Source organism: Eptatretus burgeri, chromosome 1 (assembly GCF_056783735.1).
Source record: "Eptatretus burgeri isolate ZD-2024b chromosome 1, Ebu_testis_v1, whole genome shotgun sequence".
NCBI classification, from domain to species: domain Eukaryota; kingdom Metazoa; phylum Chordata; class Myxini; order Myxiniformes; family Myxinidae; genus Eptatretus; species Eptatretus burgeri.
In genome coordinates, this window is record NC_140961.1 from 84403598 (window position 1) to 84475686 (window position 72089).

Genomic DNA, 72089 nt, shown 5'->3' on the forward strand with positions numbered 1-72089 from the left:
GCATAATATTAATGTTATTAGAAATCAATATTAACACTAATAATATCACCCCTCCCCAAGGGGGTTTTCCTCCTTGGACAAATGTCATGTTAGTATGTCTAAATCGCTTTTTGTGACGTTTCGTGGGGCACACCTACCAGAAGTAAAAAAAAATATTATAAACCACAAACACGTATGATTACCTTTTTAAACAGTCACTATAGTGGGACAACTTAGCTAAATATAGCATAACAATTGTGCATTTTGTGAGGAAAGCACCAAATTTGGCACACTAGTTGTTGTGTTTGTCCTTCGGCTGCTCCCATTAGGGGTCGCCACAGCGGATCATCCGTTATAATCCGCATACTGATTTGGCACAAGTTTTACACCGGATGCCCTTCCTGACACAACCCTGGTCACCTCTTATGACACAGGGATATGGATTGGGTTTCGCCATGACTCCAGGCTGCCCTACACCCTCTCATAGCGTTGCCCAATGCAGAGCTCCCGTCCTCAAGCGATCCTCCAACCCAAGCCTCCGAGTAGCCGGATTACAGGCGCACGTCACTACGCCCGGTCAAATTTGGCACACTAGTAGCCTATCATATTATCAACAGATTTGGATATTGGGCCATCTCAAATTCAGCCGCTGATGGCTGTGGCAGCCATTTTCCACTCCCATCAAAAATTTTGAGATGGCCCAATATCCAAATCTGTTCATAATATGATAGGCTACTGGTGTGCCAAATTTGGTGCTTTCCTCACAAAATGCACAATTGTTATGCTAAGTTGCCCCACTACTACTTCCGTTTAACACGAAACTGAAAGAGAGGAAACTTGACGATATTTCGCATCGAGCCGAGTTCTACTCTAATCTATATACCCCAGAGATGATAATGACATGGCCCTTCCTGCTGCTCCCATAGGGAGTGGATGTACTTGAAGAGTGGAAAAAAATAGATTGGTTTGAGAGAAAACCTCTGAGACAATGATGTCATTGTCAGTTTGGCTTTCATAATTCAAATTGTAACTCAAGATTAAGCTTTTGAAACTCGACCCTTGAAACGAAACTCAAGGTCTGGATATTTTTTGAGAAAGAAATGATGTCATGTGCCTTATTATTTATTTACTCATTCAGTGTTACTTCATAATGCCATGTTCTCCCACGTGGCGCAGATAACGTCTGATTCCATTTTGAAGATACTCGGCAGCCTCTCATATAAGAATTTCCAGAATCTTGCAGACATTGTTGGCGCCAGTGTCCCACCTTTGTCATCCTCCATTGTCTCACCAAACAATGCTGGTTTCATGAAGCCTGAGCTCAGCAAAATTGCTCTGACCATGGAGCTAACAAAAAAGCTCGCTGGACTCGGGGGCAGCGCAGTGTATAATGTTGTGTCCTACGGTTCTCGGTATCTCACCGACACCTTTGGACCTTGGCTTTACCAACAAGGGGGCTGGGTAAGATGAAGCAAATTGGTTCATGGTTCAGCTTTTGGACTGTTCACACGTTTATATTGTGTACACTCTCACTGAACAACAACTAAATGTAAATATAACAAGAGAAGTGCAATTTTGAATAATATAAAATTTTGTAACACATGACACAACCTGTTTTTGTGCACTGTACACAATACAGCGTCCGGTTTGTTCTGAAAAACGATTCCACGTGTTTCCACAACAGGGTCAAATCCTTGCCACCGATCTCTCCACTTCAATCGAGGCTCAACCCATCGAATTTTGAATCCTTCATCGACAGCACAGAGAATGATAACCACTGAACCAAATGAGGAAACATACATATACTTGAAGATGACTTTATCGGTTCCGCAATTACTTTACCGAAGGCCGAATCCAAAGGACGACGTGCAATCTTGGGGCGCTCCTGAAATCAAGAAACTTTGAAGCAAGTTGTAATTATTCACAACCTACTGTTTTAGTTTTGTGTTTTTTGTTTTGTTTTATTTTGGAGATATATGCACTTTCGACAGCCACCTTCATGGCTGAGAATCATGATGGACATTGAAGTTATGGATATGTTCGTGAAGGATAGTGAATCCACTTTTAAGTGTCCAAAGCATCGCGACAATCCTTTGGACTGGCTTGGCTCTCAGGTTTACACTTACCAGCCGATAACCCAACCAGGGTTTCAAAGACATCAAGTACACATCTCCACGAGATGATTGAAGAACCACAAGAAATGCTTGGACTGCTGGGAGGATGCTCTGCATTTCACAAGGAAGGCCTAGGTCTTGTTCTTAACTGGCAAGGATTGTCTCTATCTGAGCAAAAAGTACAAAGGCTTCTATCACGCAAAATTTGTATCAATCGGTGGAATGAGAATAGCACTCGGTAGAGCGCAAACCGCTGTCATAGGGAACAGTTTAGCTTTTGTTTCACACTGATACGTCAGATCCGGATCTTCACCAAAATTGAATCAATTTGTCCTCGTCACACATCCAACCTGCCCACCAAGTTTCTGAATCCGTCAATAACTTTTTGAAATCTCCTGCTATGTATTGTGTTTTTCGCCCTATCTCTCAATAGTGAACAATCATTTAAATAATTTTAGTTTCTAGGATCCGGATCCGGATCTTCACCAAACTTTCGTCTGAATCCGTCCATAACGTTTTGAGATATCCTGTTCACAGGCAGATGAACAAACAGACACAAACAGGGTGAAAACATGTCTGTTTTTGTATATGTCTATATATACATATACATATATATGCAATTGTTCATCTCCATTTTATTGGTACAAGTTTATGATATATTATCCAAAAACAAAAGGAATGTTTGTTTAGTGGCAGAATTATCTGATTCTCTTTGTCCATCGTATATTTTTTATCACATTGATACAGAGGCAAATGTAATATTCAGTGACTGTTGTGATTTCAGTGAAAAAATAAATTATTGTTTTACATGTTGTAAAACCAAGAGATGTTTTCATTTCATGCTGTTAGTGACGTCATACAATTGGACTGCTTGGTGTTTCTGCTTCAAATGTATCCGTGTCACCTGTTAATGAAGTGATTGGTGCAGTCAGGCCCAGCTCCCTCGATTAAATGACGCCCCAGGCAAGGGTTGTTTTCGGTTCCCCTCTCCACTTGTTGGTGAGGGCATGCAGTGGTGAGGGGATAGTGAGGGAGCGCAGTGGTGAGGGGATAGTGAGGGAATGCAGTGGTGAGGGGATAGTGAGGGAATGCAGTGGTGAGGGGATAGTGAGGACATGCAGTGGTGAAGGGATGGTGAGGGCATGCAATGATGAGGAGATAGCGAGGCCATGCAGTAGTGAGGGGATGGTGAGGGGACAGCGATGTCATGCAGTTGTGAGGGCATGCAGTGATGAGGAGATAACGAGGCCATGCAATGGTGAGGGCATGCAGTGATGAGGGGGTACGGAGGAATGCAGTGGGGAGGGGTAGCGAGGGAATGTGGTGGTGAGGGTGTAGTGAGGGAATGCAGTGGTGAGGGGTAGCAAGGGAATGTGGTGGTGAGGGTTATTGAGGGCATGCAATGGTGAGGGGATAGCGATGTCACGCAGTTGTGAGGGCATGCAGTGATGAGGAGATAGCGAGGGCATGCAGTAGTGAGGGGATGGTGAGGGCATGCAGTGATGAGGAGAGAGCGAGGGCATTCAGTAGTGAGGGGATGGTGAGGACATGCAGTGGTGAGGGGGTACGGAGGAATGCAGTGGGGGAGGAGGTCGTGAGGGAATGTGGTGTGAGGGTGTAGTGAGGGAATGTGGTGTGAAGGTGTAGTGAGGGAATGCAGTGGTGAGGGGTAGCGAGGGAATGTGGTGGCGAGGGTGTAGTGAGGGAATGCAGTGGGGGAGGTGGTAGCAAGGGAATGTGGTGTGAGGGTGTAGTGAGGAAATGTGGTGTGAGGGTGTAGTGAGGGAATGCAGTGGTGAGGGGTAGCAAGGGAATGTGGTGGTGAAGAGGTACCAAGGGTCTTCTCAAGGCATGCCTTGTGGTTGATTCTGTGTATTCTTCACCCTCAAAACCACCTTTGCCCACCCCTCCCTGAAAAACGTTTTCATTTTTAGGTCACCTGGACTTTAAGTCAGGTGAGCGTATGCGACAAAGTAGTGTTCACAGGTGAGTTTATGCGACCGAGCAGTGTCCACAGGTGAGTGAGTGAGTTAGTAAGCCAGTCAGTCCGTAAAAACTTCAGTGTTATCACTTGTGCCAAACACACTCTTTAAATGAAACTTTGCCACAACCTTTATATCTGTTTCCTGACAAAGGTTTATCAACCGCATCAAAATCTGCGCTCATTTAGGGCATCTCAGGGGGGGGGGGATGGGGGCGTTTGACCCTCTCCTCCCAAATAGGTTTTTGCTCTCTTCTCCAAAATTACACACAATTTCAATGAAACTTGACCACAACCTTAACCACCAAAGTTTGTTCACGGCATTAAAAAAAATTCAGGTCTGAGGAGGTCTAAGGGGGGTTTTAGTGAATGTTGCTCCTGATCCAGGTGAGCTTCAGGACAGGTGGTCCTATTTTTATTTTAACACACTGGTGATATCCCTGTACCTGCCCCACTTTCCTCATTCCCACTATTCCCCCCGCCCGCCCCCCCAAAAAACCTCCAACTGAAATTGAGTCGTTTGCTCGACGGATTCATTTAATCTGGTCGTGGTGCAGTGCAGGCATGATGGAGTGACTCCAAATGGCCTCCTGGACCAAATTTCCTTAAACCTCATCCACCGAAGGTGGACGGAGGTAATGTTTTCACCCGTGTCTGTTTGTCTGTGAGCAGGATATCTCCAAAAGTTATAGACGGATTCAGATGAAGTTTGGTGGAGAGTTTGGGTTTGTGACGAGGACGAATTGATTCGATTTTGGTGAAGATCCGGATCCGGATAGTAGAAATTTCAAAGTGATTCTTCACCATTGAGAGATGGGGCCAAACACGATATAGAGCACGGTGGGATACAAAACATAAACTGTTCAGCCTGGCTGGGATATGCGCTCTACCCAATGCCATTCTAGATATTCCTTGTGACATCTTCGTGGCAGGCTCACCCCGAGCCCGGTGCCCCAGGTGCTCACCTGGGTCACCTGCCATAAAATCCAGCCTTGTGTGCAGCTATAAAGTTCCACAGGATCGTTCGTCAGCTCTCAGGATCTCGCTTTGCACTGATGTACAGGCAAAAAAAAACATACGTATTGAGGACTGGCGAGGCGATGTAGATGAGGATGAACCTCTTGCCTTCCAATTCTCTGTTTGAAAGGAAATGGCAAATGGCCAAAGGATAATGTATAGATTACAGGTTGGTACATAAGTGTATGCATGCAAATCCACATGCATGTCATGTAAAATGTTGGTCACATGACCTGTTTTTATTTTATTTTACATAATCATGATCTACATCAGGAACAGGTCGGACAGGTTGGTGCAGATATCATGCACTTACCTTTGAGCCGTCTCGTCTGGGTTTGAATACCGACGCGTCTATGAAACTGTCCGATTGGTGTTTTGTGGGAAGGGAGTTTCATTGTAAAGTACACCATCCCTCGAGTGGACGTTAAGCTGGGAATCAGTCTGCTGGCATCACTTAGTCGATGTTATAGATCTGCCAACACCAAGAACAATGTCCAAATAACTTTCAGTCGAACGTCAGGTCTGGCCAGCCGATTCGTGAAAGACTCAGGACAAAAATTTTCCCTTCGCCGAATCCACAAGAAAATGGGAATAATTGCAGATGTTGAAGAGGGACCACATTGAGGCATCACCCGCACTCTGTAAAGTTGCGTTACAATTATAGGTCGTTACAATATGGCGTCGAGGAACACACACTCACCTGGAGCCCTCGAGCCTGGGCTCGAATTTCCACGCAGCCATAAACTGTCATCCTGACGTCTCACTGGCAGGATGATTCATCACTCACTGGGTGTGCCTGCTCTCAAGTACAGAGGGTGTTGCATCAGTATCAGCCTCACCCTGTCCCGAGTCTTTCACGAACCGGCTGGCCAGGCCTGGCGTTCAACTGAAAGTTATTTGGAAATGATGCGACTCACAGCCATGTGCTGCATACGGAAGTAAACCAAGGAGGAAGGTCCAAGAAGGGTCGTGCATTATCCTCAGGAAGTGTGACCTCTGTACTGTACTGGGATGGGGGATGCTTAGCAGGCAGACACGACGCGGAGGAACAGTCGAGCCGGGCTGTGTTGCACGAGTGCGAGCCAGGGCGTACTGTGCCCGCGGCTCTCCTTTATTCCGTACGCGGTACACTCACGAGCCGGCCGACTCCAGTATTACTACGACACCTCAGACGGCGTGCACACCTCATATCCCTCGCCGAACCCCACGGCCACTCCTCCACCATCACGCCCATCATGCATCATCATCATGCCCCTCCCCGTGGGCCTGACTACACCACAACCTCAAGATACATCTCATAATTAAGTAGAAGCGCACTTAGTAGAGCGCACATCTCAGTCAGGCTGTACAGTTTATATTTTGTCTGCCACTGATAGGCCGGGTCTTCATCCGGAGCTGAACCAAAATCGAATCATCTTGTTATGATCACCTACCCAACGAATCCACCGAGTTTTGTCATGACTCGTCCACAACTTTTTGAGATATCATGCTATGCATCATTTTTTTGGCCCCGTCTCTCAAATGTGAAGAATGACCTTAAAAAAAATTCTCAAATCCGGATTTGGATTGGAATCTTCACCAAGATCGAATCAATTCGTCCTCGTGAAACACCCCCACATGTCTACCAAGTTTCATCCTAAATAAGAACAGAGTTCAATTTGTTCGACCACTTTCTTAGCGTGGAACGACAATAATCAAACAAGTATTGAACAGGTTGAAACACCCACAACATCCCTGGCTCCGGGTCAGGCTGCGCATGCGCACTGGCACAGGGGACCGTCGATATGTGGAATTACCGTAAAGTACAATGTTCTCTATCTCCCTCCGAGTCTTTATTATGTTAATAGATAAAGGCTGAGAAATTATTAAGTTTAATGAATGAACAAAAGTTTATATCGCCCATCGTGTGACTATTCCATGGAGTAGTCCTTGTGCCTGGCAGGCACGCTGGTCGCTCTGGTGGATCGGCGTTGACCTATCGCTGGTGCTGGTGGTGTCACATCGGGCCCCAGTGGGGATGGGGCTCTCGGGGTTTCAGGGGCCGATGGTGGCGTCTGAAGGATCGCGCGCCTCGGTGTGCCTCGTCCTGGTGCTGCTGGCATGTCTAAAACGGGTGTGGTCTTGCGCTTGGGTGTGCATACTGACGTCAGTGCCGGCGTGGGCCCCGTTGGCGTCGCAGATGTCACGGGTTCGCTGTCGAGGTCAGGCAGTTGCGGTGTTACAACGGGTGCAGGTACAGTGATGCGGGTTGCTAGATCATCATAGATAGACCGGGGTGGCAGCTGGTCATTGCAAACTGGGCTAAACTTGCGCAGGAATTTCCTGTTCCGAAGTGTGACTCTGCCCGAGCCGTCGATCTTGATCACGTATTGGTCGTGTTGGCGTACCTCCACGATACTGCCTGTCTTGTCCCATTTTTTTGGGTGGAATCCTGTCTGGTTCTGTACGCGGACTTGGTCCCCTACAGCAAGTGGCGGAAGGCGTTTGGTGTGTTCTGCTCAGGTGTCGGCTGTGGGGATATGACGTTTGCGGAGGGCCTCCTCCCTCGCTTTCAGGGTCTCATGCCAAGTGTCGTGCGGTCTGTACTTCCCGGTGATAATTGGGATGAAATCGCGTATCGGGCGGCCGAAGACACACATTGCCGGGGAGATCTTCGTGTCAGGGTCAGGCGTGTTACGATATTGTAGTATCGCTCTCTGCACAGCGTCGGTGTCAAGTTCTCCCTGCGGGCTGGTGTTGTCCGTGATAAGTCGTTTCATTGTCTTAACTCCAATCTCCGTGCGACAGTTGCTGTGAGGGAAGGCCACCGATGACAAGCGGTGGTGTACGCCCCATCTGTGCAGGAATGACCTGGTCTCGGTGGAGGTGAACTCCGGTCCCCCATCCGACGCGAGCTCTTCCGGTGTCCCGTACGTCACGAAGGCTCGACGTAAGTGGTTTATGAGTCCGGCGGCGCCACCCGTCGACTTTGAGATGATCGGCCAGTTTGAGTATCTGTCCACCGTCACAAGGTATTGTGCACCCCTGTGTACAAAGAAGTCCAAGCACACTGCCTGAAAGGGGTAAACGACCGGAATAGGTGGAGTTGGTGGCGCTCCAGGCTGTGATGGTGCCATCCGGTGGCAGTGTTCGCAGTTTTTCCGAGTGGCGCTGATGTCGGCCGACATGCCTCGCCAGAATATAGAGGATTCTGCGCGGGCGGTCATCATTGATACGCCCTGGTGGGCAGCGTGTAGGGCGCTCAGCACATCGCCGCGGAGTGAGGGTGGTATGACTACTCGGTCCTTGTATAGGATCACTCCATCTGTCGATGTAATGTTCTCGCGGTACTGGTGATAGTCGCGAATTGTCTCTGGCATCTCGATTTTTGAGTCGGGGATGCCGTTCATTGTCATTCCCTCCAATATGTGCATATCGTCATCGCTGCTGGTGGCTTCCCTGACGCGATCCCATGTTACTGATCGTAATGATTCGAGGCCCGCGGTGCACCATGCCAGGTTGTCCTCCTCGATGTCGTCGTCATACTCCGGCTCAGTTTGGCGTAGGAGAGACAGGACGTCGGTGTGCGTGCTTGGTTGGAGGTGGGTCGCTATGGTGGCATTGTCATCTGGAAGGTTCATGAGTGGAGGTCGCGTGGTGCCGACCGGCCTGCGCGACATGGCATCTGCCGCCTTGTTCTTCATGCCCGGGATATGTATGATGCGGAAGCGATAACGCAGGGTCTTCTCCTTGAGGTTCCTGAGGCGGGGGTTGGGTATGTCGTCAAGTGCTCTGTCCGAAAGGAGTTTCAGCAGTGGTTTGTGGTCTACCGCAACGATCAGGTTCTCGCAGCCCAGTACGAAGTAGCGCGCCTTGTCCAAGGCGTCCGCGACTGCGAGAGCCTCGCCCTCTATGGGCGCGTATCTGGATTCTGCCGTGTGTGTAAATCTGCTGCCGACCAGGGTTATTTTCCATCCATCAGTGCAGCAGAATGGTCTAACTGGCACGCATCGGCAGTGCTTTTGAAGCAACCAGAATCCGATTCCCTCCTTCGACCAGTCCGTGGTGATGCATGTTGGCTTAGTTTTGTCAAATATGCAGACACCGTGTTCGATTTCTTGTACGATCACGTCTTTCGATTCGCGGAATATGTCCTCTAACTCCATGGACCACTGGAAGCGTTCTCCACTTTTCAGGAGCTTCCGGAATGGCTGCATTCGTTCGGCCATACTAAAGGCGTATGCCACTTGGTTGACAAGCCCGAACCACGATCTGACGTCGGTGATGTTACGCGTTTGTGGGAAATCGTGGATCGCTTCCAGGTAGCGGCTGCACGGTCACACGTCCGTTATGGCGCCGGTGGAAGCAGAGTGCCCGATCGAGGGTTGTGACTATATGGCTACACACGCAGAGGCGGCAGTGGTGGCGGCCATGTTGAGTATACACGCCACTGTGCACGTCGCCGCCCCCAGGGCGGCGAGCTCGAATGCCAAGGTGGAGAAACTCAAGCGTCCCTCCATAGCACTGGCCGGAACGGGCGAGGCCTGGTCGTACTTCATAACCCGCTGGGGCGAATACAAAACAGGTACTAAGCTTGTCGGACCTGACATAGTCGCGCAGCTACTGGAGTGCTGTGAGGAGGAGCTGAGAAAGGACCTCACTCGCACGGCGGGTAGGAGCCTCATGGGCAGCGATGAAGAAGACGTCCTCGCCGCCATGAAGGCGCTCGCCGTCCGGACGGAGAACACGATGGTAGCTCGAGTGGCCCTGTCTAACATGCGGCAGGGACACGAGGAGCCCGTCCGGTCGTTCCACGCCCGCATCAAGGGGCAGGCGGACACGTGCAAGTATGAAATGAAGTGCACCAAGGCGGGGTGCGATCAGGTCAACGACTTTACGGAAGAGATATTGCACAACGTGGTTGCCCGTGGCATTGCGGACCAAGCAATACAACTTGACCTCCTCGGTGAGAAGAACCAGGACATGCCATTAAAGGACATGATAGAGTATATTGAGGCCAAAGAGTCTGGAAAACGCTCGGCATCGCGCCTGCTTGACACTCAGAGCACGGACGCGATCAGTAGTTCGTATCGGCGGGGAAAGCGACAGGACGTCCGCGCCAGAGTAGGAGCCAGGCCGGAAAAACGGAAGGCCAAGCCCGAAGGAGTATGCATCTACTGCGGCGAGGTGGGCCACGGCAAAACGCCTCAATGGCGCGCCAGACGCGCCGAGTGCCCCGGATACGGTAAAAAGTGCCGGAAGTGTGACCGCCAGAATCACCTCGACAAGGCGTGCCTGGGCGGCCGATCGGCAAGACCCCCATCTAAGGAGACCGACGGGATGTACGACGAGCAGACGGCAGCCTTCGTCGAGCTATGCACGGTCACCATGGCCAGCACAGAGGACGAAATGCGCGCTTCCCCTCGCTCACCACCTGTACGATGATATGTGCAATAAGTGGATGAAACGCATATCCGACCCGCAGCCATAGGAACAGTTATTCTGGAGTAAACGTTCTATTTTCGGTGATGCACACGTGTGTACAGTGTCCTGGGGGCGAAGATTGGGTACAGAACCCGAGAAACCCAAACTCACTGTCGACGTTCTCGTGGTCCGTTTTCACCCAGTCGTGTCCTCCTCAGCACCGACGATCTTTACTCGACTGCATCAAGTTGTTTGATTATAAATAAGAACAGAGTTCAATTTGTTCGACCACTTTATTAGCGTGGAACGACAATAATCAAACAAGTATTGAACAGGTTGAAACGCCCACAACATCCCTGGCTCCGGCTCAGGCTGCTCATGCGCACTGGCACAGGGGACCGTCGATATGTAGAAGTACCGTAAAGTACAATGTTCTCTACATCCGAATCCGGCTCTAACCTTTTGAGATATCGTGATATTGTTTACGAATCTGGAAGCTTACTGCACACAACAGCCAGGTCCGATAGATCAGTTTTATCGGTAAGTACGTGTTTCTAGGTCGGGTCCCGTCCCGAGTCTCATGGGAATTAAATGTTCATGCGCTGCGGAGTTATTTTTATAGTTAGGATTTTTACATCCACAACGACCACAACAACAACACTCTGCTCACGGCATTCTTCGTGCGCTCGCCATTGGGTGAGCGCACGCGTGGGCGGAGTCTAACATAGGCGTGGGGTCCATCTTTGGCCAATCAGCAAGGAGCGGGCGTCTCACCCGCCCCGTCTCCCACTCAACACCTACGCCATTTCGCACGTGGCCGGAGGTGAGGAGGTAGGCGGAGCTACAAACGCCTCCGATCGAGACTCCGCCCAGAAGGGTGGGAGTTGCCCCGCCTACCACGGGCATGTCCAACGGGAGACGGCCAGGGAATCGCGCGATCATGAGTCCGACCAATCAGGAGGCGAGTGGCCAGGAGAAGAAGCCCCTCTCTCCTGAAAAGAAAATGTGTGGTTGGCGGGACGAGCGTGAGGAGCTTGCGTCCTGAGTCTGCTCGAGTGCGCGTGCCTGCCTGGGTTTGCGGCGGACTGCATCCCGCACTTCGGAGGTGTCTCGTCTGGCGCATTACAGCGAGTGGTCGAGTTTCAACAAGGGAGATCACCTCGTCTCGTCTCCTCTGGATTTGGCTGCCCTGGTTCGTCCTTTGGCGACCGGAGCTCCGGGAAGGGGTGGACGACCAGCCGCACTCGTGGCCAGGTAGCCAGCCGTCCTCACTCCCGGCCGAACTATCCTCCTCAGCTTGAGAGCCCAATAAAGACCCGAAGGGGTCCATTTCTTTGGGTGTGTGTCTGAGTGTAGGCCCGTCTCGAAGTAGAATTAAGTGCTTTTGCTTGTACATTTGATACATTTCTTATTCGGATAACTCTGCTCTTTGTGTGTTCCCTCCCCCCTCCCATTAAAGAATAAATCCCCTCTTGTTGAATATACCAGCTCGTTTCTGTGTTTCTTTCATTGGCTTAGCATAGCATGGTGCGTGTTGGAAAAAAGCAAAGCGGAAAATTGTGAATTTGGACCGACGGGTCTTGGTAACCATCCGCGCGGGTTACGCACAGTTCGAGCACGATAACGGTTCGTTCCGCTCGAGGCCTGCCGAGGGTGTGAATTCCCCGGTAGCTTTGCCATGTGGATACTTCGGTATATTGAAGTTGGAAATTAACTCTATTCCACGCGGCTGAATTATTGGCGATTCACGGTCCTGTAAGGGACCCGTGCCTTTCGGAGTTCTCCGAGAAGCACGATCTACATTCCGGGTGTTCGCGGGAGGCGACTCTACTGCTCCACCTAGCAGTCGCACTCGCCACCGACACCTGGCTCCACAAAAAAAAAAATATATATATATATATATATATATATATATATATATATATATATATATATATATATATATATATATATATATATATAGTGGGGAGAACAAGTATTTGATACACTGCCGATTTTGCAGGTTTTCCCACTTACAAAGCACGTAGAGGTCTGTAATTTTTATCATAGGTACACTTCAACTGTGAAAGACGGAATCTAAAACAAAAATCCTGAAAATCACATTGTATGATTTTTAAATAATTAATTTGCATTTTATTGCATGAAATAAGTATTTGATACATCAGAAAAACAGAACTTAATATTTGGTACAGAAACCTTTGTTTGCAATTACAGAGATCAGACATTTCCTGTAGTTCTTAACCAGGTTTGCACAGACTGCAGCAGGGATTTTGGCCCACTCCTCCTTACATATCTTCTCCAGATCCTTCAGGTTTCGGGGCTGTCGCTGGGCAACACAGACTTTCAGCTCCCTCCAAAGATTTTCTATTGGGTTCAGGTCTGGAGACTGGCTAGGCCACTCCAGGACCTTGAGATGCTTCTTACGGAGTCACTCCTTAGTTGCCCTGGTTGTGTGTTTCGGGTCGTTGTCATGCTGGAAGACCCAGCCACGCCCCATCTTCAATGCTCTTGTTGAGGGAAGGAGGTTGTTGGCCAAGATCTCGTGATACATGGCCCCATCCATCTTCCCCTCAACACGGTGCAGTCGTCCTGTCCCCTTTGCAGAAAAGTATCCCCAAAGAATGATGTTTCCACCTCCATGCTTCACGGTTGGGATGGTGTTCTTGGAGTTGTACCATCCTTCTTCTTCCTCCAAACATGGCGAGTCGAGTTTTAACCAAAAAGCTCGATTTTGGTCTCATCAGACCACATGACCTTCTCCCATTCCTCCTCTGGATCATCCAGATGGTCATTGGCAAACTTCAGACGGGCTGGACATGCGCTGGCTTGAGCAGATGGACCTTGTGTGCGCTGCTGGATTCTGATCCATGACGGCGTAGTGTGTTACTTATGGTTTTCTTTGCTACTGTGGTCCCAGCTCTCTTCAGGTCATTGACCAGGTCCTACCATGTATTTCTGGGCTGATCCCTCATCTTTCTCATGATCCTTGAGGCTCCACGAGGTGAGATCTTGCATGGAGCCCCAGACCGAGGGAGATTGACTGTTATCTTGAACTTCTTCCATTTTCTAATAATTTCGCCAATAGTTGTTGCCTTCTCACCAAGCTGCTTGCCTATTGTCCTGTTGCCCATCCCAGCATTGTGCAAGTCTACAATTTTGTCCCTGATGTCCTTATACAGCTCTCTGGTCTTGCCCATTCTGGAGAGGTTAGAGTCTGATTGATTGAGTGTGGACAGCTGTCTTTTATGCAGATAATGAGTTCAAACAGGTGCAGTTAATACAGGTAATGAGTGGAGAATGGGAGGGCTTCTTAAAAACAAAACTAACAGGTCTGTGAGAGCCAAAATTCTTATTGGTTGGGAGGTGATCAAATACTAATTTCATGCAATAAAATGCAAATTAATTATTTAAAATCATACAATGTGATTTTCAGGATTTTTGTTTTAGATTCCGTCTTTCACAGTTGAAGTGTACCGATGATAAAAATTACAGACCTCTCCGTGCTTTGTAAGTGGGAAAACCTGCAAAATCGGCAGTGTATCAAATACTTGTTCTCCCCACTGTATATATATATATATATATATATATATATATATATATATATATATATATATATATATATATATATATATATATATATATATATATATATATATATATATATATATATATATATATATATATATATATATATATATATATATATATATATATATATATATATATATACATATATATTGTTTTTGGCCTGATCTCTCAATGGTATAGAATCAGTTAAAAACGAGATATCCTTCTCACAGACAGACTTCAATAGGTGGTGAAGGTAATCATCAGGTGGTGAAGGTAATCACACAGAGGTTGATACTATCAACTTCGTTTCATCACAGTGACTATACATTTCATACCAAACAACTATCATGAACATGTGCATGCTGCCTACGTGGTTGTGCTGCGTGAAAACTTCCCCGTGAGAAAGGCACTCGACCAGGAATTCGTTTCTCATCACTGAACCACTCTCAGCACATTGCTCACTGGACCCTGATGGACAGAGAGTTTGTTATCAACCAGAGGTGAGAACATCGTTGGTAATAACATAACGAAGTGAATTACACAGTACATGCAAAACAATGCATTGAACCTTCGTAGTTGCACGTGTGGTCGTTGTGTTTAAGGTATAGGTTTTGTTAGGTGAGCCTGTGTAAGGTGTAGGTTTAGTTTGGTGAGCCTGTGTAAGGTATAGGTTTAGTTAGGTGAGCCTGTGTAAGGTATGGGTTTAGTTAGGTGAGCCTGTTTAAGGTGTAGGTTTAGTTAGGTGAGCCTGTTTAAGGTGTAGGTTTAGTTAGGTGAGCCTGTGTAAGGTATAGGTTTAGTTAGGTGAGCCTGTGTAAGGTATGGATTTAGTTAGGTGAGCCTGTGTAAGGTATAGGTTTAGTTAGGTGAGCCTGTGTAGTGTGTACGGTGTAGGTTTAGTTAGGTGAGCCTGTGTAAGGTATGGATTTAGTTAGGTGAGCCTGTGTAAGGTATAGGTTTAGTTATGTGAGCCTGTTTAAGGTGTAGGCTTTGTTAGGTGAGCCTGTGTAAGGTATCGGTTTAGTTCAGTGAGCATGTTTAAGGTGTAGGTTTAGTTAGGTGAGTCTGTGTAAGGTATAGGTTTAGTTAGGTGAGCCTGTTTAAGGTGTAGGCTTTGTTAGGTGAGCCTGTGTAAGGTATGGGTTTAGTTAGGTGAGCCTGTTTAAGGTGTAGGTTTAGTTAGGTGAGCCTGTTTAAGGTGTAGGTTTAGTTAGGTGAGCCTGTGTAAGGTATAGGTTTAGTTAGGTGAGCCTGTGTAAGGTATGGATTTAGTTAGGTGAGCCTGTGTAAGGTATAGGTTTAGTTAGGTGAGCCTGTGTAGTGTGTACGGTGTAGGTTTAGTTAGGTGAGCCTGTGTAAGGTATAGGTTTAGTTATGTGAGCCTGTTTAAGGTGTAGGCTTTGTTAGGTGAGCCTGTGTAAGGTATCGGTTTAGTTCAGTGAGCATGTTTAAGGTGTAGGTTTAGTTAGGTGAGCCTGTGTAAGGTATAGGTTTAGTTAGGTGAGCCTGTTTAAGGTGTAGGCTTTGTTAGGTGAGCCTGTGTAAGGTGTAGGTTTAGTTCGGTGAGCATGTTTAAGGTGTTGGTTTTGTTCGGTGAGCCTATGTAATGTATAGGCTTAGTTAGGTGAGCCTGTTTAGGTGCAGGTTTAGTTAGGTGAGCCTGTGTAGTGTGTAAGGTATGGGTTTAGTTTGGTGAGCCTGTGTAAGGTATAGGTTTAGTTAGGTCAGCCTGTGTAAGGTGTAGGTTTAGTTAGGTGAGCCTGTTTAAGGTGCAGGTTTAGTTAGGTGAGCCTGTGTAGTGTGTAAGGTATGGGTTTAGTTAGGTGAGCCTGTGTAAGGTATAGGTTTAGTTTGGTCAGCCTGTGTAAGGTGTAGGTTTAGTTAGGTGAGCCTGTTTAAGGTATAGGTTTAGTTAGGTGAGCCTGTGTAAGGTATAGGTTTAGTTCGGTGATGAAACTTAGTGGACAGATTGGGTGTCTGACATGGATGAACTGTTTAGATTTTGGTGAATATCCAGATCTGGATCCTATGACATATTAAGTTATTCTTCACCATTGAGAGATGGGGCCAAAAACTATCTCTATCACAATATTTCAAAAACTTATGGACAGGTGACGACAATACTTAATGGATGAGTTCAGTAAGTGACATGAACAAGCTGATTAGCTGTTGCTTCAGGTCTGGATCCACATCCGACCTATCAGTGGGTACAAAAGGTAAATTGTTCAACCTGTTGAGTGAAAATGTATGATGAGATAACGGAAATATTGGGTTATCTGTTTTGTTGTTTTGCATGTGAAAGTATTTTATTACCTCTTTTAATTGTTTTTTTTTTTGCATACCTTGTCGAGGCTCGTTTGAGAGTGAACACACAACGCACAGCAAGGGGGGCATGAGAGAAGAGGGGAGGGAGTGGGAAGGACAAAACAGTGGGGAACAGAGACATTAAGAGATCTGAGGAAGGGAGAGGGTTTAAAGAGCAATCTACTTATCAGGTAATAGAGCATGGAAAATATGAGATATGATTCAGCACAGATAAAGGAAGTGTAAGGGCATCTGTAGTAACATGTCGGGGTTCGTGGGAAGATGGAAGGAGGACGAGTGGGGGGGAGGACAAATTCTGCAATTTGCGTATATAATAAATAGATGCACCTGAACACGTGGCTACAGTGTCAACAACAACTTCCATCAGAGATTCTTCGTCTTACGGACTTGGTTAGGGGAGTAAATTGTGGTAGATAAATATATAATATAACAGGTTATATTTCACTACACCTAATAACATCAAAACACAAGATAACGTGTCTGTGTGTGTGTGTGTGTGTGTGTGTGTGTGTGTGTGTGTGTGTGTGTGTGTGTGTGTGTGTGTGTGTGTGTGTGTGTGTGTGTGTGTGTGTGTGTGTGTGTGTGTGTGTGTGTGTGTGTGTGTGTGTGTGTGTGTGTATGTGTGATTTGTAATTGTATTCCTCGTGGATATTGAAACCATGAAACGTGTCCTTCCTTGTGTGTGATCAGATGCGCTGCCATAATTCCTCATCACAAGGACCACCATTTCTCTCCTCATTCGCCATGACGCGGCTTTGCCGCATTTTTGTAAATGGAGATCTCCCCCAATCTCCACCCCCGTCCCATTCCCTCCCGTCAGCATCCGACACACTCTCAAGCCCACGCTAGGATTCCCGACGTGACGCGTTGAGCAAGCATGGCGACGGGAGATGCTGCCGTCCAGAAACAGGCGAGAACTGTTTGTTCCCTGATCGGTGCCTGAGTCGGTATCTTGATAACATCACGTCGGTGTCTTTGTGACGCGAGGGATTTGTGCCTTATTATCGCGTGGTTTCAAAGGTGATGCAACATATACTTACCCAGTGTGTGTGTGTGTGTGTGTGTGTGTGTGTGTGTGTGTGTGTGTGTGTGTGTGTGTGTGTGTGTGTGTAATATATATATATATATATATATATATATATATATATATATATATATATATATATATATATATATATGTATATATATATGAACAAGTACCCACAAGGATTGCTATCTTCATGTGTGTGAGTAACATACCAACATCGTCACAACATGAGTGTCATTGTGAAGCACCCAATAAGCTTGGTTATTTATGAACGTGGGGCTTGTACTTTCTAACCCATTAAACATGTTATTTACCGATCAGAATGTCAATGAAGAAGGCAATGGCCCGACTCGACAAGGGAGAGCAATTGGCCTGGGAAGCACATGCACCGTGGGAATTTTTGAAGGTCATGCACTGAAGAAACTAATAAAGGCAGAAAAAGAGGAAACCTCTTTCAGCGAGATTTTATATGAGACAACAAACCATGATTACATGAGATTTTACAATATGGTCTCGAATGTATGGATAGTTGTCCAAATATTATATACATTTACACATGGCGTGCAAAAGTATGACTCCAGTCGTAAATTTATTAAGTGGGGTGTGATAACAAAAAAACATCTTTGTCATATGAAACCGAGATCACTTTCAAGGAATTTCCATGAACTCTTAATGACGTACCAACGCTTATTAGAAGAGGAAAAAAAAAAATCAAATCTGTCTTTGTGGTTCATCAATAATCAGTGTGACCCTCTTTTGCATTGACAAGTGCCTCAACACCGTTTGGGATCGATGTAATTAGTGTATGGATTATGTTTGAATCAATCTTTTCTCAACAGTGTTCCAATGAACTCCAGAGCAAAGTCAGACTGCTCACATAAATTTTATCTTTCTCTCAAATGTATTCATTCACCCTTCATTTATTCTGTTAAGATAAAGTGTCAGTCAATAATAACTTTAATAAAATATTATAATATGGATACATATCGATACGAATAAGTGTGTATGTGTGTCTCATCCATAACTCCAAAACCATGAAACCTAGCAGCCTGAAACTTTTCATACATACACAGAAAACTCCAAGGAAGTGGACGAGAGAAAATTGGGTGTTTGGGATAATTAAAACACCCCTTTTGAACATAATTAACGGCCTTATTTAATTACATCCTTCATCAGGAACATCTTCGGCCACCTCACTCTGTATGGGGTCTTAAAGCGCATCCCCGGTTACCTCGCTGGTAACCTTAATTCGCCATTTTGTTCGGCCTGCTCAGCAATGCCTTGAGTTTGAACAGGTCACAATGGTGTATTCATGACAAAGTGCTCAAAATGTTGTTTTTCACTTTCCTCACTGATACCATCGAATGCCTGTTCTTCATACCTATGAATCACTGTATACATCGCTTTTGTAAGTGCTATAGTTCTCACATTAGTAGCTTGGAGCGATGTCTGTCATGCATTATATGATGCAATTTTCCACGATCTACTCTCACGGACTAATTGAAGTATATATTCGAAATATTATTTGAGTTTGGAGGATTGGATCGCATGCACTAAATAACTCAAAATTTGGAGTGAAATCTGAAAATGTTTATAAACCGGCGATGTTTCGTTTTTTGCCATTAACAATCAGCTTACTATCACTTGCCAAGCCAGCCATTCCTTATCAACCATTTAATTGGAGTGATTGCTTCTGTGCTTAAGCCACTTGCCAAGCACCCTACAGTCTCTAGCGGTACCGTTTGTGTCCCGATCGGAATGTACAGTCGGTAGTTGCTACAAGGTAGTGATACGTAGACAGCACACATGGACGTGGTACATATGGGTAGATTTGGATCTGTAAAGGGTCTCTCTGAGGGTGAGTGTGCATGCCTGCATGCCTGGTTATGGGTGCCGTGGTGGCAAAGTCTCATCCCGTATCTTATGATGAAGATGGGTGGTGGAGGTTTTAACTTTTAACCTCAACAGCGTACGAGCGATCACGCATTCCTTTGTCCTCGTTACTGGTTCAAAAGCATTTGGTAATTTCATATGAACTCGGTGTGCTTTATAAAAGTTATACGGTTTCTGTTTGTGAGTTTCAAATCAAAATACATTTGATAACACACAATTTCCGAGCTGTTTGCCATATTTCCGTATTTTCTAAATTACAGAGCAAATTTTTTTCCACCCGTCACATAAAGATTGCCAGCTGTTTATAAAAAATTGATGTTTATGCACACCTCCTTGAAACGTCGAAAGGTAACATTGTTTGTTTTAATTTGTTCATTGAAATTCCCCCAAAACAAGGGTGAAAGCTACTCAAGGTTTTTCGGTTGTTTACAGTACATACTGGAGTTGGTAATCACATTGACTTCAATCTGCCGATTCCCGAAAAATTGCCGATATTTGCCAAACACTAATATATATATATATATATATATATATATATATATATATATATATATATATATATATATATATATATATATATATATATATATATTTCTTCTTCTTCTTTCGGGTGCTCCCGTTAGGGGTCGCCACAGTGGATCATCCATATGATCCGCATAGTGATTTGGCACATGTTTTACGCCGGATGCCCTTCCTGACGCAACCCTGGTCGCCTCTTGCGACACAGGGATTATATATATATATATATATATATATATATATATATATATATATATATATATATATATATATATATATATATATATATATATATATATATATATATATATATATATATATATATATATATATATATATATATATATATATATATATATATGGTGTGTTTATTTATGTGTGTTGTTCATAAAGCATAAAATTTTCTCGGGGAAGGAAGGTTTGGAGGGGTAGGAGATAGGAGGGAGGGGGGATGAGTAGGGGTGCAGGAGGGAGGGGCAGGGGGAGTGGGGGAGCTAGGAGGGGTTGAATAAGGGGAGAGCGAAGAGGGAGGAAGGGGTTGGGAGCATGACACCTCACCAAGTGTTGCTATACACTCCAGGAGGGGGTTGGGAGAGAGGAGGTGGGGAGGGGGTTTGGGAGGAGCTAAGCAAGATGGGAGGGGTTCTCGACTTTTGTTTGTTCATGGGACTTGTGGAAAAGGGGGGAGGGGAGAGCTGAGAGTGCAAGAATGGGGTCCATTGAAACAGTATGTTAATACAGCACGTGGAGACTGCCCAGAGATGTCCATGTGTGGTGGAGAGGCGAGGGGGGTTGGGAGGAGGTAAGTTTGAGTGGAGGGGGAGGGAAGGCAGAGTGATGGGTTGGGAAGATGGCATGAGGGGAAGGGAATGTAAAGCAGTGTGAGAGGAAGGGAAGGCAGCGTGATGGGTTGGGAAGGTAGCACGAGGGGAAGGGAATGTCAAGCAGTGTGAGGGGAAGGGAATGTAGTAAGGGAAAGGGAAGGTGGTGTGAGGGAAAGGGAAGAGAAGGCAGCATGAGGGGAATGGAAAGTGGTGTGAGGGGGAATGGAAAGCGGTTTGACCAGAAGGGAAGGGAAGGCAGCATGAGGGAATTGCAAGGGAAGGCAGCATGAGGGAAAGGGAAGGTGGTGTGAGGGAATGGGAAGGGAAGGCAGCTTGAAGGGAAGGGGAAGGGAAGGCAGCATGAGGGAAAGGAATGGGCAGGCAATGTGAGGGGAGGGTTGGGGAAGGGTGATAAAACATTCCCAAGCGCAACATTTTCTTTTTAACTGCTAGGTTCTACATATAACTAGGTGGGAGCATTTAAAACCCAGGCTATCTACCTGGTAGATTCAAAACTAAACTGTCAATCCTTAACAGTCCCCTTAACAGAGGGGGGGATGGAAGAGCAGTGGGAGAGAGGGGATAGGGTTGGGAGAGAGAGGGATGGGGAGGGGATGGCAGAGAAAGAGAGAGAGAGGAGCGGGAGAGTGGAGAGAGAGAGATATGTGGAATGCCTGGTGTTGGCTTAATGGTTAGTGTGGTGGGGTTGGGATCCTAGGATCCTGAGTTCAAATCCCACTCGGCTGTTGAATTAATACCAGGTGGGGTTGTCTTTGCCTGTCATCCTTCTGAGGTCAGCAAAAAATGAGTGCCAGCTTGTTGGTATCCTGTGTCAGAGTGCCGACCTGTCCAGGATTATTCCCAATAGCCAAGGAGACTGCTTAAGCAGCACCAATGCTGTGCACAGAGTATGGTCCCAATGGATGGAGGGGGAAAGAGGAGAGGGGAGGGGAGAATGAGGATGCATAGAGGTGAGGAGAGGAGGGGGGGATGCAGCAGATGTGATGTCCAGTTTAACATCCATCCGAGAGACGACATTCACAGTGATGAATCATCCTGCCTGTGAAACACCGGGATGACACTTTTTATCGCTGGGTCGGGATTCAAACCAAGGCAAGACAGCTGAGAGAGAGAGAGAGAGAGTGTGTGAACCACTCGGCTATCCTGCTGTGATGTGGTGATTCTTTGCTTTGTAACAACTGAAAACATTTTTTACTCATTGTAATTCTCATTTATTTTTCCTTCCAATCTCCGGAGATGTCCCCACAGAGAACTGCACCATGGTGTCACCATCGAAGCTTGAAGAGTGCTCGCCAAGTGGCTTAACAACTCAAGCAAGCACTCAAACAAAACGGTTGAAGAAACTTTTAAAAAAGAAACGTGAAATTTTTATCTGTATCTATCTATGCCAAAGTGAGGGGTCATATAATAGATCATACAAAAAGGGGAAATGTGGTGTAATATAAAATTGCACGTTTTCCGTGAGCAAGCACTCCCTGAATTTTGTTCAAGTCGATCGATATATTCAGTGATCGTGTGAATAATGTAGCGCACTCACACAGTGGCACTCAAGCAAGCACTCCAATGAAATGGTTCATAAGGAACAGCTGGCTTGGCAAGCGATTAGCGATTGCCGATCGGTCATATGAACACCATGCACCCGGAGACACCCATAATGCCAGGTAATGTCTAAATTGGACAAATGAGCACTTTATTTTTTTTTAGCAGTTTGAACTATCACTGAAGTCAAGAAAAAAAACTTTAAATTTTGAAATTCGGTTGAGATTATGAGATTCTAGAGGTTATGAAATGTGTGGAAATGAAATAAAGCCATGAGCACTGGCATCTACAGGCGTTTATAAGCATTGCAATGCATCCAGTGATTCATTTGGATGATCAGGCATTCGATGGTATGAATGAGCAAAGTGAAAAAATTTAATCGTCAAGAAACTGTTCAAAGTCGAGACATTGTTGAGCCAGACAGAAAAAAATGGCAAATTAAGACCCCAGCGAGGGACAGCGACGTGACCAAGAATGAGCCTTGCTAAAGGATAATTAAATAAGGCTGGTAATTATTTCCAAAAGGGGTGTTTAAATTACCCCAAACACCCAATTTTGATTTGTGCACTCATTCAGAGTTCCCTAATTATGCATGCATAGTTTCAGGCCACGACGTTTCATAGTTTTGGAGTTATGGAGGAGATACATATACAGGCACACACACAGAGACTGACTGACACACTGACACAGGTCAGGTCAGGTCAGGTATGGGAGCATGTGCCGGAGCAGCGCGTCACTGCGTCTACTTTCTGCCGGTACTCCAAGGGCCTCCGGCTGGCCATCCCCCAGGCAAATGCCTGGCCCATCCCCATCTCCTTGAGATGCTGATCAACCTGCTGCAACCACGAGGCACCTGGTCAGCCCATTTTCCTCCTCCACTCAAGAGGCTCCCTCGCTGAGAGAATCTGGTGAGCAGGATCAGCGTCAGGAAAACGAGCCACACATCCATGAAGCCACAGCTGATGCTCACGGACTATGCAGGTAACAAATCTCATCTGAGTCTCTCAGCAATCTCTTGGACATTTTGGAGACATTGGAGTTGGACAAAAAGTCTGACCAGCGATAGCCAAGGATTCTATAAAGAGATCTGGAACCAAAGGAATTAAGTCTCCGTCTCAGATCCCTGGTCAGAGTCCAAGTCTCACATCCGTAGAGCAAGACTGGAAGCACCAAGGACCTGAATACTTGGACTTTTGTCCTCCTGCACAGGTATGAGCAGCGCCGCACACCATTATCCAGTGAATCCCTGACTCCCCAGGCCTGACCCTGATGTCTATTGACCTCTGGCTCACAACCAGCAGAGACATGAATATCACTGCCAAGGTAAATGAATCTCTCCGTGACCTCAACATCCTCACAACAAACAGACACAGACAAGACAGCAGCATCTAAGATGTCATTAAAAGCCCGGATCTTAGTTTTGAACCAGGAAACCCGTAATCTCAGGGGCTCCGACTCCTCATTCAGCACCTCGAGCCCCCCCAAAGGATATCCAGAGTCTCTGCAAAAATGACTGCATCATCTGCAAAATCAAGGTCAGAGATCTTGCCATTCCCAAGCGATCACCACAGCTTGATCTCTCCCACATCCTCTCCAGAATCTAGTCCATACAAGCGCTGAAAAGTGTGGGGGCCAGCACACACCCCTGACAAACTCCAGTAACAATTGGAAATAAGTCAGAGATGGTACCACTGCATCTCACAGAACTCTCAGTATCAGAGTGTAGTTCAGCCTGGAACAGCTGCTCAAAGTAACCGGCTTAACGGGTCTTCACTTCAGACTCCTCTGTCAAGAGCCCACCACCCTCTGCTCTAACTACAGTACACCGAGGGACGGGCTTGAGGAACGCAAAGCACAAATTCCCCCGTAAGCAGGACGAGAATCACTTGACCACATCCTTGACACACACTGACATTTATTATTACAGATTAAGTGTTTCAGACAGTTTTTTTTTCCCAATGTTTAAGCAGTTCCAAAGGGGATATGTATTGTGGAGGGTTCAGGTAGGTTTTTCCCCACTTTCTCCCCATTTTTCTGTCTTTTGCTTTAAAACCACAATCAGGGGCATGTGCCATGACTACCAAGAAACAAAGCACCATGTGCTGCCTCATTTGCATATCCATGCCAAAACCTGGTTCAAATCGCTTGCCCAAACTCAACTGCCATAGCAATTCTAACCGCACCACACTCTCAATTCAACCAACAAAATCTCTTCACCAATCTGGATGAAATTGTACACAAACTTTTATTGCAATTTCATTTTAAAACCACCTCATACAAGCTCACATTCCATTGTTCGCTCACATCTCAATGCTCGCTCAATAGATTGTCCATAGTTCAACCCCCTGAACTTCAACCACCCTCTCCAACCACAAATACCACAGCCACCACCACTCCACAAGACTACAACCACTGCCTTTCAGCGACCATTCCTCAGCCAACACTCTTCTGTCTCAACACTGATTTTCCACCACGAGCACCACTTCAGCCACCGTCTCAACCACTCGCCTTTGATTGACGACAGCAACCATGATCATCCCTGCTCGGGGGACCGTTTTTCCCCACTCGGAGTGCCATGACCATATAAGCTTGCTGCTGTTTTGCGCAAGTCTGCGCTGGCATTTCTGTTGTTCTTCCCTGTCAGGGGTGACCATCCCGCTGCCTGGGGAACCATCTGCGACTCTCCAGGACATTTGCACTGCCAATAGGGAGTTCCCCCACGTTAAGTCAGGAACTCCACTCTGTAGCCCGTCTTGAGGCCGAATGAGACACTTCCAGCACAGAAGGTGCACGGAGGAAGTGACATCGGTGAGGTCTGGGACCAATGAGCCCGGTGCATTCTGAATGAGGTTGGCAGGGACTGGTCTTCCCAAGGCACAGCTGTGCCAGCTGGGACATGAACTCCACCCCCCTTGGGGGGATATAAATATCCTGCTGACGTCTTCAAACATCTCTTTTTTTTGAAACGTCTCTTTTGAAATTCCTCTCTCCGGCTTCAAACACCCTCTCTGGATAATCGCACTTTGGTAAGCTGACAGAGGCTGCTTTTGGGGCTGGTCTCAAGGTGGAGCAACACAGGATGCAGCAAAGCTCAGCATTCTAATAATCTGGCAGCACAGCAACACCCCACTATCCCCGTACTAGTTCTCCCTTGCCTTTCCCTCGGCGTGGGAGAGCACAGTTCTGTTGGGCCGTGCGCGGTGAGAGAAGCCATGTAATAACTTATCTTTTTCTCATCTTTCTTGCTTATCTACCATTCCGATGATTATTCCGATTTGGCACCAATGTGATGCATCAGATAAGTTAAGTCTGTATAAGTTCTAATTGATCGGTTTAGCTCTGCCCTGTTTCTTCTCTTATCTTGTAAATAACTGCATTTCTTTTGCTGTACCTCACCCATCCTTGCTTTCCCTGCTGCACGTATTTTCTTTTGAAATGAATCCATTGCTTATTGTACACATACCTTTCTTCACCCTTTTAATAATAAATTGCTGGTATTGTAAATGTGCCTAGGTCGTCGTGTCTTTTCCTCCATTGATCCAGCATAGTCTGCATGTGGCGTTAGCCAGGAAGTTCTATCCCACCGATTGGCTCTCCACATTAGCTAGTGCAGACTTGGCAACTGGTGCTCAGCTACACATGATCTGGTCAGATAAGACAAGTATGCGTCGAGGATACGATCCCCCCTTGATACCATCGTCCAAAGGTAAGGTAACCATGTGAAGTAGTGACACCCTGCCAGGATTGGTGGTACCAATCGACGTCCATGGTTGATTATCAACCCTCCGAGCTGTGGAGTTATCCGCGGATGGTGGTATCAGGACCAGATGTTCGGGAGGAACTTGAGCGCTTCCCCTCCTCAGGAACCTTGACCTGAGACCTGAACCTTGACCAGGCGATCCTCAAATCCCAAGCCATAACAATATGTTTGCTTTTGTTGTACCATACTCTTTGGAGTTTTCAACATATTTGCTCTTTGGAGTCTGGTGCATCAAAAAACACAGACCAAAAATCATGTCAACTGAGAAGATCCTGTTCAGATTGGGAGACGATCAGGTGGAAATAATAGAAAGTTTCATTTTTGGTGTTTTAAGATTGAAGTGAATGGAGAATGTGGAGGATAAATTAATAGATGGTTAGCAATGGGTACAACAGCAATGTCAGAATTGACAAAAATCTGTAAAGACAAATGTTGTAACAACGACAATGGATAGACAAAGATGTAACAATACGAACCAAGGGGAGGCTGGTGAATTGCCTGGTATTTCGGGTTGCAGTGTATGGATGCGAGTCATAGGCAGTGAAGAAGAAAGAAAGAAAGAAAGAAAGAAAGAAAGAAAGAAAGAAAGGAAGATTGACAGTTTTTAAATGTGGTGTTGGAGACAAATCTTAAAAATTCCATCAGCTGCAAGAAGAAGAAACAAATCAGAGGTTGAATAAATTACACCACCATGTTCAGAAGAAGTGCTGATGCTAAAACAGAAACTGTCATACTTTGGACACATCATGTGTGTATTCAGAGCGTTGGTACTGAGAAAGTAGTTTCTTGGCAAGAGTTACACTGGGTGGTTTGCCCTTGCCTTCACAATGTTGTTTGTGAAGTTGTGTTCTCTATCGTTTTAAATACTGAGTATCAAGCAACGAAGTGGCATGCACCATTTTTTTTTTGTTTTGTTAAAGTCTTAATTGTTAAGACTCAGCCAGGGTTTGAACCACCGACCTCCCCGATTCAGAGCAGACACTCTAACCATTGGGCCACCAAGTCCGGTTCAATTGCTGAATTCAGCCTGCTTTACTGAGACACCACTGTGCCATTGATGCAGTGCCCCTGCGTTGATTGACATCAAACTGTCAGCAGACAGGACGGCTCAAAAGTTGCTTTGTCTAAGGACAAAGAACAAACAAGAACATTAAACTCTTCTTTGCTGTTGCAGATCAAGCACATGGTTGCTTTCATGGACAAGGAAGCCTGCAATCGGGTGGAGGAAGTAGAGGAAAAGGTAGGATACATCACTTCATCGAATGCAATGGTATGTGCATGGAATATTGACACGGTGGTCTCCCGTAAAGATGGCGGTGAACCGCCGTGGAATCAGAACCAGACCGATTAACGGACATTCGTCTTGCACAAATTCGGGAAATATAAATGAAAACAGTTTTTTTTTTAATTGTTCATTTAATTTTAAGATGTTTAAACAAAAAAAAAAATCGATTAAATAAACGAACATACATAAACTAACATTATTACAGTGCAATCATCAAAAATGATGATTTGCAAAAAATTAGACAATTATGGAGGAATTCATTATGCCTTTAGGCACAACCACAGGCTTCAACTAAGAGATGCTTATCCATTGCTACGATTAGTGGAAGTGCATAGCATTCGGAGGGTGGGGGGGTCTTCTATATAGATAAGTGTGTCCGACAGGATGGTTCACAGAGAGTGCACTTCACTTTGACTGTCTGGTCTGCGTTTAATGCCCCGACATGTCTATTTAACTGTCATCCTGGTGTTTCAGGGCATTGCGACAATGAGAATGGCGTCCTTTTGAGTGGACACTAATCCAGCAATTCCAACACGTAGCATTCCCTTGTGGATGTTAAACATCTCATGGTCCCTTCAAAAAGAGTATGATGTCTTTGTGTGCCTCGACCCTGCTCAAATTCTAAATTGTGCCATAATTTACTATGTATACTACATCGATCGCATTGTCGTACCCCCTCCACTCACACCACCCACACAATGATGTAAACGTTCAGCCCGATACTGCAGACACTTACATTGACATATTTTTCAGAATGTTCTTTCATCTACAAAATCTGCAAAGCAATCAGGTACCATTTGTGTCTCGCATTTGTTACACTTACTTGCTGATGATTTTTAGATCCTCATGGAGGATCTCTAAGTCTTACTCACGTTGTTGTTCTTGTGGACTTTTTTGTTTCACAGCCTACAGTTTTCATCGAAACTTCCTGAAACTTGGCATATATATGTAAAAATACTCTGCGCAGACAGTAACCATCTCCGATTTTGAAAATTCCTCCTAGAAAAAAAGTTATGACGTCAAAATATCTCCGCTAATGGAACTCGCCTAAAAAATATCTCAAACTTGGCAAGCTTTTTGAATTCTGTTTGCGGGAATCGAACAGGGCATTAGCAGAGATTAATTACCGCACATATGATACATCACTATGATGTAATATCAATTTTTATGACATCATTCCTATTTTTGACATTTTTTGTTTCACAACCCATAGTTTTCATCGGATCTTCGTGAAACTTGCCATGTATATGCAGAAAGCCCACGCGCAGGCAGTAACCATCTCCGATTTTGGAAATTCCTCCTAAAAAAAAAGTTGACATCATAATATCGCTGCTAATGAAAATCGCCGATACCGTTATCTCCGAAACTAGGCAAGCTGTTTGAATTTTGTTTGGAGGAATCAAGCCGGGCATTAGCACAGATCATTTATCGCAAACCTGATACATCACAATGACGTCATATTCGTTTTTATGTCGTCACCATTAAGAGGATGAGTAGCTTAGCTCATTCGAGCTTGTTTTTTGTGTTCAGGAAGAAATCAACATTGAAAAAGGAAGGTTCTTCCACAGCCAGCAAACAAAGGTCACTGAATACTATGAGAAGAAGGAGAAGCGCATTGATCAGCACAGGAGGGAGTAAGTGTAATATTGTACAGCGATATTCTTTGTTTATTATATTATTGTTTTTTTTTTGCTTGTTGTGATAATCACTTCGCTGTGGACAGGCCATTCTCTATCGTTCCAAGTTGATCCTTGAAAAAAAATTATCAGAATTACTCTCTGCAAGGCCTCAGTCAACGTAAGAGCTCGTCCTCGAGCATCAATTCTGTCTCTCCTGGATTATATGGAATTTAAAGCTCTCAACATTAGTGGAATCTCCAACGATGAGAGTGAAGCACAAGGTCTGTGACTATCACAATGCAGGCAGGTTGGTGGGCTCTGTTTTTTTTTAATGGCCTCGATTCTGGTTTAGCTCCCTTTATTCTCTCAGACCTCTGACCCTTCCCAGCAACTTAATGATGAATCCGTTCTTCAAGTCACATACTCCTAGCTAATCTTCTGAAATCTGAGCTGACTGCACACCTAAACTCTTTTGTTTCTCACTTTTCCAGTACAGTGTGTATAAGCATCTTCCAGTTGTACTATAAGCCTGGTGTTGGCTTAGTGGTTAAGGTGGCTGGCTTATGATCTTAGGGTCCTGAGTTTGAGCCCCGTTGGCTACTGAATTAACACGAGGTGGGATTGACTCAGCCTGTCATCCTTGTGAGGTCGGCAAAATGAGTACCAGCTGAGTCGTTGAGGGACACAGCATCAGCGGCATAATCATGCTTCCAATAAATGATAGCTATCCCTGCAGCAAAGCTGCCATACACAAGAAGTGAAGTTCTGTCCAACTCTTCCCTCTAGAGGTTAAAGCAAGCGGTGCACTGCCATATCATATCATGACCACCATTAACACCTCCTAACTAACCCTCTACCTTGTAGATTGCAGTGTTTCCTTCCCTCCTCTCTCTCCTCTTTTTCCGTTTGTTCATCCCCTTGCTTACTGTATCTGAAAGTTGCCTTCTTCACTCCTGTCAGTTTGTCACCTCCATCCTCTCTCTTTTCATGAACCTCAATCTTGTAGAGAAAAAAAACAACCAAGATGAATCCATCTCGATCTTGTTGGTTTATTTTAATTTTGTCTCAAGTTTGTAAATTGTATCATAAACTTATTTATACTGTTTCTCCTTTCCCTGATGCTGCATTATTTCTGTTCAATGTTTAAAGTTACGTTGTTTTGTCTGTGCTGCAGCCAGATTTACAATTTGATGAAAGAGGCTCAGATGAAAATGATGGAATTCCGGGAAAATCTTATCCAGGTGAGAGCCTTTGAGATTAAGGTTGCTTGTTTAGAAGTGACATCGCAAACCTCAGAAACGATTGCTTCCCTAATGTGATATCTTATGTGGTCCATGTCTTTGGACTTTAATCTTTTGGGGATCTGAAATAGGATCAGAACTCCAATGAAGATGACTAGGTTCTTCCACACCTCACCACATATCTTCCCCAAACATTACATCGACGTGTTTCGACTTATGAGTAACTTACAAGTAACGTGTGTTGACGTGTGTCAACGATCGCATAACGTGCCTACAAATTATGGACAGCGTATGCGGAACATTTGCATCATACGCTGGCATACGTCTTAATATTTTGAGCATGCTTAAAATTTGTCGACGTGCTCGGCATACTACGACGTATGCCAGCGTGCTTCAGCATGCTTCGGCGTGCTCTTAACGTATACGAAACTTACCCATAACGTATTCGACGTGTGCCAGCGTATTCGGCAAATTTTTCATACGTCGGCGATACGCTGCCACGTGCTATGCATACGTTAGACTATCGTTGGGCATACGTTGTGAACAAATACCCCACAGAGCGGGGTGGCCCGAACAGAGGTGCCACCCACACTAGAAGACAGTAAATGAGTGACTCACCCTGTATGAGGGCAGTTCCAAACTTTACAACGGCCATAACTGCACCTGCTCATGGCAGAGGTGAAGCCAAAACATTAGAGAGGCAACATCCTTCTCCTCATAGCCATATCTCTTTGCTTCGTCGTTATGCCACACTATTCATATGCCCCACAAGCCCTGTGCAACACCAGCCTGCATTGGCCATACCAACCAAAAGAAAACCAGCCATGCCTTACTCAAGCCCTTGCTCATTCCCCATTGTTGCATGAGATCCGGTATTTATGTTTGGCACCATGGTGGGTTATTTCTCTTCTTGTACATAACTTTGCATGCCCCCTGAACCATACTTGTGCTTTTTGAACACTTCATTCATTAGTTTCATTGACAGTGTCTTGTCTACCCTTATCCCTATATTTCCTTTTGAAATAAACCCACAAGAGATGTTTTCCCATTTCACTGCCTTCCCGTATGAACACCGCCACATTTTGCTTTATTTGGTGATCATTTGGGAATTGTAGCATGAATTAATTGAATGCAGGATCTTAACACTGTTTCGGTTCTTCACGGGAATCTTATACCCTCGCTACAGAGGGGTCTGTGTTAATGGACGCCTCTGATGAGATATCACGTTTATATGGGAATTTTAGCACAGATAATAGATTATGTATTGGATTTTAAACCCACATGTCGATTGATTATAGGAATTTTCACCCAAATAATTGACTGTTCACTGCCATGTAACCCATAGAAATGAAAGATGACATGTAGAGTTCCATCCATCCATCCATTGGGACCATATTCTCTGCAGAGCATTGGTGCTGTCTTCGCAGTCTCCTTGGCTATTGGGCACAATCCTGGACAGGTCACCACTCCGACACAGGATACCAACAAGCTGGCACTCATTTTTTGCTGACCTCAGAAGGATGACAGGCAAAGACAACCCCACCTGGTGTTAATTCAAAAGCAAAGGTGGATTTGAACTCAGGATCTGAGGATCCCAAGCTCACCACCCTAACCATGAAGCTAACACCAAGCATATATAGAGTTGAACACACAAAATTGATTCATTATCGGAATTTTAACCCACATATCAATTGATTATAGGAATTTTAACCCACATATTGATTGATCAAAATAATTTTCACCCAAATAATTGACTGGTTATTGCAATGTAACCCATAGAAATGACAGACGACATATAGAGTTGGACACAAAATTGATTGATTATAGGTATTCTAACTGACAGAATAGATTAATTGTAGGAATTTAAACCCACAGAATAGGTTGATTATATTGATTAAACCTCTGATTATTATTAAACCCACAGAATATATCGCTTATTGTTTTTTTAACTCACAAAATACATTGATTATAGCAATTTATATGAGCAGAACATATTGAAATGGGGGATTTTAACTCGCACATTAGGTTCTTATTTGATTTCTCACCCACAGAATACACTGATATGGTAATTTTAACCTGTAGAATAGGTAGATATTGGAATATTACCCCACAGAATAGAATGATTAAATTATTTTAACACACAAGAGGTTTTTTTAATTGGATTTACACTCGCAGAATAGATTGATTATTCGAATTTTATCCGATAGAACAGATTCATTATTCCACTATCAACCAACAAAATAAATTGATTATTGTATTTATAACGGACATAATTGAATGTTTATCATAATATTAACTCACACAATAGATTGATTCGCGGAATAATAACCTACAGAAAATGTTGATATGAGAATTTTAACCCACAGAACAGATTGATTAATTATTAGGATTTCAACCAATGGTGAGGGTAGTAATCAATAGGTTGATTATACATATTTTGCCAAACAGTATTGGTGGATATAAGAATTCTAACCTACAGAATGGATTGATTGTAGTGATTTTACCCCTCAAATAGATTTACCATAGAAATCACAATGATGAAAACCTTCTCAGATATATGTTCTTTGAATAGGTTGGGACATCCTGTCTATTTTATGCAAAACACATAAAAAATAAGTTGCCTCTGGTGGAGAGACTAGATGTTGATACATTCTTGACTGAATATGTTTTTGATGCCAATTTATTAATTAACTTCTCCTGTGTATTTTCCTTAGTCCTAAAGTGGGTTTCATGAGCAGATAACCATACAATTTGAGTCTAATCCATGACAGACTGAACTCTGTATATGGTTCAGCTTCATATTTAGTCCCATTTGCAGGACAGTTTGTGGAATCTTGAGAAGGGTTAACATGCTTTTGTGTGAATTTTGCCACTTGAGAAATTAAGGTGTCCTTTCAGATATTAACCATTAAAATCGTTTGTTGGGAAACTTGTTTGAGCTACACACCATAAATCATGTAAGCCCTCTTGTGCCATTCTGGGATATTATGAGGGCAGGGCCACTCTGACTCTGAACCATTCTCGATTGTACTTAACTGATTGTTGGACAATTTTTGGTGCATTAAAGCTAATAACTTGCTATAATGTTGAACTGTTATTTTAAAAATGGAAAACAAATCTTACAATGTTGAGGAACTGTTGTCTTCAGGATATGTTGGCTGAAGCTGGGAAGAAACTGGATCAAATGGTTCGAGAACCACCTGCCTATCACACACTTCTCGAAGGCCTAATTTTGCAAGTAAGAACATTGATAATGACAGTAAATAATGCCTTCAGATCCAGTATCATGGTGTTTAATCTATCCTCCAAATGTATATTGGACAGGTGTTTCAGTGATAAATTATATTTTCTAGTTCCAACAGTAATGAGGTACTCGTGAATACAACCCGTCGCTTCGCTTACGGGAATATTAAGACTGTGGATGGTGGGGGGAAGCGAGGAGGGGGGGTGGAAGGGGAGAGCAAGACCTCAACACACGTCGCTATACACTTTGGGAGTGGGGAGGGAGTGAGGAGGCTATGAGAGCGTGGGAAGTAGGTGAGGGGAAGGAAGGGGAATGGTCCCCTTCTGCTGGCATTACTGCAGGGTTGAACAAAATTGGGTATGTTAAAACTGCACCTTCAAATGGATAATATTGACCAATGCCCAAACACCACCCAGAGACATCCATGGGCGGTGGAAGGGCTTTGGGAGGAGGGAAGGGGGAAGGAAGGGACGGAAGGGTGTTTTCCTTCAATCGTTGAAAAAGCCGAGCCAGTGTTCATGCCTTTATTTAATTTCCACCCATACGATAAGCTCTAGAATCTCTTTACTTGAGACGAATTGCGGAATTAATCCAAGTAGCAGTTTCGACTGCTAAAAAAAATTTTGTCTAATTCATACATTATTTGACATCCCTTCCTCTCCTCGACCTCCGGAGAGTTGTATGGTGGTGGAGGGGGTTTGGGAGGAGGATAGCATGATGGGAGGGGAAGGGAAGGCAGCAAGAGGGGAGGGAAGGGAAGGCGGCATGAGGGGAGGGAAGGCAGCATGAGGTGATGGGAAGGCAGTGCAAAGGGAGGTAAGGAAGCATGGTGGGGGGGGCAGCACAAGGGGAAGCGAAGGCAGCATAAAAGGAGGAGGAGGGATGGCAGCATACCAGGGTGTTATTGAGGTGATCAAATGTGCCCAAACAGTAACGTTTTCTATTTAACCGCCATGTTCTATATAAAACCAGGTGGGAGCATGTGAAAATTAAAGCCCATGCTATCTACTTGGAAAAGTCCTGCCCGCATGCATGCCATCCTCCCCCCCCCCATTCCCATACGCGTTCTTACAACCTCGTCATGGTCCATGCCAACTGTGCACGTGCACCGGTGACATACTCATCCTTTCACTCACACACATACAGGGATTTCTCGACACCCGCACAGCACAGTGGCATGTCCCATGTGGCTTCAATGCCATATGTCCACTACCCACGTGGCCTTGGCACTGCAGCATGTCTGCTCCCCATGTGCTAAAACACATGGTTCACGAGATGACCACATAACCTCCTCCACAGCACCACGCACCGCGTGCCTGGATGCGAGTTCGAGTTCGGACCACACGCCTGCGAAACCTATGCACTGCACATATATAACCAAGCATGAAGGCATGCACACACCCCACGGAGAGTCATTTGTACCCATTTGTTTTATATGACATTCGTGTGTGCTATCTATACGTACCTCCTCATTTTCAGCAACTGCCGACTATTAATATATTGCAGCAACTATTGGTAAATTTATATTAATATTTTGTTATGAAAGCAGATCGCACAAAACCGTTTAAAGCAAAAAAAAAAGCCTCTTCACTTGCAGAAACTGCTGACTATTAATATATTGCAACAACTATTAGTGAATTAATATCAATATTTTCTATGAAAGCAGATCACACAAAATGGTCAAAAAACAACCTGCGTACGTAATTGCCAAAAAAGGACACCTGTGGACTGTATCACCCTGGCTTGCTAAAACAGGTTACAGAGCATGGCGTTGCGCTCAATGAAGTTACACTTTCAACACATTCCTTAATCTTTTCTTCACCAAATATAACCGTGAAGGACATGTCAGTGGCTCTGCTTTGTGCTCTTGGTAAATAATAGACAGCTTCTTGTCTGTTTCAGTTAAATGTCCAGAAATTGATCGAGGAGGATGCAACAGGTCAGTGAATTTAAATATTTTCGACATGCTCTTTAGCTAATTCTTCTACATCAGATCTTCTTTCTGCAGTTATCTGTTAGAAAAGAAATAGAAGAAAAATACTTAATATATCGTACAATATCTTGTACACGTTAGGGTGGTGGGCTTGGGACCCGAGGATCCCGAGTTTAAATCCCACTTGGCTGTTGAATTAATACCAGGTGGGGTTGACTCTGCCTGTCATCCTTCCGAGGTCGGCAAAATGAGTGCCAACTTGCTGGTATCCTGTATCGGAGTGGCGACCTGTCAAGGATTGTGCCCAATAGCCAAGGAGACTGCTTTGGCAGCACCAACGCTCTGCACAGAGTATGGTCCCAATGGATGGATGGATCTTGTACATCGATGATTATGTTAATAAGTATTATTTGTGTTTATAACTTGAGATTTTGTGATGCAGATAGATTTGTAGTTAGTTATCATTTTGGCAGATAAAATTGAAGATCGAAGCCAGACGCAAATGTTTGGGACTTATAGGCTCTATAAAATAGCAACATCTAACTCCCAGGAAGCTAAAAAATGGCAACACTGGCAAAAATATTCCTCACTGGTAATCTTCCTCCTCGCTCTTTGCTGAATGAATTAGCAGAGGGCACCACCAATGTGTGATATTCTTCTATTATACAGGTTAATGAGGTCATTAAAACAATAAACATCACAATAAATCTGTTTTAAGAAAGTGTATGTTTTTCAAGATTTAAATCAGCTTTTAATTTCACTTTCTAGTGCTCAGATTTCAGCATACAGTCCCAGTGAAGTTATTGAAACTGCTGGCAGCCATTTTGTAAAATGGCTGCCACAGCTGACAGGTTGCAAATTTGTGATGCACCGATATCCAGGTTTGTTCATAATGTATTTGTTTACATGTGTGCCAACTTTGGTGCTTTTATCAAAAAACGCACAATGTTCAATTTTGTTGCAATGCTGTTCCACTACTGTATCTCACCACTGTGGTCGATGGCTTCACCCTCTCCTTCCGGCCTTGTAATACGAACAGTTCTAAAATGGAAAGACCATTATAAATCTTGCCATGGTGGTTAATTGCTGGTTTGCAGAATGTAACACCAAATTACAACACCTCCTTTTCACCTTGAGGTTCTCGATTTCAATCCATTCAAAATATGTAAGATGAGTAAGTATATGTTGATTTGAGCTGAAGGCTACATACATCTTAACAATCTATAGGATGAGCTGAAGACAATAATATTGCTTGATAGTGTCATATTTTGGGCTTTAATGTTTGACAAGAATGGACACTTGATAATGAAACTTGTGCATCCTGGGTTCTTCAAACTCTGCTCTTGCATCACAGGGTCTCTTCCGATTAAAGGAGCCATCAGTGGGTGTGTGCTGCCGTAGGCAGGACCTTGACATTGTCAAGGTAAGAATAGGATTACGTAAGAATGAGAAATGTTGATAGAAGCAAATTATTTCCGAATTCACGATTTAAAAATATTTCTCCTCTGATTTACAGGCTGTTTTAGAGAAAGTCATTCCAATCTACACAGAACAAGTCAAAAGGACGGTCAAGGTTTTTGTCGACAGCAACCATTTCCTTCCTGCAGATGCGTGAGTTGCCGAAATAAAAATTCCATTTCCTAACTGTTACAATTTTATACAGTCACATAATTCATGTTGACTCAACACACGTCACTATACAATTTGGGAGTGGGGAGGGAGTGAGGATTAGCAAATGGAGTCCCCTCCCGGTTTCAACATAGTAGGCCTACAGGCATTTTAGCAGAAATATTTGGTCAACCTCCCACAAATTGCAACAAAAGCAAACTCAACAGATTTTGATTCCTGCATATGTCCTCAGTGACAGAAAAAAAGTCCTAAGGGATCCTCCGGGGGGCAAGTCCTGAAATCATGGAAATCCAATATGGCCACCACCCGGCTTCGGGGAAAAAGAGAAAATTGTAAAGATTGATAATTTAATCTGTAAATATATGTTTTTCTGCATTCTAATCGTTTCTGGTTATGGTCAGTATATTGATATACAAGAATAATTATAAAAAAGTGAAATATATTGAGGGTAAAATAAAAAATTATAGCTTTTTTTGTCCAAAAATGTCAATTTTTTGTCCCGAAAAAAAAAAAAATTTAACTGACACTGATTTTGCCTCCTGGACAAAAAATTAAAAAAAAGAAATGTTGAAGACACAAGATGAAATCAAGTCTATGGCCATACAATATAATTATGTAAATCATTGAAACGTGACAAAATTCACAATTCCACTCGGGACAATCACATCTGCCTGACAAAGGTTTCAAAATGAAAATGAAAATTCGCATTTAACTCATAAACTACATCCATTGTAAACTTACTATACATGTTGAGAAAAATCAAGCGTATTAAAGTGAGAACTCGACAATGTCATCATCATCCTCATCATTATCACATGGAGTGTTTGTGCAGCCAGAGCCTCTGCAGTTTCCACAAGCTGGAGTGCACTCAATGTTGTGCTTCTTACATGTGCATCTCATGGTGCTATATTCAGCCTGGCAGTTGCACCTAATGACACGTAACATCTTTTCAGGAGCTGGAGCTATTGATGTCTGAAGTGGCACAAAACCCTCATCACACTTCTGCCAACCCCAGTCTGTGGAAGAAGTATGCAAGTCTGACGTCTTGAAATGAATCAAAGACCACATTCAGAAGCATGCCGAGTCTGTAAAGATATCTTCTCAAACTTCAGCGCTCTGGGTTCAGTATATGGACATGCTAGACATTCTACGCAAATACATCTGGGCAGAGCGAACTGGGAACTGGGCACTACATCTACAGGCCATCCAGGAAATGCTGCCTTACCTGGCAGCCTCGGGCCACAACCTGTATGCCAAATCTGCAATGGTGTATCTGCAGCAGATGTCCAACCTCAAAACTCAACATCCCAATGTCAAACAACATTTTGATGAGGGGTTCCATGTGGGTTGATGAAGTCATCGTCTGTGGGCAGGTCTTTCATCTGACCTGATCATCGAACAAGTTCTGATGAGAAGTTTGAAGACCAGCATGGGGGCTCACACGATGGTGAGGAATGACAGAGCAACAACGGCTTGTATGGCTACTATCAATGCCTGCCTGTGCAGAAATAAACCAGGCAATGCAGGAGCTCACAGGTGTTAACTACAACACTGGAGAGCAGAAGAAGGACATGACCTAGGCAAGACAATCTCATGACTGGAAGGACACACTATCAGCTCTTCAGTATTTACAGGAACGGAATCCATTCAGTAGTGATCCACATCTGAGGAACATTGCCACTGGAGTTCATGCACACCCCACCGTCAACGTCGATACAGCACATGCTGTAGGAACCAAAATATTGAAATATATGGATGGGAAAACACCTGCTGAGTACACATTTAAGCGGAAAGACCAAGTTGTCACCCTCGGCATGAAGTCATCTTTCAAGGTTGATGGAGAGCAAGTCCAGGTTGACCCACAACTCCTCTTCCAGCGACTGATCACTGTTGCACAGACAGCAGAAGAACTGGAGTCGGCCTTCAAATATGAACTGTGCAGCTTTCCACCAGCCCTCTTTGATTCCTCTCTTCAGCTCCGAGAAGTACACAAGCCAGTCTTTGCTGATGCCATCTGGGATCTTCTTGGATCCGATGTCCTAGCCGATATCCCCAATGATGGGCAACATTATGCTTTGGATGGCGGGGCACTTGTTCAATGCATTCCATGGTCTCGTGGATCTGCATACAGAGACATATGCCACCAGTACACTGATTACATAACGAAGAAGTACGGAGATGCCATAGTCGTGTTTGATGGTTATGAGAGTACCAACATGAAGGACATGACACACCAGAGACGGTCTATAGGGAATGCTGGCACTACTGTGACATTTACAGCTGACATGCGTCTCACAATGAAGAAGGAACAGTTTCTTGCCAATAGGCAGAATAAACAGCGATTCATTTTTATGTTGAGTGAAGAGCTTCAGAAGAAGAACTGTGAGACACACCATGCCTCGGGGGATGCTGATCTCCTGATTGTACTGAAGGCCATGCAGTCTGCTACTGTCACCAACACTGTGTTAGTTGGTGATGACACAGACCTCCTCGTCCTCCTCTGCTTCCATGCAAGCTTAGAATCCCATGACCTCTTCTTTTGTCCCGAGCCAAAGAAGAACACGAAGAAGCCTCACATCTGGAACATCAAGACTACAAAGAAAATGATTGGTATAGACATATGCAAGCACATACTGTTTCTTCATGCAGTTCTTGGGTGCGACACGACGTCTCGTCTTCATGGGATTGGAAAGGGAGCTTCCCTCAAAAAGATCAAAGCAAACAACACATTCCGTGAGCAGGCCAAGGTTTTTGTTACACATCCAGCTTCCGTATGTGATGTGGCAGATGCAGGAGAAAAAAACATTGGTGATAATCTCCAACAGAAAGTCAACTGACACCCTGGACACCCTCCGGTATCAGCGATACTGGGACAAGGTGGCTTGGAGCTCCTCTCACGTGCAACCACAGACGTTACCACCAACATCAGAAGCAGCAAAGTATCACAGCCTGCGCGTGTATCTGCAAGTCCAAGAATGGAAGGGATGTGCAGATGAACTTCTTCCGACAGACTGGGGTTGGCAGAAGTGTGATGAGGGTTTTGTGCCACTTCAGACATCAATAGCTCCAGCTCCTGAAAAGATGTTACGTGTCATTAGGTGCAACTGCCAGGCTGAATGTAGCACCATGAGATGCACATGCAGGAAGCACTACATTGAGTGCACTCCAGCTTGTGGAAACTGCAGAGGCTCTGGCTGTACAAGCACTCCATGTGACAATGATGAGGATGATGACGACAATGCCGAGTTCTAACTTTAATACGCTTGATTTTTCTCAACATGTATAGTAAGTTTATAATGGATGTAGTTTCTGAGTTTAAAGCGAATTTTCATTTTCATTTTGAAACCTTCGTCAGGCAGATGTGATTGCCCCGAGTGGAATTGTGAATTTTGTCATGTTTCAATGATTTACATATTCATATTGTATTGCCATAGACTTGATTTCATTTTGTGTCTTCAACGTTTATTATTTTTTTTAGTCCATAAGCCAAAATCAGTATCAGGTAAATATATATTTTTTAGGGTCCAAAAATTGACATTTTTGGAAAAAAATCTTTAATTTTTTTATTTTACCCTCAATACATTTTACTTTTTATAATTATTATTATATATCAATATATGACCATAACTAGAAATAATTAGAATGCAGAAAAACATATATTTACATTTTGAGATATCAATCTTTACAATTTTCTCATTTTGCCTGAAGCCGGGTGGCGGCCATATTGGATTTCCATGATTTCAGGACTTTCCCCCTGGAGGATCCCTTTGGACTTTTTTTCTGTCACTGAGGACATATCCAGGAATCAAAATCTGTTGAGTTTGGTTTTGTTGCAATATGTGGGAGGTCATCCGACATTTTGACTGTACTATCAGAGGGGACTATAGCTTTGTTCTCGGTATGACCACCCATCTGTGCATCCATCCATCCCACCTGTAGTTTTTCACCCTTTTTTCCCATCCCCTTTCACATATTCAACTGAAACTTGGTACATGGATTTATTATGATACACTACAGAACAAGTTTGAGTTTCAGGGAGTTTCATCAATTTGTCACAGAGTTATACCCTTTTTAAACTTAAAAAAAATCACGTCGGTAGTGGGCATGTATCGGAAAGCAATTCTCGCTCTTGTTGCATCATCATTCTCCCAGACATGCCCATTATCGGAATGCAATCGAGCTGCTAATATAATGTCTTTCATGGGTTTGCTTGTTGAAATATTCTTTTGTGTTTTGTGAGAATGGAAGCATTGCTGATGTCATCTTCCCAAAAACTGTACAACGGTTATTGATCGGCATTTTATACCACATATGATACAAGTGGTTGAAATGAATTTGAGACTGTTTGATTCCAAGATGTCGTATCCATCGAGTCATAATATATGAAGCTTTATCTCTATGACAGTGGCCGAGCATAAGTATAGAATGATATAAGGGTGGTTGTTCAATTAAACAAAGCTGTTGTAAAAAAAATAACACTTTTATTGAAGTAAACCATTTACATTTTGCCAGGCTACATACTTACTGATCACTCCATTTAATTTTCAGTCCTTAGAAATAGCTCCTAATACTCCCGTTAAAGAAAAGAATATTAGGTAAACGCAGAGATTCTCCCATTTGGGCATCAGGTAGGGGATAGGTGGACAACAGGAAAGATAGGAAAGTTGTGGAAGAGGGTGTGAAAAGAGTAAAGATGTTATGTAGATATATACTTCGGTGATAAAGATTGGAGGGGGATATAGGTGGCATACTGGGGGAAGGGGGCCAAGGACAGCGATGGAGTGTGGGATCGAGCCAGCAGGAGGGTCAGCAATTCTGCCATTTTTGCATAATATGTATGGTAAGTATCCTGAGGATATTTTTATATGTTGTGCTCCTGACATAAATTTCTCATTTGAATAAAATTCTCATCAGATCATCAACATCATCCTTTCTGCTTTGTCAAATATTTAGTATGGGACTGGCAGCTCACAGAGCAAGAAAGATTGACCCAAGTCATTGAATACGTTTGACTGGACAGGCCTGAAATCTCACTGCAGTTTGTTAGTCGGAATTTCTAATTTGGTTTCTATCCCACTGATAAGTTGCAAATCTTTGGCGGAAGAGACCGTGGTTTCTATAAGGTCGATCAGCGAATGATAGCTGATGGGCCGCCCATATTAACGTCTATCGTCAAGAAGGTGCACTTTTATGATGCACGCCCTGCTTGTAAAGCATATATTAGCCCTACAAGGCTAGACAGTGAAAAAGTAGGTGTATTCCCTCTGCACCATCCTGTTGGACCATCAGATCTGATGATACGCCGCAGGAGATTTATCGAAGGGCTGGTAGCTCACTTGATAGTGTGATCTATTTTGATTTGTCCAGTCATGGGTTTGATCCTCATTGTGGTCATATTTACACTGCTGTTCTTGGTGAAAGAGATTACTTTGCTCTTGTTACTTATTTCTTAAAATTTGAGAGCTAATACGTCTTCCTGCATTTTACAATGTTTATATAATTTGCATGTCAGTCTGCGACAAAAAAAAAAAAAATTAAGAAAAATACTTTGCTGACTTTGTGTGATTTCATAGTAGAGTTTTAATTTTCATTTTCTGCATTAACCTAGACATCTACTGTACAAGTGTAAAAAGTATAGTTGAGATATGATAGGCAGAACATCAAAATCATAACTACTCATGCTGACGAAACAAGGCCTTCACTGAACCTTAATGGAGTACTGCTCTCCTCTATGGACTGGCTTCCCGGCCTCACATCTGGCTTTCCTTTATCCCGTGGAACCGAAAGCCCATACCATTATTGGAATCTCACACAATGAGGCCGAAGCACAAGTCCGAGAGCTCTCATATCACAGACAGGTTTGCGGCCTCAATAGTTTTTTAACTGCCTCTCCTCCGGTCTAGCTCCTCTGCACTCTCAGCCCTCTGACCGTCCCCTACAACTCCAGGATTGACATATTCTTCCAGTAACTCTCTCCTGGTTCAACTCCCAAAATCCAGGCTTTCTCCACACCTCAACTGTCTTTCTCGTCTTTTCTTCCATTTGTGGAGCTGCCTTCCAGAGATAATTTAATCCTACCCCTCTTTCCAGGAACGCAATTCAAGCAGGAGGTGTACCACCATCTCATCTCATCTCATCTTTCATTCAAGCAGGTGTACCACCATCTCATCTCATCCTTCTCATCTCATCATTGAAGCAGGAGGTGTACCACCATCTCGTCTCTTCTTCCCAGACCTTCCCACATCACGTCATCCTTTACCCACAATCTTTATTACCCCCCATGAGCCATTTGTAACATAGTCATCTCAACTTGCAGGTAATTGTAGGTTATTGTTTTCCTCCCATCCTCTCTCTTATCTTTTCCTGTTAATTGATTACCTTGCTTATTGCGTCCAGTTGTTTCCTGACCACAACATTGTCAGTTCATTGCCTTTTATTTTTCATCACCTCACTCTGCTGTGTGCTTTCACTCTTGCAAAGAAAAAAAAATGATAACAGATTGACAAAGATGTGAGCCTCTTAGATTTCTGCTTCTCTTCCAAGACCATGTCTGCATGTTGTGTGAGAAACAGCTGTGGGTGCTGTGATACTTTTTATTTAAATAATGGTATTCTCAAAAAACATTAATCTGTGGAGTTGCGCATCGAGAAATTGACGGTGTGTTGTTTTGTTGGATCGGTGTGCTCTCCCTTAGTTCTGGTGGAATTGAGGTGTTCAGACCAGATGGCAAGCTTCGGTTAAGCAACACGCTGGAGAGTCGCCTGGACCTGATTGCTCGTCAGGTGAGAAAACCTGTGTAGAAATGGCAACAATATCCCAATGCAAATAATAATACTCATGCAGACAATTGTTATATAAATATATATATATATATATATATATATATATATATATATATATATATATATATATATATATATATATATATATATATATATATATATATGGACTGCCTTTTGTCAAACCCGAAGGTGAATGTGACCATTTTAAACGAGAATGATCCTGTTAATCAGGTCAGGTCAGGTATGAGAGCATGGGCCGGAGCAGCGCATTCATCTCTCCAACAAACAATCTGAAATTCCATTTACAGGAGGATAATTGTTCTGCAGAAGTTAGCTTAAAGAGACTTTGTAAGGACAGCAATTTCATAATTTTGTGCTCATCAGCTCAGAATTAGTTCAACTTAATCTGTTTAAAAGTGTTAGCTTAATCAAATAACTGACCAAATACAGCACTGGAGTATCAGGAGCAACCAAAATAGACAAAGATGGAGTCATCAGGAGGAATCTGGATAGGATTTGGGTTTCAGCTGCTACTCTACCCTCAAACCCATCCAGCATAACCCGGTGAACCTTTCCAAAAACTATTTGCAAGGTTTATATCCCTCCATAAACAAAGAAAAAGAAAGAAAGAAAGAAGGGGAGATGGAGGATAACAAGCTCAAATGAGCTAAGATCCTCCTCCTCTTCATGATGACGTCCTAAAAACGAATATGACGTCATTGTGAGGTATCAGGTTTGCGATAAATTATGTGTGCTAATGCCGCTTGATTCCCCCAAAACAAAATTCAAACAGCTTTCCTAGTTTCGGAGATAATGGTATAGGCGATTTCCATTAGCGGCAATATTATGACGTCAACTTTTTTCTCGGAAGAATTTCCAAAATCCGAGATGGTTACTGCCTGCGCATGGGCTTTCTGCATATACATGGCAAGTTTCACGAAGATCCGATGAAAACTCTGGGTTGTGAAACAAAAAATGTCAAAAAATAGGAATGACGTCATAAAAATTGATATGACGTCATAGCGATGCATCATATGCGCGGTAATTCATCTCTGCTAATGCCCTGTTCGATTCCCGCAAACAGAATTCAAAAACCTTGCCTAGTTTCGGAGATAATTTTTTAGGCGATTCCCATTAGCGGAGATATTTTGACGTCATAACTTTTTTTTCTCGGAGGATTTTTCAAAATCGGAGATGGTTAGTCTCTGCGCAGGGTATTTTTACATATATATATATATATATATATATATATATATATATATATATATATATATATATATATATATATATATATATATATATATATATGCCAAGTTTCAGGAAGTTTCGATGAAAACTGCAGGCTGTGAAACAAAAAAGTCCACAAGAAGAAGATGAAGAACAACAACGTGAGTAAGACTTAGAGATCCTCCATGAGGATCTAAAAAGAAACTATAAAAAGATGGAGGATTGTAGCCTGTAATTAAATTTCATTAAATTGGACTTTTTTCCACCTTTATTTACATGTGGCTTCAGGGGCTCAGACAGGAGTGGTGCAAAGTTTCATAGTTGAGGAATAACAGAGTTTAGGTAAGGAAAGAGAAAAACAAATAGGATTGGGGGAGAGTGTGTTGATGGTGGGTTCAGTGGGTGAAGGTATGGCAGAGGAAATTGGAGGAGAGTCGCAAGGACAAAGGCAAGTTTGGCTTTTTTGTGTCCATGATTGAGGCTTGTGGAAGAGCTCGAGCAGAATGGAAGAGAACAAAATGGAAAGGGGAGAACACGAACAGCAGAGTAGAAGTGACACTGAAATCAATAGGAGGGGGAGAAGGACACAAGGTGTACAAGCTAAATGATACACAGCAAGAAGAGGAAGGGGAAAGTGGGATTGAAACAGAAAAGGAACAAACCAAGTGGCAACTACTAAACAAAAAAGGGGAGGGGGGTTACAATCACCTGGGGATGACCTGAGGTAGTGGTGGGTGGCTGTCTTGAAGCCCTGAAGGGAAGAATTTGACTGAACAGACTTGAAAAGTTGGTTCCACAGGTGAAAGAAAAGAGGAACAAGAGTGAAGGTGAGCAAAGCACATGGTTGATGAATGAAAGCACAGTGTGCTAATTGACTTCAGGAGACTTTTCCACCACAAGCAGGCCAGCATGCCTTGGTCTTCTCTCATTTCATTTTTGTCAACACTCCACCTATGAGTTATATGACCTTCTCTCTGCTCACTAAATCTGAGACTCCTCCTTACCTCCACTTCTTTGTCTGGATTTTCTTCGACCTGTAGAATCGCATTCCGACGTATGTTAAATCTCACATTTCTCTTCATTGCTTGTAGGTGTTCATCTCAAGCTTTAAGCCCACAATTATACTCATTATCTTCAACACTTCTCGCTAACTCAGTATTGGAATGCCACATCCTCCTGTTCTCCCTCAACTCAATTGAAAGAATGTTAGTTAACCTTTCATTATTTTTCCTCTCCAGTTCTTACATGGGTCTTGACATCTCAGATATTTTTCACATCGATTCTGGGATAGGAATCCTGTTTTTTTTGTTTTAGATTGAGGCAGTATTAATTGTGGACAGCTATACAAGCCTCGCCAACCACACACAGTTCAACTGAATGACCTTACATTTCGTGCCTGTCTCCTTTGTATGTGTGCAGATGCTGCCGAATGTGAGAGTGATGCTGTTTGGTGCTAATTCTGGTAGAAAGACACTTAATTAAAATAAAAAAAACATTTTACTGGGTCGTCTCATTGTGGGTCGCAGATGACGTCACTGCCAACAGTGCCATCAGGTGGCGCCTTGTGCCAGTAAACTCCGACTGAAATGTTCTTCCAGTGAGAGAACACATTCGTGGGAAATCAGGTAGCATGGCAAGCCGGGGTTGAGTGAAGACATCATGTATAAGAAAATGACCGTTGTGGGAATCAAACCATGGACATGCATACATTAGCCTTCACGAGCAAGACTAGTTTTTCATTCCATCTGGACATGCATAGTCTTGTCACTGGCCTCTCTAAATTCTTACCAATCGAAGCATGGCCTACGAAGCGCATTGATGTATGAACCAGCAGCACAGCAACATAAAGGAACTCATGTATTTAACAACAAGCATTATGGATGAAAATAAATGTGTGTGAATCATTCATGCTTTCTTCTGTATCATTCCAGACCACTTTTTGTGATAGACCTGAGTATAAGTATGCAATTGTTTGTGAATATTTTACAAATGTAAGAGTCCTATTGGTAATTGTGCTGATGTGTGATGTAATTGTCTGTACGTTGATATCTGAGATGCATATTAACAGAATTCATGGTTGGGTGATCTTTATCTCAACCAAAGAAATGCACCTTTGTACTTTGTACGTGAGAAGTGACACTAAGTGCGTTGAATTATTGTCATGATTCACCGAATTATCGTGCCAAGATTGTCTTATAATCCACATCCAGCAATATAATTTTATTGAGTGTTTTATTTCATGTTTAAAACTTGTTTGCACTTGCTGTTTTTGTTTCATCCATTTCAGTTTGAAGACAGGCTGGAACCTGAGTACGTCATGATTATTTACATTTATCAAAAACGATGTCAACATTAAAAGATCACAACGTCTAAAATTGAATTTATGGCTGGTTATTGACCTTAAAACCTTTGCATTATGGATAATAGTTGATTGAGAATTGCCCTTTGCATTTAGATTACTCCATTTCCTTTTGTATGGGGACATATACAGAGTGGCCAATAAATACCTGAGAAAGGAGGCAATTTTCATGAATGCATTTACGCACATGAAATGCCCCCAACACACGGTGACAAGTTCACTGTGTAAAGGTCGTTTGTGAAACTGCTAAGGATTTTCTTCTGCCCAAAATTGGGTGTTCCGCTTGTTGACACAACCTGAGAGCTGGAAATGAGCTTCTTCTGAGGTGATTAGTCTCTCAATGAACCTCTCATCCTCCTCACTCATCAAAAGAAATGTTTCATGCAAATTCCATCCTGCTTCATTCATCAACATCACAAAATTCGTGAACCACTTATATTGCACGGAAACATGTGCAAATCATCTTTCAGCGTGCGAGAAGGATGACCCAATTTTCATCGATATAAAAATTATCTATATAAATCATCGACATACAGCATATCATCTATATATATATATATATATATATATATATATATATATATATATATATATATATATATATATATATATATATATATATATATATATATACATACACATATATATATGTATGTATATATATATATATATATATATATATATGTATATATATATATATATATATATATATATACATACATATATATATATATATATATATATATATATACATATATATATATATATATATATATATATATATATACACACATATATATATATATATATATATATATATATATATATATATATATATATATATATATATATATATATATATACACATATACATATATATATATATATATATATATATATATATATATATATATATATATATATATATATATATATATATATATATATATTTACATACATATATCAATTTATACATGACTATACATATTGTTGGGGGTCGGGGGGGGTAGCTATCTCGGGATCCCACCAGACTCTCTGGAATTGCAGGCCATCCACACGGATAACTCCATGATGCGGTAGGTCACCAACCGACCGTGAACCCCAATAAATCAACCATGTGACCTAGGATCCTCCGTCTTTGGGTTAACTGGTTACCTAATTAATCACGTGACCTAATTACCGGGGGGCACGCCCTCGGTACGCCTTGTCCGAACCGGGTCACCTTTGTGGGTCAGATGCAGCCGAGCGACACTGCCAAGGACATACTGGCTCAAAGAATGGATCGTTGGGAATAAAGTCACGGCGAGGCTAGAATACGGACCATGTTGAATCAATGAAAGAAAAGACAAAAACGAGCTGCGAACATTTCTACACAAGGATTTACTAACAGGCAGGTGAGCAAAATCATGTGGCACAATTAATAGATTTATTCTTGTGTCTAAGCAGGGATAGAAAGAAATGTGTGGCGTGACAACAAAACAAGCAACTTACAATTTAGACACAGAGCAGACTTATCCTGATGTAATTCTTCTGCGCTCTTAATTTAAGCAAGAACAGGCACCATGACACACACACACACACACACACACACACACACACACACACACACACACACACACACACACACACACACACACACCCCAATGAAGAGGAGTTGATCTCAACATAGGAGAGGAGATGAGGCGAATGGTCTCGTAATACCTTGCACGGTTGACCGACCGTGCGACTCGTTATGTTTTGGGGGACGCTCCGCCAAGCAATCCCAGTCGAGGGTTGGCGCGTTGTCTCCTGCTTGATTATGATGTCGGTGCAACGCGTGTGCCAATCCAGAGAAAGGGTGAGGCCGTCAGGCGTGAGGAAGGGTGGTAGGTGGACCCAGTGGTGAGTTGGTGGATGAGGCAGTGAGAAGCAGGTGGAGTCAGGTGGGTGAGCGGTGGAATGGTGGAGTCAGCACACAAAGTCGAATATTGCGAGGCTAGCAGATGGCGTAGGCGGATCCAGATGCGAATGTAGGGATTGTAGAAATAGGGAGGTGAAGATCGAGAGCGAGTGGGCGGAGTGACAGATGAGAAGGCGGAGCATCAGGCAAATACAGAGATCGATCCCAGGCCAGACAGAGAGGAAGAGCAGCAGCCCGGACGGCTTCGCGACTCATCCTTTATAGGCCCTGTGGTGCAGGGTGGGGCGCCGCTCCGAAGCGATGCATCACCACCCGAATCGGGCACTCTGGGCCCCGGCCATCGCACGGCCCAGCCACCATGAGCGGAAGCAGCCTCACTGTACTTCTGGCTAGCCATAGCTGAGCTGCGGTATCATCTTGCTCCGAACCCTGTGATATGATTCGCCTTGCACTGAACTCCCAGGGAATGCCCCGGCGAGCGGCCGAGGGGCATGCCGGCCTCGCATGCCTGCCCGGGAACCCCTGGTGATCCACGGTTAGTGCTGGACAATGCGCCTGCTCCGTGGTATGCCATGCGGCCTGAGCGATCCAGGCCGCACAGCATGTCTCTGCTTGGTGCGGCTGCATTGTGGCGGAGGCGTGAGAAGACCTCCATTTTTCCACGGGAGACACCGGTGGCCAGGGTGGTGAGTGAAGATCGACCAAAAGATGTCATTGTAAACCCAGGCACTGTCGTTATTTATTCCGGGGCTGCACCCGTGTCACCACAGTAGTGATCCTCACAGGAACTGCCTGAGCACGGTGCTGGCCCGACCTGTGTCATGGATTGAAGGAAAGGATTGGATATAAATCAGGATTTAAAAGAAGACAGCAATAATTATGACATGCAGATTTGGGTTGAAAAGAGTATTTATATAAGTATTAGATGCAGATTTGGGTTGAAAGGGCGCCCCACGTGCATCCAGTACAGTCTTGTGGTGGAGGGCTGTTTTCATCGTATGTTTGATGCTTTGGTTGGCCTCCGTGAGGACATTCACACAACCTATGCAGCGGCCTCGCTGATGACGAAAAGGAAGAAAGATATATAATAATCAGATCTAACGATAAGACCCACACAACGCACCATCCCGTTTACCCATGAGACATGAGGGAAAGGTCAAACTGCACGTATATTAAATAAATAACCGTCTGTGGATCACTGTATGATGGATGCCATTGCCTTGAAGGCATGCAGTTTCCAGAACCGCAACAATATATATATATATATATATATATATATATATATATATATATATATATATATATATATATATATATATATATATATATATATATATATATATCTATATATATATATATATATATATATATATATATATATATATATATATATATATATATATATATATATATATATGTCTATATATATATGTCTATATATATATATATATATATATATATATATATATATATATATATATATATATATATATATATATATATATATATATATATATATATATATATATATATATATATATATATATATATATATATATATATATATATGTCTATATATATATATATATATATATATATATATATATATATATATATATATATATATATATATATATGTCTATATATATATATGTCTATATATATATATATATATATATATATATATATATATATATATATATATATATATATATATATATATATATATATATATATATATATATATATATATATATATATATATATATATATATATATATATATATATATATATATATATATATATATATATATGTCTATATATATATATATATATATATATATATATATATATATATATATATATATATATATATGTCTATATATATATATATATGTCTATATATATATATATATATATATATATATATATATATATATATATATATATATATATATATATATATATATATATATATATATATATATATATATATATTTGTACAGGAGACTAAATTCATTAAAAAAGAACCCAGGCAATGCCGGGTGCATTCACCTCGTTTGTATATTCATATATATTTGTATTTATTTACATATATATATATATATATATATATATATATATATATATATATATATATATATATATATATATATATATATATATATATACACACACACATACACACTGTGTATATGAATATATACGTATACAGCACCATATCAGAGATTTATTACAGGACCGTGTCAGAGATGGATCAAATGCCATATCAGACATGTATTGCAGGACCATATCAGATATGTATTGTAGGAACATATCAGACATGTGTTGTAGGAACATATCAGACATGTATTACAGGAACATATCAGACATATATTACAGGACCATATCAGACATGTATTGGAAGATTTGGCATGGTTGGGGGGACAAGTCGTTGACAAGCCCCGCATTACGAAACCTGATGAAAGCCACGTTGGACCCTCTGTGGTTGAAACATGGACATTTCTGAATGTTCGTATTATTTGATAAACCATCGAGTCTATTGAGTACTTTGTTGTTTTTCAGATATATATATATATATATATATATATATATATATATATATATATATATATATATATATATATATATATATATATATATATATATATATATATATATATATATATATATACAAAAGTAATATTAAAACTAGAAGGGCTCGGTGAAACGCATACCTCCGCCAGGTAATGCCTGATCCAAGAGAACATATCGGGCCCAATACATTTTTGAATTATCATGCTATATATTGTTTTGGCCCAATCTCTCAATGGTGAAGAATCACTTAAAAATGAAATAATTATCGGATCCAGATCCGGATTCGGATCTTCGCCAAAATCGAATCAATTCCTACTTTTCACACATACAAGCTGTCCACCAAGTTTCATCCAAATCTTTTGACAACTTTTTGCGATATCGTGCTATATATTGGTTTCGCCTGACCTCTCAATGGTGAAGAATCACTTTAAAAATTGTCGGATCCGGATTCAGATCTTCACTATAATTGAATCATTTCTTCCTTGTCACACACCCAACCTGTCCACCAAGTTTCGTCAGAATCCGTCCACAACTTTTTGAGATATCCTGCAATTATAGACAAACAAGAAGAAGACGTCGTGCAGAGCGCGATACTTGCAAAATCCGAAAAACAAATTTGACCTCAAAAATAATTAGTGGTTGAATTAAATGACCAAATGTGCAAATCCTCTTCAAATTTCAAGTGAATCTGATGAAAATTGATAATTTTGTAAATTTGGCCTTTGTCGACCTTTTGGTCCATGTTGACCTCAGAAATAATTGGTGGTTGAATTCAGTGACCTGAGATATACGAGTGAATCCTCTTGAAATTTCAAGTCAATCGGATGAAAATTGAGGATTTTAGAAATCACACCTAAATTGTTGACCTTTGGCAGATGTTGACGTATTGACCTCAAAAAAACAATCGGCTTCTTCCTTATGACAAACTGTACCATGTGGTGAAGTTTCGTGAAGATTGATTTAAAATTGTGACCTGCAGGTGATACAGACAGACAGACAGACAGACAGACAGACAGACAGACAGAGAGGGGTGAAAACATAATGTCCTTCCTCTTCGGCGGCAGAGGTAATAAGTTTTGAAATTTCATGTCTTTTGGATCTTGTTCCACTTAATAATGGGAGAAAACCCAGATTCATGGAACGTGGGAGAAAAGCAAACAGCAATGGGGGCTGGGGCTTTGTTTTGATGCGTCAGGGCGGGGTTCGCGTACATTGCGGGAGATTGGGGGGCGAGAATGGGGTTAATCTCATCTGGGCGGGGTTCGCGTACATTGCGGGAGATTGGGGGGGCGAGAATGGGGTTAATCTCATCTGGGCGGGGCTGTGCGTTTGTTCCGCCTCAAACATCGCCACGTCCTCTGTGACGTAATAACTGAACATCTGCTGCTCCGGAGAGTTTGGAGATCTCCAAAGGAAGACATTACCGTGCGGTTTTTATTTATTTATTTTACTTATTTATTTCATTCTTCTTTCCGAATCCCGCAGCCATGATCCTGGTGAGTTACGTGGGGCTGAAGGTCCATCTTGATCGCTTTAGCACCGGCAGGGATCCGATCGGGTCGTGCTTTTGCTTTCCCACCAATTTCTGCGTCCGTTCGAGTGGTACACAGGGTGTAGGGGAGGTAGTGCAGTCGCGGCGCATTGATGAAGTCGAACAATGGATCCGTTTGATTGTGTTACCGGGAAGTTAAGGGAACGGGGTGGGGTGTGGAGCTAGTAGTGAAAGTAGAGACGATTTGGTGGACATTGTCGATTAGCAATGCAAGGAAAAAGGAGCGAGACCCGAGAGGTCTTCGAACATCACCTCGTGATTCTAAAAATGCCAATCGCAGGGAGTGGGAGGATTGGTTTGATCAAGATTTCTACTTTTATAAACCCAATTGGTTGTAACAAAAAAATTAATACTTATATATTTATATATACATTATTTATTTATTTTTCTGTACTGAGCGAGTTTTGAGATTGTTGCGGATAAAGGTGATTGTCCACAATTCCGGTGGAGTTTTTAACCGGCCATCTTGCGAACGTGACAGACACTGTGTGTAATGTTTATCTTTCCACTAACATTTGCCGAATAGCTCGACAATGAACCGGCGGAGTAATAATAGCGCCACGGTCACGCCTCCTGCCGTTAGGCTCCGCCCTTCGGGGGGGGGGGCACTCGAGTTGTCCCACTGGTCTAGCCAGTGACCACCTTGGGGATGAGAACCTGAGAAGTGGATCTCATCTTAATTGCTCCATCCAGCTGAATGTACCATTATGGTGTTTGCTCGCCTCCGTTTAAAGTCATTACAGAGTTAAATACCTGCAGTTGCTCCCTGTTTAACATGTTCAGAGGTGTGGCTTCACGAATGGTATTTCGTTTTGTGTGCGCTTTCATGCGAGGATCCGAACAAACAGCACCATTGGCTGTGTGCATGACTTGTGGAGGAGAGAGGGGAAAAAATTTAATCTTGTCACCTTTTAGTCGAATGCCTGTTCTGCATTATTAAACGAGAAGGGCACTCGGTAGAGCACGACCTCCGCCATGCAATGCCTTGATCCGGTCGAACATATTGGGCTCAATAATTTTTTTGAAATAATATGCTTTGTTGTATATCGTTTTTTGCCCCATCTCTCAATCACTTTAAAAATTAAAAAAAATTCTCCTTTTCAGATTCGGATCTTCAGCAAAATTGAATGAATTCGTCCTTGTCACACACCCAACCAAGCTGGCCACCAAGTTTCATCAAAATCCATCTCTAACTTTTTGACATATCCTGCAAACAAAGAAAAAAACAAGCAGTCATAGACTAGTACTTACGAAATCGTCAACTTGACCTCTGACCTTGTCTAATAAAAGCTACCTCTAGAGAAGGTAGCGAAGCAAACCAGAGCTTTCTACGATAATTCTGTACAAAACCATCAAAAATCGAATGTTTGATCTCGCTGTGACCTTGACCTTTGACCAATTTTGACCAAAATCTAATCAGCGCTAGCCATCACCCTCCTGAATCACGTGGTGTAATTTGACATTGGTAGCTTCTTCCGTTCTCAAGTTATAACTTTTTTTTGGATGTTTGACCTCACTGTGACCTTGACCTTTGACCGATTTTGACCAAAATCTAATCAGCACTAGCCATCACGCTCCTGAATCACGTGGTGTAATTTGACATTGGTAGCTTCTTCCGTTCTCGAGTTATCGTGCCTACAAACACACACACACACACACACACACACACACACACACACACACACAAACAGAGGATGGAAGTCATCAATATACTTACGAAATCTTTAGATTTCGTAAGTAACAAGAATGAAAAATCACTCATAGAGTGACAACTTGGCGAAACGGAATGGCACTCGGAAGAGAACATACCTCCGCCAGGCTGAATAATTTACCTTTTGTATCCCACTGATAGGTCGGATCTGAATCCGGACCGTAACCAAAATCGAATCGGCTTGTTCTTTTCACCGAATCAACTCTTCCACCTCGTTTTGTCACAAGTCGTCCACAACTTTTAGAGATCTCGTGTAATTCATAGTTTTTGGCCCCATCTCTCAGTGGTAAAGAATCACTCAAAAAAAACTCTCAGATCCAGATGCGGATTCTGATCTTCATAAAAATCGAATCAATTTGTCGTCCCAACATGTCCACCAAGTTTAATCAAAATCCGTCCACAACTTTTTGAGATATCATGCAATATCGTTTTTATCTCCATCTCTCAATGGTGACGAATCACTTAGAAATTAAACAACTGTCGTATCCGGATCCTGATTCGGATCTTCACCAGAATTAAGTGTGGCTGTCCTTGGCCGGTCAACGACACACACAATAAATTTCAGAACAATTGCTTGAAAACTGTGGCCAAAAATCGTGTGACAGACAGACAGACAGACAGACAAACCCTACAGACCAACATACTTGGCAAAAAAAAATTTCATCGAGTAAAGATGTCGTGCATAGCACGATACTTGCAAAATCCAGAAAACAAATTTGACCTTAACCCTTTGAACTCTAGCAAACGTTCTCACCAGCCGCGATTCAAACCTCCATCTATCTCAGCAGCCGGATTTTTCTCCAGGGAGCCCAGGGTTGAGGAGCCAAAACCCCAAGGAGTTCAGGGTTCAAAGGGTTAAACGTAATTGGTGTTTGAATTAAATGACCAAATATGCAACTCCTCTTCAAATTTCAAGTCAATTGGATGAAAATTCACACTCTTAGAAATTTGGCCAATGTCGACTTTTTGGCTGATGTTGTCCTCAAAAATAATTGGTGGTTGAATTAAATGAACAAAATTTCAAGTCAATCGGATGAAAATTAACGATTTTAGAAATTCGGCCTATGTTGTCCTCAAAAATAATTGGTGGTTGAATTAAATGAACAAAATTTCAAGTCAATCGGATGAAAATTAACGATTTTAGAAATTCTGCCCATGTTGTCCTCAAAAATAATTGTTTGCGTTCAGTGACCTGAGATGGAAATCCTGTTCATATTTCTCGTCAGTTGGATGAAAATTGAGAATTTTAGAAAATTTCTCCCAAATTGGCCTACGTCGACCTTTTGCCCTATGTTTACCTCAAAAATAGGTGTTTGAATTCAGCGACCTGACATGAAAATGCTCTTCAAATTTCAAGTTAATTGGATTAAAAATGAGGATTTTAGAAATTTGACAAAGCTGTTGACATTTGCCCTATGTTGACCTTTTGACCTTAACAATAGGCTCCTTGATTATGACAAACTCTACCATGTGAAGATCGGTTTAAAATTGTGACCTGTAGGCGACAGACAGAAACTGAACCTCCTTCCACCTTTGGTGGTGTCGTAAATTAGGACGTGGGTTAATTTCATGCAGCAATTGTATAACCTCGAGCAGTTTGTTGGGAGGTATAAAGTTGATTCTTCTTTCAAATCTGATGTTTTCTAGCTAAGATTATTCAGATGCACTCATGCTTTACAATGAAAAGGTGTAAGAAATAGTCCCAGTAATGTAACTGTGTATGTATCCAATTGTTACAACATACCGCCACCATCCAGATTTTATGTTTAATATTTAAACTGTATGCCAAGAATATGATTGGCTACTCCGTTGGATACAACTTTAGAGGTTGTCGTCCATCCCATGTTCAAACTATGGTACTCTCTTTAGTGGTTGAAGTTGATTTTCAAGTTGTCGACATTTTAATAGTGTCACAACTGTCTGCTTGGGTTGACGTGTTGCTGCACTGTGCCAACAACACATCGTTAATAGTATCCAATCTTTGGCAAGAAAACAAGTCTTTGCAAGAAACAGAAATGCACAATGTTAAATTTATCATTGAAATATGTTCCTTGTTGCACAAGTTATGAAATTTTGGCAGGTTCTCTCCCATACCACTAGCACAACTCTGACCGCTTCCATTTGCGTGGTTGCTGTCCCTAATTTTTAGGGTGGTGGGCTTGGGATCCGAGGGTCCTGAGTTAAAATCCCACTCAGACGTTGAATTAATACCAGGTGGGGTTCAGCCTGTCAACATTCCAAGGTCGACAAAATGAGTACCAGCTTGCTGGGATGATTGAGCCATTCGAGTATCCTGCGTCGGAGTGGCGACCCGTCCTGGATTGTGCCCAATATCCCAGGTGACTGCTTTGGCAGCACTTACGCTCTGTGCAGAGTATGGTCCCAATGGATGGATGGACGTACCCAATCTGATTGCCTTCTTCTAAAATCCTCAAATTTCATCCAATTGACTTGAAATTTGAATACGATTTGCATATTAGGTCGGGGAATTCAACCACCTCGTACTTTTGAGGTTATCTTCGGTCAAAAGGTCAACATAGGCCATAAAGTCAACCCAAAATAGGCCAATTTTTATATTGTTTCTAAAATTGTCAATTTCCATCCAATTGACTTGAAATTTGAAGAACATTTTCATGCCAGGTCGCTGAATTCATCCGCCTATTAATTTTGAGATCAACTTAGGCCAAAAGGCCAATTTGGGCCAGATTTTTCTAAAATCCTAAATTTTCATCCGATTGACTTGAAATTTGAAGAGCATTTGCATGTCATCAAGTCACCGAATTCAACCACCTATTAATTGTAAGGTCAACATAGGCCAAAAGGTCAACATAGGCCAAATTTGTAAAACCTCAATTTTAAACAAATTAACTTGAAATTTGAAGAGCGTTTTCATTTCATGTCATTGAATTCCACCACCTACTAATTTTGAGGTAAACATCGGCCAAAAGGTCAGAATGGGCCAAAAAGGCCAGTTTTCTAAATCCTCAATTTTCATCCGATCGAGTTGAAATTTGAAAAGGATTTACATTTCAGGTCACTGAATTCAACCACCTATTATTTTTATGGTCACCATAGGTGAAAAGGTCAACAAAGACCAAAAGGTCAACTTGGCCAAATTTCTAAAATCCTCAATTTTCATCCAATTATCTTGAAATTCGAAGAGCATTTGCATATCAGGTCACTGAATTCAACCACCATTAATTTTGAGGTAAGCATCGGCCAAAAGGTTAAATTAGGCCAAAAAGGCCAATTTGGGCCAAATTTTCTAAAACTCAATTTTCATCCGATTGACTTGAAACTTGAACAGAATTTGCATATCAGGTCAATGAATTCAACTACTGATTCATTTTTAAGGTCAAAAGGTCAACACAGGCCTAATTTCTAAAATTGATAGATAGGGCCAAAAACTAAATATATCACTATGTCTAAAAAAGTTGCGGACGAGTTATGACAAAACAAGGTGGATGAGTTGAATAGGTGACAACAACAAGCGGATTGGATTTTGGTTCAGATCCAGCCCATCAGTGGGATACAAAATGTAAACTATTCCACCTGGCAGAGGTAGGCGCTCCACCGAGTGCCATTATACTTTGTGATGTTTTGCCAAGTTGTCAGTCTATGAGTGATTTTTCATTTATTTATTTATTTGCTTGCTCGACTAGAACTTATTTATCCACATCATTTGCCCTGCCAAGTCCATTACAAATCCATGATGTCTCCCCGTTCTCCAGGACCTTTATCTCCCTCTTCTCCAGGGTGTGCTACTATCCCTGGTCGTGGTGGTTATAACTGCGCTCGGACTCCTCTTTCGGTCTTGGATAAACGCCCCTCGTGGACCACCTCAAACATTGGCGGACCCATCGGTTCCTCATCATTTGCGTCTCGTCGATAAAGAGGTAACGTGTGAATGTGTCCAGAAACGTAAGCTCCTTGTGAAGCTCAACCATTGGCCTCCAATTAATTTCTGGATGAGACTGATAGCTGTGCAAACTCTGCTTTATGACCTTCACCAGAGGAGAGGGTATTGCATTTGGGTCCGTTTGTCTGTCTGTCCGCACAGAACGTGTCGCATTGACACGAAAGTTTCACCATAGGAGCGACTACTCGTGTAAAATGTTTCAATGATAATTATGACGTGATAGGTCAGTGGTGTGGCAGTCATGTTGGAAAAAAGGAAAAACTTTGGACCTCTTTATCTCTGAAACTGCATGAAGGAAAAAATTGAAACATGGCACATGTCAAGTACTCATCATGGGGAATATGAATTTTTTTGTATGATGTCAGAGGTGCCTTTGTTATGACGTCATTGTATCTATCTCTAATTCCAGCAATCTGTGTGTGTGTGTGTGTGTGTTTGTCTGCCACCGCCGTTTCTCGACGACCGCCAGTCCCATCTGATTGAAACTTGCCAGGAATATTCCCGGGGCCCCGAGGATGTGCCTTTCAAGGTTTGATGTCAATCGGACGAGCGGTTCCCAAGTTACGGCCATTTATCTGTCGACCAATGACAAGACACAGTGCTATGACGTCACGAATGACGTCACAAGTCATGTTTACTTATTTATTTATTTTTCCACGATTGACGTCACAGTTCTTCTTCTTCGTTTGGTATGACGTCACAATCGATGCTGGGGACCCGAGTATGTGCCTTTTCAAGGTTTGATATTAATCGGACAAGCGGTGCACAAGTTATGGCCATTTATTTACCAAACCAATGACAGGACACGGTGCTATGACATCACGAATGACGTCACAATTAATGTTTATTTATTTCTTTATTTATTGCTTTTTGTGAATACATTTACATTTGTGAATACATTTACAGAGAGAGGGGCGAGAGAGGAGGGGGGAGAGAGGAGGAGGGGAAGAGGGGGGAGAGAGGAGGGTGAGAGAGCGGGCAAGAGAGGGGGTGGTGAGAGTGTGGGTGAGAGAGAGGGGCGAGAGAGAGGGACCCATGAGAGAGGAGGGGGAGAGAGGGGGGTGAGAGTGGGGGCGAGAGAGAGGGGCAAGAGAGGAGGGGGATAGAGGAGGGCGAGACTAGAGAGGAGGGGGAGAGAGGGGGGCAAGACTAGGGTGGAGAGAGGGGGGTGAGAGAGAGGGGGCGTCACAATTCTTATTCGCTTGATATGACATCACAATTGACGCTGGGGACCTGAGTATGTTTCCCAGGTGTTTCCCAAGTTATGGCCATTTATGATACGGTTGGTCCAATCTAATTGAAAAAATGCCCCAATCCAGTCGTTGTTTACGAGAGCAAAGGAACGAAGCTGCACATACTGGCATGCCTCACCCGCGAGAGAGGGTACTGGCACGAGAGAGGGGGAGATAGGAGGGGGCGAGAGAGGGGGTGGGGGTGGGGGCGGGTAAAAAAATGCCCCAATCCAGTCGTCGTTTACGCACCTACGGGCCCGCACTAGTACATAGAATGCTTCATCTAATCATTATGAATTTTTTTAGGGTCATCTCGGGATAAATTGATCCACAGGAAAAAAAATTAATGACATTGGTCACGTGGTTCGGCAGCCATATTATTTTTTTTATTTTTATTTTTTTTAACCTTCAAAAATCTTCTCTGAAATGGCTGAACAGATTGAGGCAAAACTTTTCAAGTATGACCGCCTATCCATGAGGAAAAAAATGTTCTCACATATGATATCATGGGTCACAAGGTTTGGCAGCCATATTGCATTTACCCTAAAACCTATAAAAAAATCTTCTCCAGAACGACTGGACAGATCGAGGGGAAACTTCACAAACATAATCCCCAAGCCTTGGGGATACCAGAAGAGTCATGAATAATTGATAGGTCATGTGGTCTGGCAGCCATATTGAATTGAGCAAAAATCTTTAAAAAAAATTATTTCTTAATTTTTGATCGGATGCATGGTCTGGCAGCCAGAAATATGAATTTTTTTTTGATCTGGGTTCCTTTTCAAAAAATTTTAAGTAAGGCTTACTTGGCTGCTTTCAATGGTTTTCTGTTCTTTTTGCATATGGCAGCTTGGCTGCTGGGTAGCTATCCTTTCTTGGAACACGGCTGTGCCACTGATGCTGTGCCTCTCTACCAGTGCACTGGTAGTCATTCTGCCAACCTCAGAAGAATGACAGGCTGAGTTGACCCCACCTTGTGTTAATTCAGCAACGAACGGGACTCAAATTCAGGACCCTAGGATCCCAAGCCAGCCACCCTAGCCACGAAGCCAACACCAGGCTTGCCTAATTTGAGGTTAGAGGAGTAGCAGCTGAAACCTGAATCCTATCCAGGTTCCTCCTGATGACTGCATCTTTGCTTCTTTGCTTTTTTGCTTGTTCAGGTTCCTTGTGATGACTCCAATGCAGGAATGTACCTATTTGGTCTTCAATTTGATTTGAATTGAATTTATTTTAATCCCATTGTAAATTCAATTGAATAATAAATGTCATGGGTCAGAGTCAGATGTCCGATCAAAGCGGGGTTGCATCAAAGCATGACGTTTTGGTATCCAGTCATCACTGAGAGCAGTTATAAAGTAGCACTGATAGTTATGTCTATTATTAATTATGTAACACATCAGTTACACATCAGTACACAAACACCACACAAAATACATAACACAACACTCCACAAACACCGCACAAAACAAGTCCTGGCGAGTGTCTGCAATCTCTGATTGCTCATTTTCTTGTTGGGGGATGTTTCTAACTTTGCAACTTGGGGTTCCAAGTTTCTATTCCTGACTCGTAATTATTGTGGCTGTTTGATTTGAAGATCAATGCAACACTTTTCATTGTTGAAACTGCTTTGTGATGTCAATTTGTAGTTTATTGGCAAAGTTTAGCAAAAAATGTGCAGTTGTACATTTGAAATTGCTTTTTATATTTTTTGCCAAAGATAGTTTATTTTTTCATTTAAAATGGCATGTTCTACAAATGTATGTATGAAACCCCAATAATAAATAAAACCTTTAATACTTTCTCAGGTCGTCAACAAGCACGTGAAGCGGCTGCGATTTGCTCTGCCTTCACCTGACCACATCCTCGGTGTACCACTGGGTATGTAACTATGTCGTCCACAATTTATACTTGAGTTATCTCATAAGTTTTGACTGCTGCTGTGCATGCGTGCGTTCATGCAGGTGTATAGCTTCTATAATGTTGATGATTAATTATTTGCCTGTATTTTGGCAAAGGGCTGTTTGAAGAATGGATGGGTGTGGATTGAAAAGAGAATGTGACATATTTGGATAAGCATTATTTCATTTTTTTTTCCATATGTTCTTTTCAACTTAATTTTTTTTGCATATTTCTGAATTGGAAGCTGAACAGTCAAGCTGGTTTGTGCTCTTTGTTGTCAACTTTATCGTAGGTCAAGATATCTGATTTTCATCCTTTATGGCAAACTTTTCTTTGCATTAAAAGCTTTGTTGGACTTGTTCCACGTCGAAGGCAAGCGACTGCTGACATCAGCTCACCAACTTTTCTAATTCATCTAAAGATCAAAGTCTAAACAACCACTTAGAACATATCCTTCAACCTTGGTAACTGTTTGCTTCCTTCCATCCTTCATTAAAGAGCACCAGGGAAAATGTATTAAGTCATTGGTAATGATCAATTATTTTGATCTGTGATCATTCAGAGGTCTGTGTACAGTTCATGAAACTTGTTCAGCTGATCATATTGCCAAAGTAGAATGGCATTTGATGGAGCGCATACCTCCAGCAGGCTGAACAGTTTATGTTTTATATCCTACCAATGGGCAGGATCTGGATCTTCACCAAAATCAAATCAAATTTTGTCCTCGTCACACACCCAACCAACCTGTCCACCAAGTTACATCTGAATCTGTTCATAACTTTTTTTGAGATACCATGTTCAAAGACAGATGGATAAACAGTGGTGAAAACATAACCTCCATCCACATTCAGTGGTGGAGGTAACAACTGTTTGATTGTGCTTTACCAGACTGAGTCCTTCTTTGACTGTTTGTTTGTAAATGCTTGTTGTGGAACGCCTTTATCCAGTGTATTAAAGTACATCTTTGGGTCCCACTTTGTCTTAATATGGTGAAGGAAGAGTGATTAATTTATCACGACTAATATTTGAAGTGAGAATAATGCAAGATCATTGGTATCTCCCACAATGAAGGTCTCTGGATCTCTTTCACATCACAGACAAGTGGGTGGTTTCTGGCTTTGTACTTTCTGCTCTTTCCATGCTCTGTCCCTCCCAGGTTTCTGCATGTTTCCCAGTCTGCCAGTCACTCTCTCCTGATTATTTTCCCAAAATCCAGCCTAACTGCTCACCGACACTCATTTTTTCCTCCCCCCCTCCCAACCTGTGAAACCAACTTTCTCTGTCTCATCAATCTCATTCTTCCCTCCAGGACTTCAAGACAGTTGTTCACCAACATCTCGGGTCACTCCCCCCTCCCCCATCCACTACAATGATCTTTTTGACTCCTAATAACCCTTTGCAAGCCAACCTCTCTTGGTTTCCAGTTTTCTCTCCGCTTCAGTGACTTAGTTTGTGGCTATATCCATTTTGCTCACCTCCTGTCCCCTTGCTCTCATGCTTTCCCACATACCTTATCCCTCCAAGTGTCCCTCTCCCTATTTTTTTTAAACAATTAATTTTTTTTTTAAACCTGAACCATGCTGTTGCTGTGTTCCCTTCTCTCCTTCTCTTTCTACTGTTCTTATTATTACATCCTGATCTATCTTGTGTTGCAACTCCTCCACGAGCCTTGACACTGTATACCAAAAAAAGAATATCTAATCCAGTTTTGTCAGCCTCATCCACAATGTCCAGCAACCCCAAATAGGCATATCATTCGGGTGAGCTCTCGTTTTGGATTTCTTTGCGTTAGTCTGGTTTGAGCTCTTAAGATGTGACAGAAAAAATACTGATTTGTAAATCTATGAAACTGACTTTCATTTGGTGGATGCTGTTAGTCTTAATTTTAGTTATGTTGTAGGTCAGTTTGTGGAGCTGACTGCTGATATCGGGCAGCGTCGTACCTCCATCAGTCGTTTCCCCATCTCCAGCCCTCGTACCAAAGGATATGTGGACTTCCTTTTCAAGGTGATAAATGTCAGTTGAGGGGAACACTAAAGTAGAGATTTTAAGATTGCATTTTTACAGTCTTGAATGTTTTGTTTTTGCTGGTTTACCTTTTTGATTATAGGTTTGTAGTCTGTAAAGATAGCTAATTGGAGGTATGCACACACTCCACTGAGCTGTTTAGTCAAGGTTTGAATCTCAAAACTGTTAACCGGTGGTTTGCATGCATGCAGGGTGAGGCATCAATATGCACCCTCACCCCTCCCCCCTCCGTTGGAAGGACATTGAGCCAGAAGACCCATCTGCTCACACTGTTCATTGGACGTAAAATATCCCATGTCTTTCACGAAGAGTAGATGACTTATTGCAGTCACCCTAAACATGTTATAAATTACAATTCTGACAAACTGCTGGGAGGGCAACTGTAAACCATTCAGCTCAACACTTGCCATAAGGCTGTTACAGCAGAACTGACACTGTCAAGAATATGGTACATTGATGAGTACTGGGTACCTCAGGTAGCAAACCTGCTTTGAGCTTTCTTTTCTGAGTTTGGATTCTCTTTCATCCATGACAAACTTATCCTCATGTTTTGTAAACGACATGTTAAATCATAAACTACACTGCTCTTTTGAAATCCATGCAATGTAAAATGTGACTTAAAGTCCTCAACTCTAAGATGTTAAGTACTCCACTCAACCAAGAACTCCAACAAAATGGTTGAAGAAAGTTTTAAAAACGAAACGTTAATTTTTTTTACATGTATCTATCTATGCCGAAGTGATGGGTTGTATCATGAAAGAAGATCTTACAAAAAAGGGAAACGTGGTGTAAAATTAAATTGCACATTTTCAGCAAGCGAACCACCACCCGAGGTACCACATGGCCAAAAGCAGGTGAATGGGCCCTGAACTTTGTTCAAGTTAATTGATACATTCAGGAACGGTGCAAATATTGTAGAGCACTCACCAAGTGGCTTCTGCACTCCAACGAAACGGTTGATAAGAAATGATTGTCTTGGTAAGCGATTAGCGATCGCTGATTGGTCTTTTAAACCCATGCAACCTGAAACCCCCAAGCAATGTCCGAATTGGACAAAAGAACACTTTTTTTTGTCAGCAGTCGGAACTGCTGCTGAAGTCAATGAAGAAGTTTAAATTTTGAAATTCGGCTGAGATCGAGATTTTTGAGCTTGTGGCATGTGGGGAAATTTAATAAAGCCACATACACTGGCGTCTCCAGGCATTTATAGGCGTTGCAAATGTATCCAGTAATTCGTAGATATGATGATCAGGCATTCGATAATATGAGTGAGGAAAGTGAAAGAAAAACTTTATCTTCTTACTATAATTCATCATCCGTCGGTCTGTCTGTTCCCAGGTACCGCAAAAACGGCTGAACCGACCACAACCATTTTTGGGGTGTGTAATCCTGGAACCCCCTGGAGTAAAATAGGCATAAATATAATAACCTGACTCCCTTGACGGTTCCTGTGGCGGGTGCTTCCAGTTAAGAAAATGTCACAGCCTTTTCCCAGTCTTGGCATTGTTGAGCATGCCCCAAAAAATGGTAAATTAAGACCCCAGCAAGCTGACAGAGGGCTGACCAAGAATGACATCTTGATAAAGGATAATTAAATAAGGCCGTTAATTATCCTGAAAAGGGATGTTTCAATTGACCCTAACACCCAATTTTCATTCATGTCCTCCCTTGGAGTTCCTTTGGTAAGCATGCAAATTTTCAGGCTGCTAAGTTTCATGGTTTTGGAGTTATGGAGGAGACACATTGACACACACACACACACACACACACACACACACTGACATTTATTAATATGGATAAACAATGCTGGGATATTCATACTTTCTTGTAACATAGTCTGTACATCTTGTAGACACCATCATTGCCACGTGATGATAAATTTGACTGTCATTGGAGTAGTGAGCCATCGTCAAGGATATTCTTCATTTCTCCTTCTGATGGCGGAGGCATGTCGGCACCTCTCCCTGCAGTCCAAATTGTGTCAGCAAATGCTGGCTTGTTTGCCTCTTGAAGAAGCCCCAATGATTCAAATAAAGATGACCGTTGGCTGCACAGCTCATATTTGAATACATCTGCTCTATTGTCAGTGACTTCAGTGGCAGCTGTAACCAAACGCTGAAAGAGCAATTGGATCCACAAGGATGGGTTCACCGTCAATTTTAGCAGAAACCTTATTGGCCATGGTAACAACACGTTCCTTTTTCTTGAACGTATAGTCCATAACATTGTTCCCCACCATTGATTCAAGGATTTCACAACCCACTTCTTTTGCTTTGTCCACATTTAGTTTTGTCAACTGTAACACCAGTGACGATATTACGCAGATTTACATCTGCACAGAAAGGATTCCGATCCAGAAGAAACTCAAGGAGCCAAGTTGTGTCACTGTTATCTCTTGCCTGCCTTGGTTTTGTCATATTTTTCTGTTGCTCGCTTGTCGGATATTCTGCATCCGTTACCTCCTGCATGGCATCATTCAAATTCCGCACATAGACAGGAGCCATTGTGTCTGTTGAGACTCCGCCATTCCCTAATCATGTGTAAGTCCTCCTGTCGTTTCCCTGGTTCTCAGTAGCACTTGTTCGATAATCAAATCTGATGATATCAGTCGTCTCGTCAAATTACATAGTGCCCAGTTTGGAAGAAAGCAAACACATCCGGATGCTGGCTCTCTAGTTGGATCATCAGTTGTAGGTAAATGTGCACAGATTTTGCATACAAATTGTTCCCCGAGCAGCTGTGAAATACTGCAGCATTTCTTCAAGCGACTGGAGACGAAGTTCCCTTCCCAATTTCCCGTTCTTTCTGACTTTGTGAGTTGGCGAAGCACATCAGTCATCTTCATGTATTCCAACCAAACGTCCAGTATGATGACCAGATATTGCAGCCTTTTAATCATCTGTTTTTTGTTGGACCTCGTCAAGTGATACTTGTAAACAGACTGTATCTGCTGAAAGTTCACCAGCCATAAGTTTTTCATGGAGCTGGACTGCTACGGTCAAGTCTTCGTCGATGTCTTCTGCTGTAACTGGAACATATTCGGGATTAATCTCTGAGATTGAGATGGAGAGGTCTGTTGGAGTGAGTGTATTCTGCCTCTCTTCAGCATTATCCTCAGCCACAAATCGATCCTTAGGTGGATTGGTTGTTACCGTTGTATTTCCGACTTCAGTATTTTCAGTCATGTGGGGGTCCTGAAGGGGGAAATTGAACTATTTTTTGTCGCAATCGTTGCATTCAGAGCACTATGATCAAGAAAATGTTATGTTTCTGCTCTCACCACATCTTTGCAACTGATCATGTGCCCCACTAGGTTTGAAGCATACGCAGTCTCCAGCAGTTCTTGAAGGCCTGACACTAACATCGCATGTCCTATGTAACCTAGGAAGCTCATATTGGTGTGGAAACAATCTAAGCAAAGCACAAACGAATGCATCTCGCTGTTAGATGGTTCACTGGCCAAAATGGTGTTAGTTTCTCACAATAAAGGTTGAACAAAGGTGTGGTTAGGTGTTACATGGTAGCATTTGTCCTCTGCACACACAAATTGTAGTGTTGAGTCGACAACTTGTGCCACTATCTTTCATGTCTATCATTGGAGGATATGTAATGGATGATTGGCCTGGGTGACTTCCTTGACTGACAGCTTGCATCATTCCTGACCACCAAGGCTTGGGTGAATTCATTGGCCATGCAATGTTCCAGAGAACATCTACTTTCTGTGTTGGGTCACCATAGTGGAAATTCTGCAGTTATTTGTAGGCCAGCGATTGGTCACTATTGGATGGTGTGTTGAAAAATATTGGATGGTTTTAAGCATTATATGTCAATCTTCTTGAGTGTTGATACATTTTCTGCTATTAGAGAACATCTTGGCACTGGTATTTGTCGTTTGGTTCCAGGCATCACTGCAACTATGATTCCCTCATTCCCATTCCATGGAATGTGTTGAATCCATCTAGTGTTCTCGCACTGTGGTCAGCGTTGTCCGCCATGAACTGAACAAAGTGATTAGGACCAACTGCCTCATGCACATCTTCTCCGTGTCAGTCTGTCAGCTTTGGCACTTCATGAAAAGTGTTCAGGATACTTGATGCTGGTCCTGGTAAAAGCCCTTACACATTGTTACTTGGGCAGTGTATAAACAACAGACTGCTGCCTATCTTCACAAGGCAAGTAGCACCTCTCGGCTCAAAATACTTTCAACTGTGGCTTTGGTCATTCTACACTGAAGGGAACACTTGTAGGGAGGGCATGGTGATTGTGAATATGAAGGCTACCACATTAACCAAGATGATCCTGAGATAGCTGTTCATGAGGTCTAAGTTGCGGAGCACCACCGCTGCCTCCTGCGTCCATACTCCATGCCAACTGACTGATGATGCCATTTCACCAAATTTGAGCTTTATCCAATCTTGCATCTGGGTTATTGTTGTACTTAATTTTGCTTGTGCTCCCATGATAGCTCCAGGGTATCGCTCTTTATCTGCATGTCAAGAACCACTGGCCTGTCTTCTCTTGCAGCAATTATGTCCAGTTTTCAGATCCCTGCTGAGGTGGGGATCCTCAGATCCTCGAGGTAGAGACGTGTATGTTTGTTGCTTGAGTCGACCGCACCTGAAGTGAGTCACCTCACAATGCCGTATTACCCTGGCACTGGCACTGGTCCTCCTGTTACCCTGGCACTGGTCCTCCTGCATGCCTGTGAGATATGGGACAAAGTTTTTTTTTCATGCGGGATCCTGTATTCGTCAGCCCCTTTTCTGCAATGGGCTACTCTGAATTTCTGTAACCAATTTGATTGCCTTCTCTGCATTGCTTTAACTGCAAAGATAATGTGGTTGTTGCTGGGACCCGAGGAAAATTCCAAATTTCTGCCCCAACCTAGAGGGGCAATGAATCAGTGGCACAGTCGGTCAGGTCTGGTCAGTTATGGGAGCTTGCGTGTCGCTGCGTCCGCTTTTCGCCAAGATTGAGATACTCCTGGGGCCTCCGTCTGGCCATCCTCCAGGCAGATGTCTGGCCCATCCACATCTCCTTGAGATGCTGATCAACCTGCTGTAACCACAAGGCAGGTGGTCAGCCCATTGGCCTCCTCCACTCATGAGACTCCCTCGCTGAGAGAATCTGGTGAGCAGGATCAGCATCAGGAAAATGAGCCAGATGTCCATACAGCCATAGCTGATGCTCACGGACTATGCAGGTAACAAATCTCACTTGAGTCTCTCACAGCAACCGGTCGTTGGACACAAAATCCGACCAGCGATAGCCAAGGATTCTCCGAAGAGTCCTGGTACCAGAGATATTAAGTCTCCATCACAGATGCCTGGTCAGAGTCCAAGTCTCACATCCATAGAGCAAGACTGCAAGCACCAAGGACCTGAAGACTCAGACTTTCCTCTTCCTGCACAGGTACCAACAGCACCATACCCCATGATCCGGTGAATCCATGACTCCCCAGGCCCGACCCAGGCATTTATTGACCTCTGGCTCACAGCCACCACAGACATGAATATCACTGACCAGGAAAGTGAATCTCTTCGAGACCTCAACATCCTCACCACAACAGGTCCAGACAAGATAGCAGCGTCCAAGATGTTCTTGAAAGCCTGTATCTTATTTTTGACCCAGGAATCCCAAAATCCCAATGGCTCCGACTCCGCATTCAGCACCGCGAGGGCCCCCACAAAGATATCCAGAGTCTCTGCAAAGATGACTGCATCATCTGCAAAATGAATCTCAGAGACCTTGACATTCCAAAACGATGCACTGCAGCTTGATCGCTCTGACATCCTCCCCAGAATCCAGTCTAGACAAGCAGTGAAAAGTGTGGGGACCAGTACACACCCTTGACAAACTCCAATAACAACTGGAAATAAGTCGGAGAGGGGATCACCACATCTCACAACACTCTCAGTACCAGAGTATAGTTCAAACACCAGATTGATCAGTTTTCACGGCACCCCACGAAGACTAAGAATCCTCCAGAGGGCATCCCGAATAACTGAATCAAACGCTGTGCAGAGATCAATAACGGCTGCAAGCAGGCCCTGCCGAAACTGTCGTCTGCATTCAGTGGGGACTCGAAGGGCAAGGATACGGTTAATCGCTGACCTCTGATGTAAAGCACGACGGCTCTGGGTGCTGATGCTCAAGCACATCGTGGCAAACCCTATCAAGAACTATCCGAGCAAAGACCTTGCCCAGCACTGAGAGCAGCGTCACCCCTCGGTAGTTGTTGCAGTCCTAGCGATCACCCTTCCCTTTCCAGAGAGGGACAACAAGGCCCCTCTTACAGTCAGTTGGGATGATTTCTGTGTTCCAGGCAGACCATAGAACTGCATGTAACGACATGAGTACAACAATTCCACCATCCTTGAGAAGTTCCGCATGGATGCCACAGATCCCGGGAGCTTTACCCCATTTCAACCGGTTCAGCGCAGCCTGTGTTTCCACAAATGAAGGTGGATCACAGTTGAATGGAGAGTCAGCAATAGGGATAGCAACACTCCTGACACCCAACTTAAAAGCTGGTGAATCAGCCTGGTACAGCCGCTCAACGTAACTGGCCAGGCGGGTCTTCACTTCAGACTCCTCTATCAAGTACCCTCCACCCTCCGATCTAACTGTAGTACACCGAGGGATGGGCTTTGGTTCCACTGGTGGAACACAGTGCGTGAATTCTCCTGCAAGCGGGACGAGAATCACTTGACCACAGGAGATGCTCTACCCCCTCACAGATAGGCACACATAGGCCTCCTTGTCCACGCTCAGCGCCCGTACAGTTTTGCACCTCAACTCCCTGAACAGCTCAGCTCTGCCATTAAGCCTGGCCCTGCGACTGGTCAATGGTATCCAGTGTCCCTTGAGAGACAAAATTCTTCTTCGCCTTATGGTGAGTTCCATACATCCACCGGCAACATCAATGATTGTGGTCTTGAAGGCGCTCCACAACTCTTCAGGATTCCACGAAGCACTCAGACCCCCCAAATCCCACTCAGCCTGTTCACAAACTCCTCAGCTACCCTCTCATCCTTGAACTTGCCAAGATCCGGCCTCGGCTGCGATGGTACCATTCTTCCCGATTAAGCTGCAACTTCAGAGTTGCTACCACAAGCCAGTGCTCAGTGTTGAGGAATTGAACACTCCGGTCGTCCCTGCAGTTCTGGATCATCCTCCAGCGACCATCAATGAGCACATGGTCATTCTAATTTGTCACACCACCAGCGTTGGAATAACAAGTCTAGCGATGAGCATGTGGGCGCTGAACCCATGAACCGGCCACCCTAAGTCTATGACTTCTTGTAAAGTTAAGGAAGTTAGTGCTATTCTGGTTCACAGTTCCAGACCCATGAGGGCCAACACACACCTCATAACCATCCCTATCTGTTCCAGTCGATCCATTGAAATTCCCCAAGAGTAGAAGAGTATCTCGCCCAGCACACTGATCAACCACAGACTCAAGCTTGGCATATAATGCGTCCTTCACGGTGAGGTCACTCTCCTCAGTTGGAGCATACACAGAGACTAGGGAAACTACAGCCAATGAGTGACGAATTATTCGTCACGTAATATGCTCGTTGACCGGTGTTGTCTCAATTATCATTGTAATGAGCTTATTGGACACACCTACAGCAACTCCTTGGGCATGGTAACCATCAGAGTGACCAGGCTAAAGTGGGTTTAACCACCCACCATGATGTCACCACTATCCGGTCTCCGAACCTCAGAGAGTGCGGGAATACCGATGTCCAAACGCTTGAGCTCAGATGATAAAAGAGACAGGTGATCATCCTCTCTTTGGGATAGGACATTCCAGGTACTCACCCGAAAGGTCCACCTCTGGTTAACCCAAAGAGACCGCTGCCTGGTGGACGACACCTCAGCACTACCCCGACAAACACGACCACGATCTGACCTGGGAAGGTTACCCGGTGGTTTTCTGCCCATCATCAAAGAGTGGGTGTCCGAAAGGC

General features: G+C 43.0%; 3 protein-coding genes across 10 annotated transcripts in view; all 3 read left to right on the forward strand.

The window, feature by feature from the left end:
* Positions 1-2916, forward strand: part of LOC147034879 (uncharacterized) — a 5507-nt gene extending 2591 nt beyond the window's left edge. The window contains exons 4-5 of the mRNA XM_085890492.1: positions 1156-1440; positions 1664-2916. Coding sequence (XP_085746618.1) covers positions 1156-1440; positions 1664-1723 — 345 coding nt within the window. The 3' untranslated portion in view covers positions 1724-2916. The remainder of the gene's footprint in view (positions 1-1155; positions 1441-1663) is intronic.
* Positions 2917-14319: 11403 nt separating this feature from the next.
* On the forward strand, positions 14320-47400 carry LOC147034880 (V-type proton ATPase subunit E 1-like). 7 transcript variants are annotated; one of them, XR_015060631.1, is made up of 11 exons: positions 14320-14564; positions 17080-17299; positions 27147-27212; positions 28788-28891; positions 30051-30117; positions 33266-33355; positions 36649-36717; positions 36811-36905; positions 43014-43239; positions 43618-43705; positions 46352-46401. XR_015060631.1 is itself a non-coding variant. In XM_085890509.1 (10 exons), exons 1-9 carry the CDS (start codon positions 17267-17269, stop codon positions 43221-43223), a joined length of 678 nt encoding a protein of 225 aa, XP_085746635.1. In that variant the 5' UTR covers positions 17028-17266; the 3' UTR covers positions 43224-43239; positions 43618-43755. The 7 variants fall into 7 exon arrangements, 3 of the variants coding, with proteins under 3 accessions (XP_085746635.1, XP_085746625.1, XP_085746638.1); XR_015060638.1 differs by lacking the exon at positions 14320-14564 and having other exon boundaries at positions 17028-17299; positions 43014-43044; positions 43101-43239; XM_085890509.1 differs by lacking the exons at positions 14320-14564; positions 46352-46401 and having other exon boundaries at positions 17028-17299; positions 43014-43044; positions 43101-43239; positions 43618-43755.
* A 5700-nt stretch (positions 47401-53100) lies between these two features.
* LOC147034881 (NADH-cytochrome b5 reductase 1-like) overlaps positions 53101-72089 on the forward strand; it is a 33873-nt gene continuing 14884 nt past the window's right edge. Inside the window, exons 1-4 of one of the 2 annotated variants that reach the window (XM_085890519.1) lie at positions 53101-53265; positions 58764-58928; positions 61992-62064; positions 63986-64092. In XM_085890519.1, the coding sequence (XP_085746645.1) occupies positions 53257-53265; positions 58764-58928; positions 61992-62064; positions 63986-64092 (354 nt within the window). In that variant the 5' untranslated portion in view covers positions 53101-53256. The remainder of the gene's footprint in view (positions 53266-58763; positions 58929-61991; positions 62065-63985; positions 64093-72089) is intronic. The other variant, XM_085890526.1, reaches the window with a different exon arrangement.

What these genes read in the sequence shown, in the direction of transcription:
- LOC147034880 (XM_085890499.1), top strand. Translation starts at nt 17,267, where the DNA reads ATGGCGACGGGAGATGCTGCCGTCCAGAAACAG. An exon ending in ATGCTGCCGTCCAGAAACAG is followed by an intron (nt 17,300 to 27,146) that starts GCGAGAACTGTT and finishes TTGCTGTTGCAG; the next exon opens with ATCAAGCACATGGTTGCTTT. An exon ending in TCGAAGGCCTAATTTTGCAA is followed by an intron (nt 33,356 to 36,648) that starts GTAAGAACATTG and finishes CTTGCATCACAG; the next exon opens with GGTCTCTTCCGATTAAAGGA.